Source organism: Lipophrys pholis (genome assembly GCF_963383615.2).
Source record: "Lipophrys pholis genome assembly, chromosome: 10".
Lineage (NCBI taxonomy): Eukaryota > Metazoa > Chordata > Actinopteri > Blenniiformes > Blenniidae > Lipophrys > Lipophrys pholis.
In genome coordinates, this window is record NC_137640.1 from 6,212,676 (window position 1) to 6,284,366 (window position 71,691).

At 41.8% G+C, this 71,691-nt stretch overlaps 4 protein-coding genes across 14 annotated transcripts in view; 2 read left to right on the forward strand and 2 right to left on the reverse strand.

The window, feature by feature from the left end:
• Positions 1–5,577, reverse strand: part of serpinc1 (serpin peptidase inhibitor, clade C (antithrombin), member 1) — an 8,783-nt gene extending 3,206 nt beyond the window's left edge. Inside the window, exons 1-5 of one of the 2 annotated variants that reach the window (XM_080472884.1) lie at positions 5,286–5,535; positions 3,441–3,807; positions 2,736–2,951; positions 2,383–2,520; positions 653–871 (exon numbers count right to left, since the gene is read on the reverse strand). In XM_080472884.1, coding sequence (XP_080329010.1) covers positions 653–871; positions 2,383–2,520; positions 2,736–2,951; positions 3,441–3,807; positions 5,286–5,476 — 1,131 coding nt within the window. In that variant the 5' untranslated portion in view covers positions 5,477–5,535. Of the gene's footprint in view, positions 1–652; positions 872–2,382; positions 2,521–2,735; positions 2,952–3,440; positions 3,844–5,285 lie in introns of both variants that reach the window. The other variant, XM_080472883.1, reaches the window with a different exon arrangement.
• A 577-nt stretch (positions 5,578–6,154) lies between these two features.
• Positions 6,155–18,589, reverse strand: stil (STIL centriolar assembly protein). The gene is made up of 17 exons (XM_080473064.1): positions 18,408–18,589; positions 17,503–17,610; positions 15,912–16,027; positions 15,645–15,835; positions 14,317–14,558; positions 14,145–14,228; positions 13,207–13,293; positions 12,342–12,483; positions 12,142–12,242; positions 11,929–12,037; positions 11,048–11,343; positions 10,360–10,576; positions 9,624–9,723; positions 9,016–9,205; positions 8,516–8,606; positions 7,901–8,226; positions 6,155–7,272 (listed from the first exon to the last, which is right to left on the reverse strand). The coding sequence occupies exons 1-17, from the start codon at positions 18,485–18,487 to the stop codon at positions 6,705–6,707; spliced, it is 3,048 nt and encodes a 1,015-aa protein (XP_080329190.1). The 5' UTR covers positions 18,488–18,589; the 3' UTR covers positions 6,155–6,704.
• Positions 18,590–22,123: 3,534 nt separating this feature from the next.
• Positions 22,124–47,934, forward strand: LOC308115886 (polypyrimidine tract-binding protein 1-like). Of its 10 annotated transcripts, none has more exons than XM_080473719.1 (15): positions 22,124–22,169; positions 27,363–27,393; positions 33,172–33,232; positions 34,910–35,082; positions 35,216–35,362; positions 35,448–35,576; positions 36,868–36,978; positions 37,507–37,681; positions 37,885–37,962; positions 38,910–39,052; positions 40,714–40,747; positions 42,886–42,978; positions 44,199–44,415; positions 44,500–44,577; positions 45,677–47,934. In XM_080473719.1, the coding sequence occupies exons 1-15, from the start codon at positions 22,162–22,164 to the stop codon at positions 45,807–45,809; spliced, it is 1,611 nt and encodes a 536-aa protein (XP_080329845.1). In that variant the 5' UTR covers positions 22,124–22,161; the 3' UTR covers positions 45,810–47,934. The 10 variants fall into 10 exon arrangements, with proteins under 10 accessions (XP_080329845.1, XP_080329852.1, XP_080329846.1 ...); XM_080473720.1 differs by having other exon boundaries at positions 22,146–22,615; positions 33,172–33,265; XM_080473717.1 differs by having other exon boundaries at positions 22,150–22,169; positions 33,172–33,265.
• Positions 47,935–67,773: 19,839 nt separating this feature from the next.
• LOC308115232 (ephrin-A2-like) overlaps positions 67,774–71,691 on the forward strand; it is an 86,859-nt gene continuing 82,941 nt past the window's right edge. The window contains exon 1 of the mRNA XM_080472653.1: positions 67,774–68,689. Within this exon, the coding sequence (XP_080328779.1) occupies positions 68,502–68,689 (188 nt within the window). The 5' untranslated portion in view covers positions 67,774–68,501. The remainder of the gene's footprint in view (positions 68,690–71,691) is intronic.

Here is a 71,691-nt window from a genome sequence, read left to right on the forward strand (position 1 = left end):
TTTGTTTTTGTTCTTGTTGTGTCTTTGTACTTTTGTTGTGTTGTCCTGTTTGGTTTGTTTTGTTGTTTTCTGTTTGTTTATTTTGTTGTGTTGTCCTGTTTGGTTTGTTTTGTTGTTTTCTGTTTGTTTATTTTGTTGTGTGTTTTTGTCCTGTTTCAGTTTTGTTGTATCGTCATACTGATTATTTGTTTTTGTTGCGTCGTCATACTGTTTGTTGTGGATTTGCTTTTGTTTTTGTTGTGTCATTGTACTTTTTGGTGTGTTGTTGTACTGTTAGTTATTGTTTTTCTGTTTGTTTATTTAGTTGTGGGTTTTGTTTTGTGTTTTTCTGTGTTTGTTTTGTTGTTGTTGCAGTATTGTTTGCTGTGTTTTTGTTGCAGTTTTGTTGTGTAGTTGAAGTGAATGCAGTGTTGTTGTTTTTGACGTTTTGTAATACTGTTGTTGTTCCCTATTCGTTGTGTCCCGTTTAAGTGTGTTTTTGTGTTGTCTTGCTGCTGTCGTTGTTGTAGGTTTGTTTCCCGACCGTTGTGGTTTTTGCCGTCTTTTTCAGCTTCCAAAATACTTGTCGAGTTGTTGTGTTTTCGTTGTGATCTTTGAGGTATTGTCGAACGACCGCCTGTTGTGTTTTCCAGGTGTGTTTTGTTTCGTTCACCTTGCTGAGGGGCGTGTCTTTGCTGGGCAGGATCATCACCATGGTGATGTCGTCGCCGCTGTACGGCATCTCCAGGACCTGCACCTGGTCGTCGGGGAAGTGTCGGTACCGGAAGTGTCTCTCCTGGTACATCATGGAGACCGGACAGCGGCGCTCGGCGCTCACGTGGAAGTCTGCCACAGCGCCGTTATCTTTGTCGAATTTATTCTTCCATTGCCCCTGAAGCACACAAACGTGTCTCAAAATACAATAAATGCCTTGAGAAATAAAATTATCAATCACATATCAGTCGGGGGGAAAAAACTGAAATCGTCTAGAAAATGTAATTTTATTTAAAGAAAAATATAATTTCCTTTTCTTGCATGATAAACAAACGATTATTTAAAAAGTTGTTCAAAACATCCACATTTCAGGTAAAAGTAAAAAAAAAAACAAATGTTATAATAAGCATCTAAAAACTTTTATAACTTTTATAAACTCATGACACAATATGACGTGATTAAAAATGTCAAAAAACAAAAATAATGCATCTTTTGTTTGAACCAATTTTTAAAGATTTTCTCTCAAAAATATTCAAAAGCATATTTAATAATTCACACACACACACACAAACAAACATGGAATACAAACCTAATTTTCTTTTGTAAAAGACAAAATGTTAACAGCTACACTTATTTAAAGAAATATACAAAATATTTACAAATTCATAATCATCCTCCTTGTCCCCAAACAGTTCTTTTACCTGAGACGCCACCACGAAAGAAATTGCAGTTATTTGAGAAAATTATTGAGTGAAAATCCTTTGAATAATTCAAAACATATTAATGTGTAAAATTTTAAATAATAGTGTGCTGTCTGAAATATTAATCTGTAGAAATATGCATTCTTTAAAAACAATTTTTTAATATAATTTGCCCACAAAATTATGAAAAATCTGTAAAAATAAAACACATTGTTGAAACAAAAGAATTTAATCTATAAACAATAATCATCCCTCTCAGATAATATATTTTCTATTGGGGGAAAAAAACCTAAATACATCTGAGCAGTGGTGGCTGAGAGGTTAGAGAAGCTGAGTGTTGCCGGTTCGATTCCCACAGCACCCCCAGTACTGGCAGCTCACCGCTCCCGGTCTCAACGGGTCAAATACAGAGAACCAGCTCAGTCGGTAGAGCGGTGGTCTCTCAACCGCAAGGTTGCACATTTCAATCCCAGCCTTTCATGGCAGTGGCGGCCTAGAGGCTAGAGAGCTCGCAGGTTCAATCCCTACAGTGGACGCCCACGATTGGTGGGAGTCAAGACCCTTGAAGACCCAGGAATTTCAGGTTTAGTTGGTTCAGTGATGTTGAAACAAAGCTAAAGGCCAGTTACTCAAACATGGTGTTACAGGTGGTTTTGTTCTGCTCTTATTTGTGGCCATACCACCTTGTGGATGCTCGATCTCGTCAGATCTCGGAAGCTAAGCGAAGTAGGGCCTGGTCAGTCCCTGGATGGGGGACCGTGAGGGAACCCCAGGAAGCCTGGGTGAGTGCAGGGGGAGTGGTTGGTGGTGGTCGGAGGGGCCGATGGTGCAGATTGGCTGCATACGTAACGTTCCACCATCCAGTATGGAGTGAATGAATAATGCAATGTAAAGCATCTTTGAGTGTCCAGAAAAGCGCTCTATATAACCCACGCATTATTATTTAAAAGCCCCTTCAGAGTTGCGGGTCTGAGCCGTGTGTCTCTACCTTAAAGTAGATGGTGTTGACCAGGACCAGCACGGTGGTGGGGTCCAGCACTCCGGGCGGCAGCGTCTCCCGGATCCTGTTTTCCGTCTTGTTGGCGATCCAGTCATTGATGATGACCCGGGACTCCTCGGCGTGTTCCTGCGGCACAGAGACGGATCTCTTTGTCTTTTTTTTTTGGGGGGGGGGAGTAAATCTTCCCAGTTTGACTGACGCAGGAGAGCTTCAACCAATCCAATCACCATAGCAACCAGTATCAGCACCTGATTGGCTGACGGCAGAGTCACTTTCCCAACATGGCGTCCATCAGACGTTCGTCACCTAAACCTTTAAATGACCTTGTTTGTTTTTCTCACCCTGAAGTTGAGCGGTTGCAGTCTGGTGCCGTAAACCGTCTCGCTGATGTTCTGGTACGTCTCGTTGAAGACGAGGGACTTCTCCCCGAACAGACGGTTGGCGGAGACGAGCTCGGTGTTCTCGTCCTTCTTCCGGTACAAGCGGCAGTTCAGTTTGGCGAAGAAGAAGTGGACCTGATCCGAGGTTTTCTCTTTGATGGTGTCGAACTCGAACACCTGGAGACAGAAACGCGTTTAAAGCCAATTCGTACTTCATAAGAACAAGAAGAAAGTTTGGCACTGCCGGGTCCTGCCGAACAGAATGGCGTCATTTTCTTCGGTCGGTGCCGCACTGCCGAAACTTCTGCACTGCCACGCATGCGTGTTCCAACTCGCTAATGACCATCAGTCATATTTTAATCATATTTAGCTTGTAACATCGCGACTGTGTGAGCCCCGCAGCTCGGCTTTACGTGATGCACCTGAACGCATCACTCAGCTCCCGCAGTTAAAACCGGACCAACATGGCGACTCAGACACAAACTTTCTCCTTTATTACCGAAACAGTTCAGCGAAATGTATTTCTGAAAACATCGGAAGCAAGAAATAAGCCGTGCAGTTGAAAAGTTAAAACGCCGCTTCACAGACGTGAGGGGGCGTGGCCTGCGAGTTCAACAGCTTCTTCTCGGAGTATGACTGTTCAGTTCAGTTCAGTCTTCTTCTCACCTTCATGATCTGCTCCAGCGTCTGGTCGCACGCGCCGAGTTTGGTCATGGCGAAGGCCGTGGACACGCTGAGGGGCGACAGGAAGATGTTGGAATCGGGCGTCCTGCTGAGCGCCAGCTGTTTGTAGAGCGACAGAGCGAAGCGCCCGTTGGCCTTCGACAGCTCCCACACCCGAGGGTTCGTGGACTCGGGGATGGAATCGACGTCTGCGATCGGACCCTCGGTGGGGTCGGGGTCGGGACTTCGGTAAATGCAGCGCGGCTCCAGAGAGAGGTCCCTTGGTTTTGCGTTGCAGATGTCCGGGTGGAGAGCAAGACAGACCGCTGGCAGGACGGCCAGGGACAACAGCCAATCAGCAACCCTCATTCTGGACAGACGACCCATCACAGGTGAGACACAACGACTAAGAAACAAACAGCAACAAATAGACAAAAACAACCACAAAGACACAAATCAAGTTTGAGACGATGGAAACAATTAGAAATGTACCACAAGAAAACCAAATCAACTACAAGGAGACAGAGAATCACTTTGAAAAGGTGAAATAAAAAACACAACAACCAACCAGAAGGACACAAAGAACAACAAAGTGATGGAATCATTTCAAAGACAAACTAAACAGCTTCACTCGGAAGAATAACCACATTTATGACCACAAAGATGGAAAATCCATTTCAAAAATATTTATATATATATAAAGAAGGGATTTTAATAGAAATTAAATGGCAATAAAAATGGTTTTATAAACTTCAAAATGTACAAAACAGCCAAAGTGGCTGTAATTATGGAAAGAATTCGAAAAGATGTAACTGTTCACAAAATTAAAAAAAACAAATAACACAAATTAACTTGAAAAAGATGCAGGACAGCTTGAAAATGACAGAAATAAAAATAAATATCCACAAAATGAGGAGAGAATTCCCCCAAAAAGGCCACAAAGATGCAAATTTGATATTAAAGGACAAATTGATCACAAAGACAAAGAAAAATGACTTCAGAAGGTATAAAACGCCACCAGAGACACACAAGATTACTTGTTAGGAAAAAAGAAAATTACAACAAAGAAAACAAGAAGGCAGCGTGGAACCGCTCCTGAGATTTTAAAAGTATGCATAAAAAGATGAGAAAGATTTACAACAACGCAATGAGTTTTAAAGTAAACTAAGTAACTTGAAAAGGACCAGTGATGCAAATCAAAGTAACAAATTTTATTTAAAAAGACACCGGAGGACAACAAAGAAATATCAGATGATTATGGATAGAAACAAAAACAACTGCAAAAGTCACCGGGATACAATAAACTTTAAAAAAAAAAAAGGCATAGAACTGCTTTAAAAAGTAATAGAACCACAAAAAAAATACAAAAAAAACAAAATGAGCAAAACGAACAAAAACATGAAGAAGAAAACTAAAACTACCAAACACAGAAAGTAATAAAGATAAAGAAGTTTTACAGTTACACTAAACGATGACAAACGTAGAAAGTAAATAATCAAAGAGACACATGCGAGGTTGTCGGAGGGTAAAATGAGCAGAAGCACACAAAGAAATTGATTTTACAAGGTCAAAAAGTCAGAACTTTACCACAAAAACAACCATGACAGACAAAAACAAAGACAAAGAAAAGCACAAACGGTCACAAAAAATAATTTGATGAGAGATTAAAAACCTTCAAAGAGACAAATGACTTCAAAAGGATGGAAACGATTAAAAAAAGAAGAAAATGACAACAAAACAAAACTGATGAAGCTTCGAAATACCTTGAAGAGCAAAACGACCTCAGAGGAACAGAGACGAGAGAAGTTTAAAGAGACAAAGTGACTTAATGATCATAAAAGTGGTTACCTGAGCAGGTGGAACGACGAGCCTTCAGACGGCGACACCACTCTGGTTTGACTCGAGGTCACTGTCCCGCAGAGCAACAGCAACAACTGTCCGACCTTTGAGACTTCGACCCGCTCGTCAACAATGTGACTCACGTCCCGATACCCAGAAACATCTGGACCGGGACCAGCCGCCGCAAACAGGACCCGCATCTGGACTCGGACCCGTCGCCATTAGTAGGACCAACATCTGGATTTAGATTTTGTTGACTATCCGACTGGCAGGTCGCAGATAGTCAACAATCTACCCCCTCCCCTTCTTTTACCCCAACGCCAGTCACTGCTTATCCCTGCAAATATTGACATCTAATATTACTGATTTAAATTGATCCTGTCATGTTGGCATTTTAACTTCTATGCTGTTTATTCTGTTTTCTGTGTGGCGCTATGTTGCAAGAATTTCCCCCAGAGATTAATAAAGTATTTTTATCCTATATCTCTAAAATATAAATTAAGTAGGAATTTCAACTTGACATTTTCATTAAATGTAATTTTTTTTTAATTATTTTAACAGATTTAGGAATACACTGTACACAAACTTCAGGGTAAATTAAGAGCAAAAATGTATTTGTTTTTCATGAAGGCATTTATGCAAATTTAACTGAAACATTAAACGCCAAACTCGCTTTTTTTTTGGGCCCATGGAACGTTAATTACTTTCGCGTCAAGTTTTTAAGTCTAATTTGTGAGCATTGTCTGCCATCTGGTGGTCACAAAAGTACATTACAACATGCTCAGTGAACCGTCTCAGAAAAAAAACCAAATTCTGGTGAATAAAAGATAAAATGCGTATTTTCTTTCCCACCAAAAACTTCCACAAACTTTTTTATAACTTTTAGGTAAAATTTTATTCAGGAAATCATAAATATAAAAACAAAAAAAGTGCAAAAGATATTTTACAAAAAGGAAAAAGTAAGTGTTTCATAAACACACTCAAACCTCTGAGAGAAGCTTAAAAAAAAAAAAGGCAGCTTAAAAACATTAATATTTCAAAGCAGTTTCAGGACTTCCTGTAAGAGCAAGTAGGACCATTAAAAACCAGGAGCTGGTTTTCCTTTCTGAGCTCCTCCACCACAGCAGATTCGCTCAGATTTAAATTCATAGTAAACTTCTGTTAGAACGAAGACGTCAGGTTTTTGGCGAAGCCGGTTTGATCAGGTTAGTGCTTGTTAAAAAAAAAAAAGCAGATTTTAAATGTGAGTTCCTAAGTTTTTCGGGAGACTTTAGATCATTTAAGACGTCAGAAACTGTAAAACCAGTCAAGCGGCTTCACGCTGCTGCAGCAGAGTCCGTGTAACCTATAGCTGGTGTGAGGCGTCTCCCTGCAGGCGTGTCCGCTCCAGGAAGTAGTTTTCTTTGTATGGGTCTGGTTTTCCGAGGCTCAAAACAGTTTGGGGAGCTGCCGGAGGCGACTCAGGTCCAGGATGTTTCCCACTGACCCCTCGGTCTCCCGGCTGCTCGCTCTCATTAAATCAGGCCGCATGCCGGATCGGTTCTCCTTGTCGCCGCCGGCTAAAAGCTGCATTTTGGGCCGCAGGTCGCGGATCAGCTGACTCTGTGGGAGGAGCTTGACGTTGAGCGTGTCAGTCAGCGGCTGGCGAGCAGTCGCCTCCTGACCGCCGACCTCCCTCTGCTCCTTTTCATCCTCGCTGACATCTTCCTCCTCCTCCTCCTCCTCGATCAGACCGTACCTCCTCATATACCTCCTGGTGGCCAGAGACATGTTGCTAGGCGACAGCACAGAGTCACCGGATGGGGTGGGGCCGTGCAGGTGGGCGGGGCCTCCCACCGACAGCCTGCTGAGCTGCGAGTCGCTCAGGTAGCGCAGAGCGATGGCGTTGGCCTCCAGGCTCAGATCCACGCTGCCGCCCGACAGGACCATGCTCGCCATGGGTTTCGACACGCTCAGTCTGGACACGGCCGCCGCCGGGTCGATGCTCGCCAGCGTGCTGGTGACAAGAACACAAGGGGAGGGTCACTTCTGTTTAACATCCACATGCTCCCACTGGCTCAGATTTGAGACCATAAGATGTGTTACAACTACTCAGATTGACGTGACTCTCTCTCCCTCGCTCTCTCTCCAGTACAAACACTGAGTGGGAGTCGAGAGCCGGTCGACCTCTGGATGTGCCAAAAGTTTCCTCCGATCAACAAAGATCAAACTAAAGTGCTGGGTTTTTTTTAGAGATAGAGGATTAACAGCTGATCATGAACTGAACCAGTATTAATAAAACAGATTAATATGATCTGGAGAATCTAGCCAGGGTTAAAGGACTGATGTCTCAGCAGGATGTCTAGAAGTTGATTCATGGATTTGTCGACTGTAACGCCGTCTTCACTGGACTTCCCTATTAAAAAAATCTATCAGTTGATTCAAAACGCTGCTGCTGGAGTTGGTTTGAGCCCAGGTGGGCGATGCCGACCTCAGGTTAGTCGCTTGTTGACTTGTTTTTCCCACGAGCGGCTTCAGAGAAATGGATTTAAATTCATGAGTGACGCGGCGAGTCCATACGAGATCAGATAACCCAGTTGTAGTCTGGCGGGACAATTTCGAGTTTGGGCGAGTCAATTTGGTACCTGGCGCTCTCCACAGCTTTGACTCGGCTCCGGTCGGACTCGGTCAGCTCGTCCTGGTTCACCTGGACTCCGAGCTGCTGCAGCCGACTCAGCGTGGCGCTGACCACCGGGTCTCCTGCTGCACTCCGCCGCCGCCGCCGCTGCTGCTGCTGCTGCTGCTGCTTCCTCCTGGACGCAGACGAGGCGGAGGCGGAGGAGGAGGAGGAGGAGGTGGTGGAGGTGGAGAGGGAGGCTTCAGAGGCTGCAGACACGCTCATCCTCCTGGACTCCTCCTGCGGCGCCTCCTGCTGGCTGCCTGACTCCTGCAGACGACTGGTGAGCTGCGTCTGAGGACACGAGGAAAAGAGGATCTGCACACAGCTTCTCACTCACGCTGCCAAGTCATTTAACACTTTTACACATTTAAAGCTGCCAGACAAAAGATTGAATTTATAGTCACACATCCTCATGAGAGTAGAGTACATTACAAGAATAGAGTTACCGACAATGAACGTTGACAAACCTGGTTCTGACTTGTTTTTTTGCGTTATCAATGAGTGCAAGTCAGAATGGATGCTTACGTCACTGCAGTATTTACACCTGTCGTGTTGAATTCTTTACAGTAAGTGTCGTTACCATGAGGTTCTGGTAGAAGCTCTGCTGTTGGTCCGCAGGCCGGTACATGCTGACGCTTTCCCCCAGGACGGGACTCTGCAGACCGCTGAGGCTGAAACACAAAGACGACAGCTTGACTCAGAAACATTAAAGATAGAAAAGCTCCATTTTCTTTCAATCTTGCACAAAACTAACGAGTCAATAGGAAGAGGGTTATTACCAAAGACTTAACAGATGTGCATTAAGAAGTTTCATTGTCTGTTAATAGCATTTCTTTTGTGTGTTCACTCAACAAAATAAGCCACCCAAAAACCAAAATAAACATGTAAATTAGTAACAGCAAAATGACAGACAATAAACAGGCAAAAAATAAAACACCAAGAAATAAATAAAAAATTGCAAACTAGTGTACAGATATATTTGCATTTCAATCTTGCTTAAAAAATATATTTTCTTAGACAGAATAAAAGAAGAAACACCTGCTTGTCATCATAAAAACTATTCTAAACAGTGGAGCTCACCTGTGAGGGTCAGAGGTCGACTGAGGAGTCACCTGATCGGCGGCGATGTCACCAGCCCCGCCCACCGACTGCATGACGGCCAGGTCCTGGGGTGAGGAGGGGGGAGGCTTAAGGGAGGAGGGAGGAGCAGGACCGTGGACGTCCTGATGGGGGACGTTTGGTACCGGATTTCCCCAGAAGAGACTCGCACCTGAACACAATATAAAGAAGTAAACATGTAAACAATAAAGAGCGACATGAGCAGAGAGAGAGAGAGCTAGGAAAACAACACAGCGAGAAAAGTAAACAAGTCGAGAGATAAACAGAGAGAGAATTCAACAATAGAGTGAGCGATGTACACAGTGGAAAGAAAGGTGACACACACACACGCACGCACGCACGTGTAAACAACACAGCAGAAGATGTAAACAATAGATCAAGAGATGTAAACAATAGAGTGAACAATGTAAATAGAGACAGTGACTCAACCACTAATTGAGACCAAAACATCCAGATATTCACTTTATTGTACACAAATGCCACTCAATATGAAAACAACACTGTAATGTACATAAACAACACAAACACAAAAACGTAATATAACATGGCCGTGTCCCCTGTCCTCTCACCCGTCTCCACGGCGACGCTCGTCGTGCTCTTTGACGTCTGCGTATCAACCTGCTGGTTCGATGACTGAAGCTTCTTCTGAGTCTCCAACAGCATCTGAACCTGCAGAGGAAACAGATTACAGTGCTGATCAGAGTATTTACAGGGTTAAAAAAAACAACACTCCCATGTCATTCTGGGAGTGTGACATTGAAAATGCTGTCAGAACCTGCTTCACAACAACTTGAAATTGAAAGCTATGGCGGCGAGCCTTGGCATCAAAAATCCTATTAAAAATAAAGGGCAAACGCCATTTCATTGGATGATGTCTGGAAATCAGCAAAACTCTCCCACAACGTCTGGATGAGCAACCTGGCAAATTCTAGTGAGTTTCAAAAGATAAAATATTCACCGAGATGACCAGAGAATAAATTTCAGCTCATCACCGTGTGCATGTTTATGTATATTTGCCCACATGGGCAGCAAGCGAACTCTGATGACACTCTCAGATTTAATGCTTTGTTTCTTTTATACAACCTAAAGTGTTCTGGGGTGTTAAAGTGTGGGCCGGGGGGTATTGGGCTTATTTACAAAGATTAAATGTTTTAATAAGCTGGAAATGTGTAATGTACCTCAATATGCTGCAACCATCCGTTCTTACAAAATATGCAACATTGAACATATCGTCATGACAGCACGGTGGTTCTATAACTGGAAACCGCAGCACCTCCATCAGCAGAAACAGCTGTCGTTTCCTACCTGAGCCTGTAGGAGGCGCAGCTGGCGGTCCTGGTGAAGGAGGAGCAGGTAGGCGTCTGAGGGTATGGCTCCTCCGGGTGCATGATCGCAGCATTTTTTCTCACCACAGGGGGGACGGGGGAGCCAGGGGGGAGTTACAGGATCTGCTGCGTCTCCCGGGTGAGGACAAGGGGAGTCGATATACCGGGGGAGAGGAGTAGAGGGCGGAGGGTGAAATCTGCAGGGGCAGGATGGAGCGTGACAGTGGGCTGGGGGAGAGGGGGGAATTAAAAAAGGAGAAACTAGTTGTTGGGAGGAGACAGGAGGAGGAGGGGGATTGCTACCAGCAGAATTCTGATTAGAAGAGGCAGGAGGAGTCTGGTGGAGAAAGGAAGGTAGAGGAGGAAGACTGTTAGCAGGAAGAATAGACGTGTGAAGGGATGACGGAGGAGGAAGATGATGTGAGAAAGCAGGAGCAGCAATGTGTAGGTTAGATGGAGGTAGAGGAGAACTATAAAGAGCTGAGGCGGGAGGAAGGATCTGGTGTTGTGAGGAGAGAGGAGGTGCAGTGTGGAGATCTGAAGGTGGAGGAGTCTGGTAAAGTAAGGAAGGCTTAGGAGGAGAAAGACTTTGTGAGGGAGGAGGGGGAGCAGTGCAGAGGTTGGATGGAGGAGTATGATGATCTGAGGTGGCATGAGGAGCAGGGTGCTGGAGGAGGAGGAGCTGCGGCGAGGGAGCGATGGAGCTGCAGGTGTTGGAGCAGCAGCAGTTACAGGGCTGCTGCAGGTTGGAGTTCGGGGTGCTGTGGAGGTGCAGTGGATTTCTGAGGGCTGGTGAACTGGTGGTGGTTGTTCCAGATGGAGGAGCAGTCTTCTTTGTGTCACCTGTTGGAGCAGGAGGAAGAGAAGGCTCGTGGGCGGAGTCAAGCTGGCCATTGTGATTGGTGGAGAAGCTGCCGTCAATCAACAGAGAGAGTTCGGGAACGGAGGGCTGAACTCTGCGAGCCTGAAACGAGAAAAACACCAACGTGACTAAAGGAGGAGGAGGAGCGGGGGAGGTGCAGAGAAAAAAAAGTAGTGAAAAGTGGAGGAGCAGAAGTCGCAGGCACAGAGGAGAAAAAAGAAGTAGAAGAGATGAATTGGATGGAGGGGGGAGGAGGAGGAGAAGGAGGAATTAGAGGTAGAAGAGGAGGAGCAGAGGAGAAAGAGTGGCAGAGTAAAACAACCAAGTAAAGAGGTGATGGAGGATGAAGAGGAGAAAAAGGTTCTGAGGATGTTCTCGCATTAGACGAGTTCAACTTAAACTATTTTTATGGTTTTTAAGCAGTTTTGCTTGTTCTTCATCAAACTTTTTTCATGGATTCCTCATCCCATTCATATTTTCAACCTCTGATAAAATCCTTGTTGTACAGTGACGAGTTTCCTGATGCTGGAAACCATGTTTGGTCTGAAGTTCTATATCTTCTACCTGAACATCAAATCTCTGACCCGCCGACAGGAAACCCTCACGTTCATCCCTGAAAGTCAACGCCGAGTAGCGTGGTAAGGTTTTTAATTTGAACCAACAGACCGCGTGACGATCAGGACGGACCTGCTGAGCCGGAGGGTGAGGACTCGGGGACGGACGAGGAGACAGGTCTTCATCCTCGACTCCAGAGTCCTGATCGCTGATGGAGAGGCCGGCAGCAGGCGCGGGAGCACTGAGGACAGACAACCCCCGGATTAACAGTCTGCTGCTTTGTCAACATGTTAGAACTCCACTGAATCCCCTTGATTTGATACACTGGAGTATTTTTATCTGTACCTGCTGAAGGAGAGCCGAGCTTCTCTGAAGACCTCCGACTGTCTGCCGCGACTTTCTGAGCCCAGCTCGCACTGCAGAGTCCGACCGTCCACCGGCGCCACCTGCTGAGCACACACAGCTCATCAAGACACTCGGGGGGGGGGGGGGGGGGACACAAAGGCGTGTGAAATAACAGCAGGAGGAGGAGGAGGAGGACTCACCTGGTACAGAGTGATGAACTGGGATGCACTCAGCAGCTGGTAGTCCAACTGCGGTCCGGGTCCTCGACACTGGAAGAACTGAGGAACTCTGTGAGTGGAGGCGAAGAGGACGAGCAGAAAGGAGCCGCTTTCTGAAAACACCCTGAAACGGAACCAAGAGACAAGAACCGAGTTTCAGTCATTTGACACGATCTCTCGCCTCAGAAGAACCGTCAACCTCAAAAACATCAACAAAACATCCTCTGACGTCGAGACGACATCACAAGTGATGTCTGGACAATTAGAGTTGTGAATAACAGGTTTCAAAAAACATCACTGGACCTCCACTAGTTTTACCACCAACATTAAAGCAACTCATTAAAAAAACAACGCATTGTTGCCATGACTGAAGTGTCTGTGAGCTTTTAACTTCTGACTTTAGTTGAAGAGTTAAAAAACTAAACACTTAAGCTCCAGTTTAACTGTGCAGCCGTTTAGCTTCAGTGTTTGCCAAAGCACAAGTTTAGTGAATGAAGAAGGCTTCATTAATCCTGAATAACTCCACAGCAACATGAAAGAAGATAACGTCGGCACTAGCAGGCGTCTATACGAGTTTCAGTTCGGAAAGGTTTGCTTCCTTTCCTGTGTGAGCAGAATCAGTCGAGACCCGAAACCACAGTAACTGTGACGAGTGTCAGCAGCAGTCAGTACATGTTGGCGTAGCTTTCTAAGGACTCTGCATGATGGTAATTTATCTCAAGATACTCAAGAGTCGGTAAACTCACCGCTTCCCCAAACGGTAACAAGTTGGTAGTTTGTGCTTGATGCCATGTGTTGGAGGGAAATGTGAGTAAAGAACAAATCCATTCAGTGTCTGAGCTCTTACCTGTCCTGCAGCGAGGTGCTGAACAGGAACCTCAGGCAACAGGCCCACACCTGAGGGCTGGAGACGCGAGTCACTCCACTCAGCCAGCTGTCGCACAAACACACAAACATTGGGACAGAAACCAAGTGAGACCTGTGAAAGTATTCGAGCTTCATCTATTCTAATCCAGGTCTGGGTTTTTCTGCCGAGCAGAGAAAGAGATTATATCTCCAGATGTTGTTCAGCAGGTAAACACGGTGATCAAAACCAGTGGACGGCCTGAAAACATGCTTGTAATTAAATCAAATATCTGAACAATTCTATCTTCACGTCGTGATCCGTTTTTAAATTCAAAGGAATCAAGAGTTCTACTTCAAAACAAATAATTCCCCGAGGATCGCCAAAGAGCTTTGTCTTTGTTTTTTTCAACTGGTTAAAGAGGCTTTTACTTTAATATCTTGTTTTATTTGTATGATTTTAATGTAATTTTATGTATTTCTTTTTCTCTGTGAAGCACTTTGAATTGCCGTCTGTATGAACAGTACTTTACAAATAAACTTGCGTTAACGACGGGTTTCCAACTGGCCGGAGAGTCGTCTCTGACGCAGTGGGATACTCTGAATGTTATTCCGACTGGATCACAATAGGTTCTTTGCATTTTGTGGTTCAAACTGGTTAAGATTAGTTTAAAGTAGTTATTAATTGGGTTCTTACTGGTTTAATTAGATTTTTTGGTTGCTTTAAATTGACTTTTGACTTGTTTTTATGGTTTCAAGTTTAAAGTCGTGTCTGGCTGCTTCAAACTGGATTCTAACCGACTTAAACTGGTTTCCAGATATTTCAAACATGTTTATCGTAGTTTTCTTATTCATTTTATTCTCCAATACTTACTAATCCTATAAAAACATGTCGTGTTGGAGGGAGAACTGCAGTATGTATGTCCACAGAGTGATACTCACAGTCCAACCAGCGGCATCTTGGAGGCTTTGGGGTCCGACTCCAGCAGCAGGAGCAGCTTCCTGCTCTGATCCATGGTCAGGAAGCTGCAACAGTGACACAGCAGTGAGTAACACGCCACACATCGTAGCAGCAGCAGCAGCAGCAGCAGCAGCAGCACCACAACCTCCTCACCCTCTCTGCCGGCCGGCGGCCTGATGCCGGCTGACGCTGGTCAGACTCCTCAGCAGGGCGGTGGGGATGATGGGAACGGCTCGGACCGACTGCACGTCCACACCGACGGACGGACACACGGCCGACCAGCAGAGGCTGAACTCGGCGGCATCGAGCCGCTGAGAGCAGGACACCTGACCTTTGACCTTTATCAGCTGACACAGGTCCAAAGTCTGTCTGCTGCACAGAAACTGCTGCAACGCCTGAAGCACAGAGGAAGGAGGCATCATTCCACGAGGGGCGGGAAACGTTCACATTTGAACCGGCATCGGTGCTCAACGATATCAATGTTCTGTACTTTTGTGGGCGTTTATGTGGTAATAAATGTTGATGTAATTTGTTTAATAATTAAATCTCAAAATGTTTCAATTTAGCATGTTTATTTATCAGTATGTAAACTTAAACAAATATAACAAAACAACATCCAACTATTTGTATTGTAACGTCACCGTTGTCTCACAAATTTCTTAAAAGTTTTTTTTTCTGAATGAACAATTTAAAACCCAGCTCTACCTACTCTTATTCCTTTGCCCTCTGGAAGCAGTGTGTGATCGGGGTCAATGAAGAGCAAATATGTTTAAAACAAACAAGCAAAAGAGAATGGAGTAAAAATAAATAAGGGTATAAGATTTTACAAATTGAAGTATTTGCTGACTTTCTTTAATGTTTTGTTTTTCTTGTTCAGTTTACAAAGCCGACTTGTTTTGCTTATTTGTTATTATATAAATGAAAAAATCGAATAAAACTTTGAATTACAAAAAAAAAAAACATGGAACAAACTTCAACCATGCAGGGAGACACATGCAGTTGACCTACGTCAGCTGTTGGTGACACGAGTGAGAGGTTGCCATGACAACAAACATGGTTGTACACGAGGAGGCAAGGTAATCCCATTACTCAACGAGAATTATTTAAGCGAATGATGATCAGACGCTCCTCAAGTTACTGGAGTTCATCTGAACACCAACAGTTCAGCATGCAGCCATTTCCTCGCATCTCTCTTTTATTAACAACTGGACGCATAAATATGAAGGAGTAAAAACAACAATAAGATGAAGGTTTCGGTAAGTTTTTAGTACTTGTAACACTTTAGTGGCTCTGTGATTAAAATAATGACTGATCATTTCAAGTTGTTGTCAAATTCAGACGCATCTTTAAAAAAATGTTCATTATGATCGAGAAGTTAATTGTTGAGCAAGTTTTTTTCTACAATCACACCACGAGACCACAAGGATCCCGTTTTTGTTCTGGTTCAGCTGAGCCGTCGTCCTCTGGCCTGCGAGACTCACCTTGAAGCAGTGTTGGAATTCAGCCTCCGACTGGACGACGGCGTCTTCAGGCTTCGTCTCACTCTGAAGAGAGAACCAGCAGGGGACCAGGACATCTCCGGGCAGCAGTGCAGAGGGAACACGGCCAGAGGATCCGGCCTGGTCCCGACCCGGGTCGAATCGGTCCAGGGTCACAGTGATGCCCCCCTCATCTGGAGCACAGACACAGTTCAGGTAAAACGCTCTGGACCAACAGAAGAGCAGGATGAGGCGGAGGCGAGCTCTGACCTGAGTCGACTGACACGGATCCCAGGAAGAAGCAGAGGACGCGGGGCTGCTTGTTGTGACGGGCGTGACGCTGCGCCAGGCGCAGGGCTTTCTCGGACAGCACCAACTGGGGCCCCCTGCACAAACAAACATCTTCTGTAAACAACAACAATGAAGGCATCCTGCAGACACTCAGGCACACAGTTAAAAATGACAACGCATAGACAAACAACCCTCTAACGTCAACAATATCACAGATTCAGATTCAAAACTTCCGAGTTAGCTTGCTTGGCACAACAGTGGCTACCTGATTGAGGTTGGTTGCCATGGTAACACATGTTACACCCATAACCCGCCCAGAGCAGGTTAAGTTCAGGATAAGAGCTTATTAAAAGAAAACTCACAATTTGGTTCCAGACGAGTAAATAGTGAGAAGAGTGTCGAAGATTTAGGCTGAATTAATTAATTGAATGATAGAAACCATAATAATAATAGTAATAATACAGAGACGACATCCATGATCAGGACAGAAGCTGGGATGAAATAACAGTTACTGCCCATCATCATCACCATCATTATCATCACTAGAACTGTACAATAACATTAAATTCTCCTTGTGCAATACCTATTTTCTACCTGGGGGCAATTGAGTACCATTGTACTGTAAATACTGTTCATGTGTGTATTTTTATATTATTCTTTTGTTTCTCTTTTGTTGCATTTCTTTTTTTCTCTCTGTGGCTTTTTACCTGGTCCCAGGCATGTTTTGTTACTATAAATGGTTTTGTAAAGCACCTGCACACATACGCCTGCAAAAAACAGTACCAAGTGATCATTCAAGCTGCTTTTAGCCGTCAATCTTTGTATCGGCCCACTCAGTAGCTTGTGTAAGAAATGTCGCCCACTGATCCAGATGATGGTGTAGTAAATAATTGTACACTTGAATAAGCACTGTTAAATTCAAGAGTGAGAAACATATACAACTCTATCCAAAATCTGTCATTATGATTCTTGTTGATCTACAGTGTACTTGTTGACTGCAGAGGTTAGTGCACTACTCTGTATTTTAGAAAAGTGGTATTTTCAATATTTACAGGGGGGCAAGGATGTTTTGAAAACATTTTACTCTGGAAGCTATTTCCCCCAAAAAATAAAAATAACATTAATGACTTCCACTGTTGCTGTTGTGTAAACAAACGACCAAAACACAACGCAGGTTTATCGTTTACACTTGAAAATGTTGTGTAAACTGAATAGCAGAACGGAGGGATTAAGAGAGAGAGAGAACTTTTCTAAACACGGGTATAAACAGCTACTAAAGGTCAACATCAGTCAAACTATTCTCACAGTTGTCCTTTAGGTGGTCTTCAAGAAAAACTCAGCATCTCATCCAACCTCATTAAAAATGTTTTATTACACCTTCTAGAACCAAATTTAGAAATAATTCCAGATTATATTTTATGACAAATGTTCCTGCTGTGAAACCACGCGACTGAATACTAATACTCTAATCTTCAGCAGCATCTACACCTGAAGACATTCACACATGGAAACAAACACGTAAACTGTAAAACAGATTATATGACGGTGTCCAGAATCGTCGTGCGCTTACCTGTGCGAGCAGAGATGGAGGCGCAGCATCTCTCCTGTTGGGGTGCCGTCCCACAGTGCTGATCTGGATTTGGGGAAACTCAGCGGCGTGAGAGAGCTCACAGAGGTTCTGCAACCAAACAACAACAATTTAATAAATAAACAAAGGTCCTGCAAATATATATCTTTTTTTTTTCTAAATGAATACAAAAGAAAAGGTGACACATGGGGGTTTCTTCTTGAAAGCACATTGTATTTATTCTTCTGTTAACTTAGATTTAGGGCTCTGAATGTGAATATTATAACTCACTCACAAAGTCTGAATTTCATTGGCAGTACAGTGTTACTGACTGTTTTCTTGTGTATATGAATATACAAATGTCTGAATACATTTGTGGTGCGCTTCAGTAAAATATATACTTCAAATACACATTGCTCTAAATAAATAACAAGAATCAACCAAAATATTTAAAACAGGTCTGACTATGAAATTATTTAATAGAGTTTAAAAGAAAGATATGCTAATTTGACACAAATTGATGTGTATCCAAAAACATGACAAAAAGAACCACAACGATAAAATGAATTAAAAAAACATTCACAACAGTAAACACACATATGACAACCACGAGTAATACACTCTACGATGAAAACACCCAAACAAAAATAAAATAATCAAAATAGCAATTGTGAAAATATTGACAAGAAAAGAGAAAATAGAATTATCTCTATGATCCCGACAATACAAACAAAAAGGCTAAAAACGATGAGATTTTTGCACATTTTCACGCACTCACGCAAAACGAGTAGAAGCAAAGCATGACCACAATAGAATACAAAAAGCAACAACAAAAACACAACAGACGGCGACAGCTTCCAACCCTCCTCCGTCCACACCCAGCTGAAGTTAATCAACAGGAAACTGACCTTCCTCTCATGTTTTCGGGGGTGAAAATCTCCTCTAGAACCCCACTCGGCAGAGCACGGAGATTCACCGGGAAGCTCATCCCTGCCGAACCCGACAGAACGAATACCCGAAACGGGTACGAGACGCAGGAAACACCGCGGGTGCTTTAATCACATCTGCTAACGGTAACTAGCCGCGTTAGCCTCGCGCCCGGGCCGCATTAGCTCCCGACGTGACTCAAACTCCGGTCTTTCCCGCTTGGAGGTGATGAAGACTTGACAAAAGACGCGTTTTGGTTAATTAACTCTGGTCTTCCGGCGTTTTGGAACTTTTAACACAATCAGTAAGGAAAACACAGCTTCAATGGATGTTGTTTGATTGTGGCGCTGTTTGGACCCGAGTGGCGGGGCGACTCTATCAGCCAATAGGAAGCGCCGCCATGGAACGACTGGCCAATGGCGTGCCAGTTCGCTACCCGTGCCTGGAGCTCCAACCCTTTTTCCTCGTGATGTCAGCGGATACAAAAAGCGCACTAGCGGCTCGTTAGTGCCTCTAGTGCTTGTTTTTAAAAGTACCACAGAGCAGGCTTCACTTGAAATCAAATACAATACGAGAAGCAATAATCAGGACAATGTTAAAAATATATAAAAGAGACAGAAAAGTCACAACAAAATGTCACACACAACAGCAAAATGAGAACAGACCACTAATATCTACATTATGACAAAATAATTGTTAAAAAGGTAGAATATCTACAGGCAACTAATGAGATACTGTGACAGGATAATGTACCTAAAACACGAATAAATATAAAGAGACAAGACTTTGCAAGAAAAAAACACATGATATAATTGCACACATATATTTGAAAAGCAATTCTAAATAGACACAAACAGACATGGTGAAACATAAGCAAAATATAAAGATTTAACAAAATTTAATTAGATGTGATAAGGAAAACAAATGATCCTGCATGCTATCAGAAATGAGGACACAGTCCAAACTGAGATGCACTCTCGACAATGTCTCTCAATAGGAGACCAGCAACAAAAGAGGAGATGTTTGCTTCATGTGGCTGTCAGTGTGCAATTCTTCTTTGTAAATAGTCATTTGCTGTCTAGGAAAACACAAAAAGATGCCAAAGAAATACTTTTGAAAGAATTAAATGAACAAAATGCCAGAAAATATATCCAAAGTCAATACAAAGACTTTAAGTAACTATACAAAATAATACAAAAAACATAGAAGGCACAAAATTCTACCAATGAAATATAAATCTACAAAAAACAACAACAAAAAAAAAAAGCAAAATGCAAAACAATAGAACAAATAGGGTTGAATAAAACAAAGAAAACGAATCAGGGTTTAAAATATGTATTGTTTCCTGATGTACACATAACTTATAAAAAAAAGTTTTTATTTTGTCATTGAACCACTGTGATATTAAAACCTGATAGTGTGTTCACAAACCGAAACATACCAATGTGTGAGATGTTATAAGAGAAAACAGGTGCTTTGCATTTAAAACACATCTGTGTGTGCATGTGTTGAATTATTTGTGCGCATGCTGAATTATTTGTGTGTGTGTGTGTGTGTGTGTGTGTGTGTGTGTGTGTGTGTGTGTGTGTGTGTGTGTGTGTGTGTGTGTGTGTGTGTGTGTGTGTGTGTGTGTGTGTGTGTGTGTGTGTGTGTGTGTGTGTGTGTGTGTGTGTCATCTTCCAGCACAAAGAGTCATTTCCTGCAAAGCGGCACACAGAGGAATTATTCATCAGCATGATACTCGACACGAGAGCACCAGCTGAAGTCTGAGTAACGGACCGAGACGCTGCTCGAAGTTTCACTATGTGTCAGAGTGTCACACTGAAGCATACCCAGGTCACACACAAACACTCTTACCTCACGTTTTGTGCAATTATCATTGTGTAATTAAAAAAAAAAAAAAAGAATGTATCCCCCAGAAAGACTGAGGACTCCCTCTCCCGGAACATTACAGGGAAGCCAAGCACTGAGTTTGCACCCTCTCCGTGGGGGTCCAGGATCCAGGTTGGGTAACAGTGTTTTAAAAGTTGCAAACTGGTTTGCTTGTATTTTGATGTTGGGGCTTTTATTGACCTCCGTAGTTCCGGCTTCACTCTGTTGGACAGAAAAGTTGGCTCGTAGGAAATCGCAGATATCAAACATGGATTATTTTTTAACAAGCTGTGGATTCTGAGGTATATAAATATAGACACCAGGTCTGGGGGGTTTCTGGGTTTCAGGAACATTTGGTGCACAATAACTGATCAGCCATGAAACAAACTGTCAGTTTCTCTGGTTCTGGCCCCAACTGTTCATCTAATAGCATGTAGTTTATTCTGTTCTCAGTTCATACTTGTTGCTCGAGCTGTGAGAGGAAGTGCAGAAGATTTTTGTTAGAGAAATATTAATAAGTTCAGTAGCTTCTCCGGCACAAAGGTGCTATGAGATCTGTACAACTCAAGACAGTGGGTGTTCTGATGTATCCTTTTAATGAACGTGTTGTAAAGATTAGAAGTTTCTTTTTCTGAAAATATCTGCCTTGCGTGGAAAGTACACAATAAAAACACACTTCTTAACCCATCTCTTAATGGATAGCGCTGATATATAGAAAATCTGCATGATGAGCGAGATATGTCTTTGTAGTCTTATTTAAAATGTCTTCTTCAGAATGGGTTATTGTTAGGGATAGCAAGACAAAAAACTTACAGGTAATAACCCCATTCTGTCTTTCTAAATGTATAATTATACATGAATATAGATTTCGAAATGCTGCAAGCTGCACAGAAGATGTATTAACACTTATGCCCTGTTAAAAAAATATTGAGGAGGCACACTCATTGAGAAAGCTTGACCACTTACTAAAAAAAAAAAAAAAAAGGCCTTCTTGTGGAAACAAGTTCAGCTAAAATCATTTTTGACGTGCAGGGAGAGATCAACTGTTCCAGTCACAATGGTTAAAGCAAAAAATAAGATGCAAAAATGTGCAATTGGGTGCATTAATTTTCTTTATTATTATTAATATTGTCATATAGTGTGCTATAGTGTGTGTTCAAAATTGTGATTTTTTTTTCTTCCGTCCTATAAAAACTGTTGCTTCAATGCGGAAGAGGTACTTAAGAGAACTGCACATTGTACTATGTATAATTGTTGTGTGTGACAAATAAAGGATTTCACTTAACTTAATAAAACATATGATAATTAAAGATTTGTTCAAAAATAAGTGAGATTGTGTATGTGTGTTTATGTGTGCTATTGCACATTCATATACTTTTAGATCGACACACTTTATCTCTTATCAAGGTGAAATAACTTGAAGTTACCCGGTTCATTTACTTTTGTCAAATTGACTACAGTAAGCTTGTTTGACCAACTCTGAGTTTTCAGGTTTGAGTTCAAAAGCCAATAACACCATTCATCACAAAGTGGGTCGTTTGTTCTGTTGTTTTGAGGTTAAATCCGTCATTTGTGTTGCCGGGACAACGCCCACTCCCTCATTCAAAGGCGGACAATCGCATCCTCCTCCACACACGATCTTTGCTCGTTGGAATCTCCGGGCCTGGGAGTCTCAAGCCTTTGTTATTGCGCGATTAATCCAATCAGCCAATCAGAGTTCGCTTCCACCTTAGGCGCCGCCCACATATTTAAGGCTCCCACCAATCAGAGAGCGCTGTCGGCCGGGGTTTATAACGGGGGAGGCCGGGGGAGTCCCGCTGGCCGCTGACTGGAACCTGTTGCTCCGCAGTTCCGTGTTGTGCAATGGACGGGTGAGTTTTCCCTTCGCCTGACGCTCCCACCGCACTCACATGCATCTCCGGGCTCTTTAACCCGCACACGCGAGCGGTAACCGCCCCGCGACGCCGGCCGTTGTCGTCCCGGAGCACCGTCGGGTGTTTTTCTTCTTCTTCTTCCTCGTCGGTTTTCGGTAAAGTTTGTGTTTGTGCTCCCAGCTGGAGGCTAAGTTAGCCGAGTTAGCTGCAGAGGTTCAGCCTGAGACCGGGCCATCCTCTGCGGGCTGGCGGCGCCCCGCAGCCGGCCGGGAGAACCGCCGCCTGTGGAGAACACGCGTGTATGTATCCACAGAGGACGATTCCCACCCTTTCTGAAGGGTCCGTGTCGCGGGCCAGAGAGCTGTAGGAGGAATCTGTGAGCCGCGGACGTAACTTTCTCACGCCCACTGAGAGGCGCCTGCTGCCCGGGCAGACTTCCACCAGTAAGACCCGGACCTTATTTTTTTTTTTTTACCCATAAAGTCGTTTTGTGTCTCTACATGTGCGCCGTATTTAATAGCTGCAACAGTTTGTTTTTTTAAAATCAGAATTTGTCATTTATATCATTTGGATCAATAACTTGATCTGTGTTGTGTCTGTTTGATTTGAACGGATTTCTACTCATTTAAGAGAACATGCAGGGTTTTGTGTCGATATATTATGATGGTTGTCTTTTTGTTTAAATGGGTACACCTGAAGCGCATGGACATTAACGTTGTGGGATAATAACGTGTGCGTGTTTGTTTTGGTTTCGATGACCGGCTCTGTTGACGTCAGCGGATTCGCCGTTATGAGGGCCAGTCATATTTAAGGTGCAGCTTTATAAAGTTTTGTATGTGGAGTTATGGTGTGCTGGATCGCAAATTCATTGAAACATTTACTGCGATTTCTGCCACGTGTTTAGGTTGGGAGTTTGGTTCAGGAGAGTGAATAGAACTGTTAAAACGTGGTAATAGCTGTAATTGAGACCGTATACTGCGACTTAATTTTGTTGCGTGTTGATACTATTGGAGTAATGCTTGTGTATATGATTTCTTAATTCTGTAGTATTTTATCAATGGAAATTAAATCGAAGGGAGTTGGAAATCCACTATGTATGCATTACCATGAACCTGTCAACAGGCTTAAAATGACCTTTTTCTTTTCATACATATTTTGACTTTTAGAGCAATGGCCACTCATAATATTCAGTTTCAGTTTGAGCGAGTTCATAAATTCTGTGACATAAACTTTAAAGAATTATCATTTCCTCACCTCAAAGTGTCTTATGTGTGATTTCCGTAACACCACTAGTGTGTAGCAGCACTTAGTCAATTTTACATAAAATCTGTCCTCAATCCAGCAGCTTAAAAATCTTTTTTTTTTTTTTTTGTGTGCCATTATACCATGAGGTGATATTAGGAATAGAATAGTTACCTTAGTGAGGTAATAGTGCAGCTATGTTCGCTATAGCTCACTATACCGTCTTGTGGCAAGAAGTGGAATGTCATCCTGTATACTTACTAGTGCTGTCAATTGATTTTAAAAAAGAAACAAAAAAACCAACTAATTAATTGTACAATTTTCTGTAATTTCGATTAATGACATTATTTTTCTACTGAAGACTGAAGCTTGTAATGGATATTTATTCAGGGAAAACCACGGAATTAATGTTGACTCAACACACAGACTATTTAAATTCAAAGACTACTTTTATAATGTCCTTTTAGCTTTCGGTGAAACTGTTTAAGAAAACCCAGACTGATGTTCGGTGTTTATTAATTAATTTATGTTTATTGTTTTGCTAATCTTGGAGATGGAGTGCAGGTCCACCACTTTGAGAATTTCTAGACCCAAAAAGTTGTAAACGTTTCACATGAACAAAGTGGCAGTAAGATACTGTAATATCCTCTCTGTCAGTCAGTCAGTATACAGGAGTGCCAGGGAAAGAGAGAAAGAGGAGAAATTAATATTTTACCTGCAAGTATTTCTCCAGTTTTAGCAGTTTGGTGGCTGCTGGTCAGCCAACATGGCAACCTGCTGTTTTGCTGCAGAATTACTTCTGTGATCGTTAAATTTGGCTTTACAAAGTAAAACTAATGACTTTCACTTTCTCAATCAGCTGTCGGGTAACTTTTTAAAGTGAAACTTTATGCCTTGATATTATTCCACTTGGTATTGTGCTGCTCCTGCAGTCACGGTGCTGCATCCAGAGAAGCTGCACATGCTGTTCCGGTAAGGGAGTAAAAAAAACAACAACCTGGAAGTAAACAAAATGTTAAATTTTTAACGAATTAAATGTTTCAAATAAATTAATTCAATCAACGTGTTATTTTTGACAGCACTAATGATTACTAAACTTGAATTTGAGATATTTACGGCCTGGATGTGACTAAAATATTGGATACTGCATCGTTTAACTTTTAAAAAGTCCCAAGAGGTGCACATTTTGTATATATATGTTACATCATGGTGGATTAGAAACTTGTACACATCCGGTAACTTGCTGGAGGTGCTTATGGAGTCAGAAGCTACTGTTGATGGTTTGCGCCATTCAGCATTAGCAGCAGCTAATCCTCTGTGAACAAGTTATTAATGCTGGCTGACATGAAATGAACACTGCGGATGCAGATGCAGCTACTATGACTACAAACTAGTGGAAGTTTTTATGTGGTGACTCAGACCGTGACCTTGGGAGTGTCTTGACTTGGTCAATAAACCCGGGACCTTGAAAACCAGTAAAACCTTAGAGAGTGACTGCTAGAGAGATCAGTCCATTCACATGGTAAACAAGTCCATGTTGAGTCACGCTTAATCCCTCATTCAGTCTTTGCCAAGCATGAGGGTCACACAGACAGTTTGACATATTCTGTGACACTTTTTTTTGCCTCTATGAAGTGTAACTGGATATAATCAGACACTTAATCCAAAGTGTTTTTACTCTAAAAAACATTTTCTTCATCACTTATCTTGTTCTCATAAAATAAAAATGCACATCGTGCATTATTTTAGGTTGATTTTGGGTTTTTTAGAATTAAAGGTTTGACTAAAACGCTCATCAAATCCCTAAACCTGTAGAAGTGAGTCTGTGGAAACACGTGATTTGGAGCGCTTCAACATTTTTCAGATAACAGCCGTACGACTCGCGTAGAGGAAAAACTGGCCGGTCAAGCTACGGCTGACTGTAAACCAGCAGGAAGAATACTGACCCTCCGGGCATGAATGAGTTCTGACGAAGCATAAATATCCACTCCTGCGTAAAGCTCGGAAGTCCTACCGACTGCGAATGCAACACACAGGTCAATGACAGACAGGATGAATGGATGATGAAGAACTGAGATAAGATCAGCAGAGGTTTTGAATAGGTGCAGGACAAACTGGTTACTGACATTTCCTCTATCCTCCTTCATGTCACCATCCAGACCCCAGCCAGCTTCTGTGACTCTCTCGCAACATCCCAGCTTCAGTGACTTCAGTTTAACCTGTGACCTCAACACATCAAAAGCTTTTTTTTTTTTTTGAAGTTTTCAGAACTCAAGATAAGCTGGAAAGCAGTGATTTTTGCATCTTAAACTAGTTGACTGGGACTCTTTCTGAAGCTTTAAGTGCAGAGCGGCTCCTGAAGCGGTGGTATCTGTAAGACGATGCAACAGGTTTGAGCTTAAACTCTTCTGTAGTCTGAGCGAAGCATTGGGTGTTCTGATCATGTTGCTTCTTGTAAAAAACCAATCCCTGCAGTTAGACAAACATTTGTTGCCTCATTATTTTTTCTGATGACTTCATAAACACTTGACTATCAATAAAAGATCACAACTGTGCTGGCTAATGATTGAATGATGCTATTAAATTAAATCTTCCATTCATGTTGCCTCATTAAACACACCAGTTGTTGACTTTTAGGACTCTGCAATGATACTTTCGGTTTGGATTTTAGCTTTAGGCTCGGCGTACACACCACTATCCTCCTGGAGCGAAGAACCAGCTGAGATTCTCTCCGTTGGACACCCATATTTATAAAGAACAGAATTTTTCTGTGAATAGAAATGTATTAATGGTGTATGCAGATGATTAATGGTGCAGTATCTTAATTTCGTATAGACTCAACACTATAATAGAAAAAAATCTTGACGTGGTAATTCATTGCCTTGTGATCAACTTTTCCAATGAAGACGTTCATAGACTTTTCACACGAGTCATCTGAAGCTTCTTTCCACACATTTGTACAGATTTTCCATTTTGTTTTCTTGGCTCCTTTTGTTGATCGCACATGAGCGATACTGCACAACACTGCCCTCACGGGTCATCGGTGGTATTACTGCATTTGCGACATGTCCGTAAACTCCCTGAAAATATATCACATTACACACGTGATGAACACAGAAGATGGACTGAAGCCTCCATCTATAACCATCTACATATTTAGCATCAAACATATTTGGGCCTTAAGTCCTCAAATGTATTTATCTTTGTTTGGCTAGTCAAGCAACTCCCACATCAAATGTAGACTGATGCCATATGGGCTACTAGATGTCATTGTATGGCAGTAACACAGGGAAATCTCCATTAATATTCAGTAAAAAGCAACAGTTTTGCGAGTCTGAGGAACTTGTGGCCATGACTGGAACAGCGGTACAGTTTGGACGTGTGTTATAAATGCATCACAACACATTTTTCAAAAAATTATATTCATGATATACATTACATGTAATCTGAAAGATGCCAAATAAAAGTAACTGATAATTTGAAAATACTTGCATTGCAGATATTGGACCTTTCAAACAAATATTTTTAGGAAGCTTTAATAATTTTTGAGTGAGTTAACTGGCATGTAATTAGCTTTCCTGTCGCCACGTTTGTCTTGACCCAAACCAGCTGCTGTGTTTTATTGGTTTCCTGCAGTCACAGCATGTGTGGGTGTCGTCGTGTCTGTTGGTGTTTCTGCACCGTTAACATGGTTGCAGTTGCTTTTAACATTTGAGCCATCCTCAGTTTGCTGTAAGTTTTAGACCAGTTTTCTCATCCTGTGGATTTTTTTTATTTTTTTTTTTTTACACTGTTCCTTTAAAACGGAATCCTGGAGGATGTCCTCACTACTTGATTCAAGCATATTCTCCCATTTTCTTTGTGTCTCCTCATCACCTCTTCATCTTTCCTCCTTTATTTCCCAGTTTTTCACCATGCTCCTACTAACACCCTTTCTTTTCTTCACAGTGTCCACCACGATATAACAGTTGGTACTAAGGTAGGCCCTCCTCCTCCTCCTCTTCTTCCTCCTGCTGCTCTGTGTGCAGTGCTGCTGTGTCATCTTTTCGGTGTCTAATTTGCCCTCTGGGACCTGTTAGTTGTGTTTCTCTCGTCGATTTTTAAAGATTTCTCAGTCACTCGAGCTCTTGCTGCATTTTACCTTTTTGATTCACATTCCAAAAAAAGTCAAAGGATAAGCCGTTTATCCGAGTACGACACGTTGAACTGGTTTTTAAAGGAGAAAGCTACTGCTTTCCCTCGAGCCTACAACAATTGATTCCTGGTGAAAGTATCTGATGCTTTACCCACTGGGATTAACAAAGTGGCATCTGCTCAAGATGTAGAATTGAAACTAAACATTGCCGTTTCCCCCTAATGGCTGGAAGCAGTATGCGCCACAAGGAAAAGTGGCCGGTTCAATAACTATAGGTTCTGCTTAATTTATTCTAGAAACAATAATAAAATGAAGATGTGGTGGTGTTGTTGATGGTAGGTCCCCTGTAATTAGCTCAGAAGTGTGTCTGGGTAGGCCTTTTCTCCTCGTCACCGTATTAGTGAAGCTTTTATCTAAAGTACTTGGTACACTGAATTACCGAAGCACTTTATGCTCGATATTTGAATTGAATGTGCCAGTGCAAAGCGGTTGAGTATCAGAGTTACTGTTTGATGCATCAAATCAACCTACCTCTGTTCTGACTTGCCTTGAATGGCTTTGTTAATTTTCTACTGTAGGCAGTGTGTAGGGTCTATTCAGTCCCTTCACCTCAGGGAGTTTTGCATCTGGGTTGTATGTGCTGCAAAGTAGTTAACAGCCATAACGCTAGGGGCATAGAACAATGAAAGTCCTTGGTAGTGTCTATTTGCCTGTTGGCGCATTTGCAGTCCGTATGAGCTATTTGGCACAATGATGGTCAGTGACGCTGTAAATTTGAGCTTTTCAGTACAAGTTGGCAGGCTGCAACGGCGAGCTACAGGCTAGCTTCCTTCACGGTGTCGTCCATATTATTGTAATTGTCTTAAGCGTTGTGGACGGCGCTGCAACCATGATCTTTGGCCCTGACCCATGTCTGGTCACTCTTGAATTTAACCGGGCCTTTCCAGTAAAGTGCACATTCACTAAAAAATAATCTGGATCACATGTGGAGATTCTAAGATGCCCCATGACGTAGTAGAGCGAACCAATCACAGCCGTCGTCGTCTACGTACTACCGCTTTCATTCCGCACTGCGCCCAACTCGTAGATGGATGTTGTTGGACATGCGCATATACAGAGATTCTGTGGAGGTGGTTCAGTGATGCGTAGCCTTTGTGTATACTTCGAGCCATGCCACTGATCATTCAAGCCCAATTCATACTCTGTACACAAACGACAAAAAAAATTCAATGTACTGTACGTTTCTATCTCATTGATGTTGTATTGGAGACATATTAACTTATTGTATCTGATGGAAAATGTTGGGACATTAATATAGTCCATTGTTTGGGACAACATCAGACAGTAGCAGCTACTTTCAACACTAAATTTGAAATTCCTTAATCCGCATTTACCCATTCTATTTCTGTAATGCAGTGGGCAGCCACATTATGGCTTGATGGGGGTCAAAGGTCGTACTTGGAGACCCACACCGGTTACCTGCCAAGTCCTGATCCCAAGTTTTTCTACAACCTCTAGGCCGCCACTGCCCTCTTAACAGTGGAAACTCCTCACATCACCAAACATCCTGGTTGTGATGCCACATTGTGGACAAGTTGTGTTGCGTTTGGTTGGTGGGTTTGTGTTACCGGTGGCAAACGCTGACCTCCACCTCCCACACCGCGGCTGCTTTCAAGTCAAACAGGAGCTTCTGAAGTCAGAGTGGCTGTGATCTGAGAGCAGGAGGCAAACATGGAGGTGTCTTGTTACCTTCCAGTGCCTCGAGGGAGTCATGTGAAACCTCGTTGACCTCTCATGGCGGTCCCTGTTTCAAAGGGACGCTCCGAACCTAGAGACGGTTTCAGATGGTCAGCTAAGCTACTCGCTGCTTAAGCAGAAGGAAAGACTTCAGAGCATTTTAATTTTGGGGATAAAATGAAGAGTTTGAACAGAGACATGTGTTAAGGAATATGTTCTAACGGTATAAAACCTAAAGCAATTCACTCAAACTCTTTCTTTTAACCAGATTTTCTGCATTGGTCATTTGCAATTATTTTCCTGACCAATGAATGTTTTAATGTGCATGTAGGAGGATTTGAATGAGAGAAACCAACATATGACTTTGTCAATGTTGTATAATTTCGGAATGTGCAGTCTGTTTCTTCAAAACCTGCTATTATTCTGAAAGGTCTCATTTGGTTTAACCAATCTTCCACAAAAAAAGAAATACCTGGACCCTTCTTCACAGTTTGGGTCTGTTTTAAATATCATCTTTGACACACACAAGCCTTTAATTATCACTGAGGATTAAAAGAACAGATTCAGATTTACCACACTAAAGCAGTCTGGATAATTGAAAATCTTTTAATATTTTAATTGGCTCATGACTGCAGATCTTCAAAATGACAAACAAAAAATAAAGTAAATCAGAGCTGCAGATAATCATGTTGTAATAAATCCATCATGAGCTGCTAGACTACCTTTGGCAACAATGTTATAATGAAATTAGTGAAGGTTACCAAAGACTCAGACTGTTACTTCAGATGGACTAGTGAGTGATTTAGCTATGAGACTGACCCGCACTGGGCTGACAGCATGTTGCATCAATACTATAGTGATACAGGTATGTTTGTTAAGATGGGTCATATTGAGGAAAAACAACACAAGGAACGTTTCTAACTAGCTATTTGCTTTTTATCTCTTATAGTAAAGTAATGGCACTCATGATTCTTGGAAACCAACACAACGTGGTTTAACCAGTGAAGTTCTGCAGATGACTTTGAGTCCTTGATGGATCCTTTTGGTTTGAAGCATTACTTTCATTCACCTCATGAGGGGTTTGCAGCCTGGATGAGTTCTGCTTCGGTCTCCGTGTTTAGAGCCAGTCGGTCATCTTGTTTGAACCAGATGTCGGTGTGCTCGCTGGCTCTTTGTCCTCAGGCCGTTTGTCAGCAGCTGGCATGCAGCACCCAGCGATGGAGGCAGAGATAAGAGCAGCGTGATGAGGGCTAGCGGTGAGCGGCACTCGGGTTTCTGCTGGTTTTATTATTCATGTGAAGATGGTAAGAAGACCTGAGCTGCTTTGTCCCCGTTGACGAGAACACAGACGTGTGCTCGAGTTCCTCTGAGAGGAAAGTCTGCAGGAGACCGTCGGCAATGACCGACCTCTTCATCGCCCTCTATCTGCATATGAGCGACCAGCAGCTATTCACGAGCGATGGCTTCATTATCATGTATGTAGTCTTATTTTATGTGTGATAGTATGCTAGCTGGCATACAACCTACCAATGTTGAACTCGTTTTTAGAAAATTTGTAAATGAATCGAATGCAGTCAATGTTTCTGTAGCTGAATTTTCAAGGTGTTTTTATCGTGACGCGTCTGAAGGAAACGCTGCAACCTTACTGGTTTCCTTTTCCATCAACCGGTCAGCTGTAACGCAAACATGCAGCTGAAGTGTGGATTGTTTTGATGCCTGTGCTAAGTGACTCTCGGCCTGTTTGTCCACATCTGTTTCTCATAGAGCTCCAGGAATTCACCCTCGGCCCCCTGCAGGGGGGGGAGGGGGCGAGGGGCTGCTGGAGTGAAACTGAGGACGGAGCTGTGACTCGCTTGTGTGATTTTCCCACTGTAATGGTGCTCTTCACTTGTCAACACATCTATTTTTAATTTTTTTTCATTTTGACTGTGTAAAGTTTGAGGGAAAACACGTTGTGTAACTTCATGCAGTTACAGGTGGCGTGTTCGCACCTGCAACCAGCGCCACGTAACTCCACAATGTTCACTTTGTGGTTTTCAGAACATTCTAAAGTGAGAGGAGCTGATGGCAGTGTAACTCTTTTCCACTGCTTAAAAATCAAACAAAAATCAATCGTGGATCAAAAGAATGTTTGGGCATCAAGGTGTTATTTCAGTCATTGAAACACAATATTAGTCTTTGGAGAAGCAGAAACGGTAACGTGATCATCCAAAAAAAGTGGGTATTGTTTGATATTCGATGTCCAATATTAAGCTCCAGGTATTGCGCAGATTTCTGCTTAATCGCAAAAGAGACCACAAATTAAAAAGCTGGTCAAACATCAGGTCTACACAATGTGAACGCTGACTTGACGGCTACAGCTGGATGTCCTTTAGCTGTTGAATGACCTTTTAAACTGCTGCAGCTTCTTTACTTTGGATGGAGGCGAGGATGATGCACTATGGAGGAGGATGCCAGAAACTGTTTATAAGACCATAATAACGGGTAAACATTTGAGAAATTTGAACAAATGGCCTCTTAAAGTGTGCTTCGCTATTCAGGTGTTTCTTTGTCCAAAAAGTCTAATGAAAAACTGAACTTAACAGATTTTAGTCCAAATATTAAAGTCTAAGAGAAACTTAACTCATACTTTTGACTTTTTTCAATAAAAATTGCGTCATTGCTCAACTTGTATTTTTGCACAATTTACACTTGCATATTTTGCGATGAGTTTGACTGTAGTCACACAGGTGCTCAGATCACATCGGAGCACAACATGTCTCCCATGTTTCACAATTGCTTTTTTAATTTTTTTTTAACCTCTGAAATGTTTATTTTGCATTAAAGATTTCATTACATTGTCCATGAAATGAGACACTTAACATAATTGAAAAATGTCTCTTGTTTCTTATTTAAAAAGAAATTTTTCTTGTCAAACTATAAACCTTGCCTTTTTCAAAGTGAAGTTGATCTGCACAAAAAAAAACCCTGATACACAATCAAAGTCCTTACAGCCTCTCTGCAGTCTGCTTTTAAAAAGAGTTCTTGCAATGGCTTCACGCCAGGTTTTCATTCGCCCTTTCCTCGTGTGGATCTTTTACCTGCAGCAAGGCCAGCTCGGTAACAAATCCCACCTGTGAGTCGCTCCTGGAGAGAGGAGTCAAACCTGAAGTCGGAGGAAAAAGAGACCAACAGAAGGCCTTTCGACTGTAACAACTCAACACAAAAACATGTTGGAGCAACTGCTGACAGCCAAATTCTTATTTTTGCTTGGATATCAAAGTGCGAATACACGACTGTAGACCGGATTACTTGACAGTCTCTGACTATGTTTATACGACGAGTGTAACCGGAAAAGTTTCAGTGCATTTGAGCGGTACGTTTTAAACGACACTGGTGCTCGGATCCACTGCATCGGTGACTTTAATGCCGTCTCCCAAGGTGAAACCTTTTCTTTCGGGCACTCTGTTCTCCCCTCAGACAGCTGGAGGCTACAGCGCGCGGTTCCTGCACATGTGCACAACTGCTGTGGTTCTTCTGCTCATGCACGAGTAACGAGCATTGCGGCCTCTGTAGTGGCCTGACTCGCAGTCCATATTCTAGTTTTATGGTCCTTATTTAATTGAGATTCAGCCCTAATAGCATCCAGTTCCATTAACGTTTAATGTATTGTGATTTTATTACAAAAACAAGCAACAGCGCCCTCCCATGACACGGTCAAGGTATTATCACATGGATCGATGTCATGTACACGGGGCCTCAGGTTTAGAATTGATTTGGTGCCTCTTCAGTGAGCAGATCTCAAATCGGCTGCTTTTGTTTCTGACTTTTTTTTCATGTGTAGATGAAATCCTTTAGTTTTTTGCTCCTCACTGACCGTCGGCATTTTGTGTTCTTCTGTTTCAGAGAGGATCAGACGAGCTTTTCTCCAGCGTCTCAAACGTCCCGTATATCATGAGCACTGCAGGTCAGACCTCTGCACATGCTGACATCCTGGGGGGTCAGTCAGTTTAAGTATCCTGGGAACAAACTGTGACCTGTGTGTGTGCTGTACTTGTTGAGTAAAGTCAAAACATTAATTATGTACTTCAGGTTATTTTGCATGCAGGAAAATGGAAACCAGTAACGACATTCACACAGCTGGCCTGCAGTGTGCTTTAAATACTGACACAGGACTCTGAGGTGTGAATAAATGCTGCAAAGTAAGAATGCTTTGAGAAGTGTTAAGAGTTTCTCAAACCAAAACTACTTAAGTGCTGGAGATGCAGTTTCAAAGGAACTCTAGAGGGTGATGGTTCCAATCGTAGATTTGCTGTGGACGTAAAAGGTGTATTACTGAGCTGCTTCTGGCTTTAATTTTACATCGGAAGGCAACAAGCTTTGAGATTTAAGCGTTCACAGCTGCTCTTGAGGTATGAGGAAGTGCAAAAACATAAGATGGACTGAAAGCAGCGTCAAAGTGAGGAGCAACCAGAGAAATGAATAACAAACACACAATATATACGAAGAACTTGAATGCCAAACAAACATCAATTCAAAATGGCCACATGAAGCTGGGAAAATTACACTGCAATACTATAGAGCAAAATAACTTTCCTAAAGATGCACCGTGTCCACACAAAGACAAAAATACAGAAGACGGGATGGACAAAGAGGCATCAGGGGTTTACAATGTTACTATGAGCGGCGGCTTTAGTTTTCAGCAGAAAGTGATGGAGCTCAAAGTGAAGTGTTCACAGCTGCTCCACAGATATCAGGAGCAGAAAACAGGGTTTTTCAAGAGGAACATGGTTCTTATGATGATAAATTTAATTGTATGGCACTTTCAAAAACTTTTGCATTAAAACCACAATATAATTTACGACAAAATAGAGAGCATACCAACAATAGAGATGAGAATATAAACTAAAAACATGAGAACATCAGTTTGTAAAAGCCGAGCAATTATGAGTTAAGACGAGACTTGAAACGGGATATATATGGTACTACTGGTTGCAACTATAAAGGTAATAGATCAGTGCAGAATACAGTGGAGAGTCAAATGTCTGGTTTCAGCTGTAGCTACCACGTAAACAGAAATTGCAGTAGTGCTTCAAATAAAGCAAGAAGTAAATAACAGGATCGAGAGGCTAAAGGAGTTTGCGTCAATGTCCGCTGAAGCTTAGATTAATAAGTCTCCTGTAAACAGGTGAGATGAATCAGAGTGTGGCGAGGAGGCTGCTGAGGGTGTTTTGGAGGTTTTATTCACCCACAAAGATTTTTACACTTCTTTATTAGACAAAGTGTTGTCGAGGAACGGCGTCATCTACCCACATCTGGTTCCAGTTCAAGCTCCTTGACTATTTCCTTTTACCTTTCCCAGTAGACTAGAAGAAAAACACAGCACCTGTTTGAAATGATGGCAAAAACGCACTTTCTCTCATGCACATGGTTCAACAAACACACAGAACAGAAGTTCCTCCAGTAGCTCTTTTTCTGTTCCTGATATCTGTAGAACAGCAGTGAAGTTGAACAAATTTTAGAACGTGTGAACTAAAATACAAGGTATTCATTATCATAAATTTAGGTTATGCAATTAGTTTTAAAGTAATGTAATACTTCAGATATTGCCAAGTTCTGAAGCCCATTTGTCTCGGTTTTTCAGCCAATGGCAATGACAGTAAAAAGTTCAAAGGTGACATCAGAGGTCCCAGCGTGCCGTCCAGAGTCCTCCACATCCGCAAGCTTCCCAACGACATCTCTGAGGCCGAGGTCATCAGCCTTGGCCTGCCCTTCGGCGACGTCACCAACCTGCTGATGCTCAAAGCCAAGAACCAGGTATCGGCTCGACCTCCGAGCAGCGGTGTAATGACTCTGTCGTTCAGACGCTGATCATTCACTTAAATCCAGATATCCTGTCTGTCATCCCCTCTCCATCCCATCTCTCCCTCTGGTCCTTGTCTGGCCTCAGGCCTTCTTGGAGATGAACTCGGAGGAAGTGGCTCAGAACATGGTGGGTTATTACTCCACAGTGATGCCCATCATCAGACATCAGCCAGTGTTTGTACAGTTCTCCAACCACAAAGAGCTCAAGACCGACAACTCCCCCAACCAGGAGGTACCTCAGACAAGCATGCACTCTCACTGTGTCAGTATCTTATGTGTAGTGAACGATGTTCACTCCCCTTTCCCATCGCCCTCAGAGGGCCCAGGCAGCTCTTCGGGCACTCACCTCGTCTCACGTGGACACGACTGTGGTGGCGCCGAGCTCGGTTCTTCGGGTGGTGGTGGACAACCTGGCGTACCCCGTCACTTTGGATGCCCTCTGCCAGGTAACACAAATACAGAAATGACACACTCGACACACATTCGTTACCACATGGAAAAAGAAATGTGATTAATTGTTGCATCTCAGTCATGCTAAGCCTTGTAATTATTGTTGGAAAGTGGTGTTGGGGCTGTGCATCTTCAGTAAAAGCAAATCAAACTTTATATATATATATATATATATATATATATATATATATATATATATAGCACTTTTAGTACAAAAAAATGCAGGACAAAGTGCTTTTAAAGGGTAAAAGCAGTGACACCCACCCACCCCCTTCCATTGCACGTGCATATTAAAGATGAAGAGATAAAAATTCTACAATGGGTAAAAAAGATATTTGTTAAAAGCCTCAAAAGGGAATCTTGAGCCTGCTTTCAAAAACAACGTCCTCGGGCAGGCTGTTCTATAATCGAGGTGTGTTGTGCTGGAAAGCAGCCTCATCTGAGGTTTTTGTGTAAATGGTGGGAATGATTTAAAAAGCCGGTAGCGGAGGACCTGAGAGTTCACAGTGGTTCATAAGATAAAAGTAAATCTGAAGGCGCAAGACCATTAAGACTTTTAAAAGCCATTAAAAGAACCTTAAAGTTGATCCAAAGAGACATAGGAAGCCAATGCAATGTCTTTGACACTGTTATTTGATCCTGCTTTATCTTTTATCTCTCCTCCCCAGTCATTATTTTATTGTTGCATCATGTTATCAGTTCTGCAGTGTCATGTTATTGGCCCTGATGTGTGTTTATCATGATGCGGAGTCTTCAAAGTATAACTCTGATGCTTATTGCTGCAGGGGGTTTGTTTATGTTCTTGCTGAGTCGTGATATTCCTAATTTATATTTGCGTTTGTTTGTGCTTCGTCGTGCATTCACTCTTTTTGAGTGATCTTATGTCTCGACTGCAGTCCTCATCAGATGAAACAACGTCTGTCAAGTCATGACAATAGTAATCCTGTATTTTATCTTTGGATTTCGATGTGGTTATACAAATTCCACATAAAATTTTGCATGTTACTGCCGAGTCACTATTGATGGGCCTGTTGCTTAGTCATGTTTCTAATCTTCCTGCAGCTTCTCTACGCGATGACATTTTTAGGATAACTCAGAAAAATGTTGCATATTTGTGTTTGCATGTTGCTTTTAGTTCATGACCAGCACGGCAACACAAAGTTGCACTGCGTCGTAATTCTGCTGATTATATTGGTTTGTTTATGTCCTATTAATAACCGATCGCGTCAGACCAAGTCTGGGTTATTGACTGAATCGGCATGCCGCGTGATGTCATTTCCTGCTCAGATCTTCTCTAAGTTCGGCACCGTGCTGAGGATCATCGTCTTCACGAAGAACAGCCAGTTCCAGGCTCTGCTGCAGTATCCAGATGGCGCTTCGGCTCAGGCAGCCAAACTGGTGAGTCGACGCGCCACCCATCAGCCGTACCACAATATGTCATACCGTGTAGGTAATGTTCTTAACACTGATCTGTACAATATTGCAATGATCTTTTCAGTTAATTATTCTCATTCACCTTATGACTTTAAAAAGTAAAGTACAAAAACAGTAATAGACACTTTAAGTACTTGTGTCTTGCGTGTTGCTATTTGAGCCAATAAGGACGAAATGTCCTCGTGTGTATTTTGAATGACAATAAAAGATCTATTCTAAATACAAATGAAACCAGTCAAAAATGTAAACACCGCCAATTTACAAGACATTCAGAAATGGTTTAGGATACATCAAAAATAATGTCAAAATTTGATTAAAAGCAAAAAACTAGACTGGGTTTACTTGTTGCACAAAGTCTCCCACTCACTACTACCAGGTTCCATGATGGAGCACTTTGTTCTCTGTATTGTCCAGCGGTCGTAATGGAATGGCTCCAGGAGGCTTCCGTCTCCACCCCAGGCCAACAATAACTCTGCTGCTGCTGTGTTTCAGTCTCTGGACGGACAGAACATCTACAACAGTTGCTGCACTCTGAGGATCAGCTTCTCCAAACTCGCCAGCCTCAACGTCAAATACAACAACGAGAAGAGCCGAGACTTCACCAGGCCAGACCTGCCCTCCGGAGACAGCCAGCCGGCCATGGAGCACCCGGCCATGGCTGCCTTCAGTAAGAAACCCCGACTCGGCACCAACGAGCCGAGAAGAGAATGTGACGAATAGATCACGTGTGTGTGTGTAGGTTTTAACAGCTGGACTGATTTAAAAGAATTAAACAAACTGAAGTGAAACTTATAGGTGTCTGAATGTGTTATGATTTTACAAAACAAACCAAATTTAATTATGTTTTTTGTGTGTTTTCTCACTTTGCAGCGCCGGGTATTATATCCGCTTCCCCGTACGCAGGAGCCACTCATGCTTTCCCACCAACCTTCACAATCCAGCATGCATGTGAGTCTCACCTGGTAAACCTCAGTCCGAGTCACAGTCTCAAATATTACAATATTTAACTGGACTTGACATGGTACGGTTGCTTGTTGCAATCGTATAAGATTTACCTCAAACTATTCGTTTGGTTATAACAATGAGATCTTTTTATATTGAAATACTTTAAGGCTCATTAAAGCCAACAGGTGTATAACCTGAGGTGTTTTTTGTCCCCTCAAACTCTTCAGTGCATTGTGTTCAACATTTAGTTTTTACTAGGTGATGTGCATTTTATTTTACTAAATAAATCATCTCTAATTTAAAGTTCTGAAAGATTCATCAGTTTCCAACAAACAGAGCTGGCTGCTGGCTGGGATCCCACCAACCAGGAGTCTGCAGTTTGTCTCTTCCCATAAAACAAAATTCCACGTGTAGTTTTGCTAAACGGGCATTCATGAAGACACTTTAGAAATAATTTGGCCTTTTTTGTCTTTTGTAGCCATTTAAAGCAGTTTTTTTTTAGTTTTTTTTTATTTACACTTTCAACTGATTCAGCTATTTTGGTTGTTTTAACAGTTTTAGCTCCATTCTTGACGGTTTCAAACATTTTGGCCTTTTTTTTTTTTTTTTTTTTTTTAATTCTCGCCAATCCTTCTAACATTTTTCTTTAAGCATTTTGAAGCTTCCTTTTTAAATAGCAATTTAAGCATGTTTACCCTTTTGCCCAGGAGAGTCTTTTTGAAAAGACGGGTATGCAAATAAAACCTATTAAAAGATAATGGGATAAATTGTTCCAAATATAATTTTCAGAGAACCAATACACAGGAACTAAAGATCCACATGTGGCTTTAGAGCTGCAGGTCTAGACGGAGCACAGAAGGAATAAGCCGATTGTAAATGCGTTGGCATTGAGTTTACCTGGTGTGTCCTTCAGTTTCTGGACTCTTGCTTACTGCTCTCACCCCTCTCAGTATCGTCCCCCTACCCAGGCCTGGCGGTCCCTGCTCTGCCCGGAACCCTGGCCTCCCTCTCCCTCCCCGGGGCCACCAGGCTGGGATTCCCTCCCATTCCTACTGGACACTGCGTCCTGCTGGTCACCAACCTCAACCCCGAGGTGAGCGAGCACCCACAGCTTCTCCTTCTCATCTCTTGTAATCTGTGATTGTCTCCTCACGATCAAACCTGCACGGTTTAGCTGGCATGTTATTACTTTTTTTTTACACTCTTATAAAGCATTTAATTAGCAGCTGAAATCTAATATTTACTCTCACTTTACGTCTCTTCCACCCGATGTTATTAGTCTGCGCTGATCCCTGGCGACTCTTTACTGCTACACAGTGGAACACATGGCACACGAGACAAATTCATCTTGTAATCACCTTTTTTTCTCCTCCTGTATTCAGACAAACCTTCACAGCTAGAAAAAAAAGCAGGTGTAGTTTAATAAATGGACTTTGTTGGGTACAGTAATGGTTTAATTTTTCTTTTTTAGATCACACAGTTTGACCTCCCGTTTCTCAATTTACTTTGTTCTCATGAATGTTTTTCATCTTTTGCATTTACCCTCTGACTCAATGTTGTTTTAATGCCTTCAATTTTACGTGAAAGCTCTTGCTCATAATACACATGTATACACTGCACACGCACTTGTATATACAGAACAGGCACACACACCGATCCATCCACAGTAGGGCGGGGCGATATGGTTCAAAATTCATATCTCTAAATGTTGTTTTTTCTTCTCAAAATGGTGACATACGATATAAAGTCTGTATTTACTCAGTTTTACCACAAAGACTACTTGACCCTTACTGGGTCAAAGTCACAAACTGCAAAACGGCCACTTTTATCAACCAGCAGCTGCAGAAAATAAACATGAAATATTGTAACAAAGTGGCATGCATCAATAAAAGCTGTTTGTAGGTTTAACCCAGTGGGGTCAAACTCATTTTAGTTCACATCAGTAAAATAACGGCACAAAAATGCAGATATTCACAAATCCAAACGTTTTGGTGCAAATGTTTTTTTTTTTTTTTTTTTTTTTTTTTATATAACTAAAGTACAATTTCAACACCATGCTATATTTAAACGACGTATCCTGCTGCAAAATACAGTGAAATGCCGTTTCGCATTACTGCGTGGGGATTTACTCCCATTATTAAATGCTCAACGTTGGATTGATGAAATCGTCAGTTCCTCCTCTTTCACGTCGTCGCTGTGTTTGTCAGCAAACTAGACGTTGGCGTGGCGAGCGTGCAGGTAGGGGGCGGGGCCGTCAGTGCAGCTTGCTGCAGGCAACGGGGGAAATGAATGACTTCTAAAACTGAAATTTTAAATCAAGTTGTATTTTTTTTTCACTATACCGCCCTACCCCTCCAGGTGTCTGCACACACACACCTGGACACATTCTAACACACCTTTCCACACACATCTGCATGGGCCCCCACCTGGGCACACACGCATGCTTTCACACCTGAACTCTGCATGTGCGCCTGAGTACTCCTGAACAGCAACAGACACACACACACACACACACACACACACACACACACACACCTGTGCAGTCATGTGTGAAAATGTGCTCGTTTTGACATTTACCTGCCCCTCTCCTCTCCACAAGGTAATTAACCCTCTGATTGACCCCTCACCTGTCTTTTTTTTTTTTCTTCCCTTGTTTAATTTGTTGCCATGGAAACGCCTCGGACCCTCCACCTGTCCTGCCCTCCCACCTTTACCTGTCCTGTCCCTCCGCTGCCTTCTCTGCTGTCTTTAAAGAGAGTTACGCCCCACTGCCTCTTTATTCTCTTCGGTATGTTGTCTCTAGCTTCTTATTTTAAATTATCAGTGCCAACTGGTTGTTTCTGATTTACCTACATAAGTTTTTTTTGTTTTTTTTGCTTTTCCTCTTTTTTAAGTTTCATTTTAATAATTAAAATGTGTTAAGTGTTTTTGTCCGAATTTTGCGTGCTGATTTGAGTTGATTCACAATATCTGCAGTTTGTCCCTCTGTGGTTTCAAGACGAGGTTAAACGGTGAGAAGAAATTTGAGCACTTTTATCCCCATAAAAGCAAACTTGTAAAAGTTTCAAACAATTTTCCCTTAAACTTTAAAATATTTTTTTTTTTTCAGAATTTGCATCTGCTTTTAGGTTTACTTTCTTTTTTCAGCCCTTGTTAATGGCACCAGTGTCTAGTCATATGATAAATACCGTAGAGATGTCACTAATCCAATTTTAAAATGAGACATCGTTTTTAGTTTGACTTAAGTCAAATGTTTGATTTTCAGTCCAAATGCCCCTCAAGACAAGAAAACAAAACTTTTTCCAAGATACATTTTACCTTGAAATAAGTAGGGAAGAAATCAGCAAATAGAACAAGTAAAAATTGGCTTGGTAAGAGTTCTTGTGTCCTGTTAGTTTTAAGATCTCAATTATTTAAGGTATTTTCAAGCTTGGTGTCTTAGATCATCTTGATTTTTTTTTTTGTTTTTGTTTTTTTCTGGCTTATTCTATCATGTAAATGGCACCTCAGCTTGAAAAATGTATGAAATGGAAAGTCTTTTTCTTCTAAAATAAAACTCAAAACAATATAATTCCAAGATTGTTTGAGTTAACAAGATAAGATGCATTGTCTTTAAAAAAAAAAAAAAAAAAAAGTCCTATTTGGTGGAAATATTACTTGGTAGATGAATTTCTTAAATCAAAATGAGACCTTTTGATCAAAAACCAGACTAATAAACTTGAATTTGAGTTTTTGCAGTGCAGAAGAAAAAGCAATGAATTAAACTTGAGATAAAACCTTTGTTCCAAGTTACGCATTTTAACTCATTAGCCGTTTTTTTTTTATTTTTTTTTTATTCAGTTTGTTCTGCTGCCCCACAGTGGCCAAATACATGTCTTCAAACTATAGAAAGTGTATTTTTGTAGTTTTGGTAAAACAACCTAAAGTTGGGTAAACTTGACACTTTTAACACAAAGTTTAGTGTTTAGTGAACTTCATTTGAGAATTGCTGTGCTGAAGTGTAAACACAAGGTGTTCTGCTGCAGATGCGCAAGTGATAACTTCCCCAAGAATTATCCCTGCAAACTCTAGAAATACAAACTGCTTCTGACTTGTTTAAAAAAAAAAAAATAATAATTTAATAAAACCTGCTATTGAGACATGACATTTGCCAAATTTGTCTTTAGAGGCCAATGAGTTGCACAATTTTCTAGATTGGTATTAAGATGGCTTAAGAGGCGCGTGAAAGACGTATTATTGTAAAAAGTGTGGCGCGCCTACACTCCAAAAATCTACTTTTATTTTGTGGATAATTTGGGGAAACCACTGCGTTCAGACGCCAACAAACGATCCGTGTCTCCTGAAATATGAATGCGATGAGCCGCCGCTCGTGCTTTGAGCCACGACGAACTGCATTGATTGTGATTTCCATCTAGTCTGTTTTTGAGTTTGCATGCCGGGTTCCTTTCAGTTTGCATGTCCTCAGTGCTGAATCAGCTGCTCTTGGTTTTCTTAGTCAACTCCCATAATTCATAGCTCCTACATGGTGTAATCTGCCATTTTTTATTTTTGTTTAATTTCCTCTGACCCTTACCCTTAATTTCCTCACTTGTATTTCCTGTGCGTAACCACCAAGGAGCTCCTGCCTTCCAAATTAAATGCACCAATTGGTTAGTGCCCTCCCTCCACCTGCAGGTTTTTACCTCCAGCACTACGGTGGAGAGGAGCCCGTCAAAGTGTTTCTCGGTTAAATCTCCTCCTCATTCATTTGACCAATAAGACCAAGGGTCAGTGGCTTGGCAGGCTGCTGTCAGTCCAGTGTCATACACAGCCGTAGGGTTTAGTGGGTGTAGATTAATGTTTGGATGAGTTTGTTTTTGTGTGATTTGTTGCAAAGTGTTTTGTTTTTTGTTTTTTTTTCCCCCCCCTCACTGTGATGGTGTGAAGGCGTTTACGGTGACGTGATGAGAGTGAAGATCCTGTTCAACAAGAAGGAAAACGCTCTGGTTCAGATGTCGGACCGCACACAGGCACAGCTAGGTAACGCTGTGCTCGCCTCTCAGAAACTCTCTAAATATCTCAAACGTCACAAGTCCGGGAAGTGACGCGGTTTTATGTGCGTCCAAATAGTGACCCGCCTGGTCGTTGTCCTTGAATTTGTCCTGTCGGCTGCTTATCACTGCAAAGCACAGCGAGCAACAATTCAGAGTTAACGCTGCTCTTTTTATATAGTTTGACCACCTAACATTAGTTTGTGTGTGTGTGTGTATATATATATATATATATATATATATGTATGTATAAAACCAGTTAAATGAGTGAAACGTTAATTATGAGCATTCAGTTTATCCCTTTAACTACCGACACCATCAGTAAAGATTTTGTGATAAATTAAAAACGATTAAGTTGATGTCTTTTAGAACGTTTTGTCTTGTTTTTCTTTATATGAAATGAGTTTGTGCAGTTTAATTTGTTGCTTTGGTTAATGACTCCATTGATTTTTGTGCTTCTGACTTTCACCGCCACTACATAATTGTGGAGGACCGTCAGTAGATTTTATTTAATTTTCCTTTTAATTCAACACAACTTTTTTTGAATTACCTTTGATTAATCATACCCTTATTGCACCGGCAAATGATTAATTGCTGCTCAATCTGGTTTTTGCTACTGTACATTATTGGGACTGTCAATATTGCAATAAGCCATGTATTGTGAAGTCGCCAAGAGCAACACTAAATCTCCTTCTTTTACTCGAATGATGGACTTCCTCTCATGTTTCACAATACATGATATTCATGAACAACTTCTGGGATCTGCAGACGGTTGATAGTATTTTCAGAAGTGAACTGCTTTGAAATATTTGCTATGAAAGGTGACATTTGCCTTCATATTGTAGCCTGATTGTTTGGGCCACAAACATTGTTTTACAATTTAAATTTGTCTTAAAAGTATTTCAATTAGAAACCCTTTAAATAAAAGAAATGTGTCTTTTATTGGCATATAATTTTTAAATTCAGAATAAAGGAAGGTGGACCTGCTGTGGAAACTAATTAAAACCATTTTTGTTTGGAATGTTTCAATATTTAATATGAACTCATGGCAGCAAAATAATCCTCAGTTATAAAAACATGGTTCAGTTAAGAGAATTCTCCTTGTGTAGGTTTCCGTTTTGAAGTCTTTTGACTGAACCGACGATTGAGTTTTTATGGAAATATGAAGCATGTATTCCGACATTAAGGCTCTTCTTGTCTCCTTTGCAGCCATGAGCCACCTGAACGGTTACCGGCTGTACGGGAAGAACGTGCGCATCACACTGTCCAAACACACCAGCGTCCAGCTTCCCCGGGAAGGCCACGAGGACCAGGGCCTGACCAAAAACTACAGCAACTCCCCGCTGCACCGCTTCAAAAAGCCCGGCTCCAAAAACTACTCCAACATCTTCCCACCTTCTGCCACTTTGCACCTCTCCAACATCCCGTGAGCAACCAGCCGTCTGAACCCAGGAATGCTTTCCAGACTCGAGTAACCTGAAACGTTTCTCAAATCTCTTTGTGGTTTCAGCCCTTCTGTGGGTGAAGATGATCTGAAGATGCTGTTTTCCAGCTCAGGGGCCGGAGTTATGGCCTTCAAGTTTTTCCAGTAAGTCCATCACTTCCTGTCTTGACATTAAAAACCTTTTTGTTTTTGTTTGTCCCCCCTCCCCTTTTGTTTTTGGATCAATTTAAAATCTAGCCTCCAACCCCCATAAAGTGACCCGAAATCCCAAAGTCTCAATCGGAAACTCTAAATTGACTTTAAACCGTCCTAGATATTTTGTCCCCCGACATTTTAAAGTTCCAAAACCTTTATCCGAGCTAAATATACAGACGTTCATTACGTGCATACTTAGGTACTTTTAGGAGCTTATAGAGACAAACCAATCTTGGTAATGCCAGGAATGACCTGTGGGGGCAGTGTGGTGCAGCATGAGACCAGAGAGAAGGAACAAAAAGAACCACAGTAATAATGAGCCCTTCAAGGAAAGACTGTTCGTGTGGATGCAAACCAATCTGTGACATGTTCTCGCTCCAGGTGACTTGTGTGAAAAGTTTATAAATTGTCTTCAAGACATAAGGCAACAAATTTGAAATGCCAGCAGAGACGTTGATACCCTTTTTAGTAGGTTTAGACCAGTTTCATCGATGTTTGGATTAGAATGGGACACTGCCCTCTACTGGCTGTATAAGAACCACGACAACGTTTCAAATCCGCCTCCCTATTTACATGTAAAAAGGAAACCTCTTTGGGCCTTAAAACGCAGGAGCAGGAAAAAGAAAAAAAAAAAAAAAACTGCTCCTGAGCGCCTGATGTTGCCTCCAAAGCCTCAGTCGTCCTCAACTTCACCTTGACGGTCCTGTCCTTGACCAAAGAATCCTCCCAATGACTCTTCTTGAGCCCAAAATTTGCACCCTGGTCCTGCAGCTTTCATACTTTTCCACAGTTCTGTCCTGGCCCTGAGCTCTTCATTCTTATTTAATAAACCACGCCGCCTCACAGTTCTTCCCATAAACTGCTCATACTTGCCTCAAAGGACCTAAACAGCAGGGGACCCTCATTGGAAAATATGATGCGCTTCAAGATGAGGAGCAAAACACTTTCTTTTAAAGTCTTTGTCCAAATCCCCGTATCGTAACCCTTCCTCTGCCCGCCCTCGTCTTGGGACCACAGCACAGACCTTGTTGTTTTGTCTCTTGTGCAGGAAGGACCATAAGATGGCCCTGGTACAGATGAGCTCTGTGGAGGAGGCCATCGAGTGCCTGATGGAGTTCCATAACCACGACCTGGGGGAGAACCACCACCTGCGGGTCTCCTTCTCAAAATCCTCAATCTGAGCCTCGATCTCCACCATCCTGATCGCCCTCGCTCGGCCCGAAGGCGGACGGGATGGCGTCCACTACACTCCCATCATTCCAACATTTGTCTGCAGAAACAACCGTGAAGTTAAATTATTGCTTTTATTTTTGTTTTTAATTTAAAAAGGATTTGGGCCACTCAAAGAAAAAGTGAAGGTCAGTGTTTAATTTGAAATACACTATATTGCCAAAAGTATTTGCTCGCCTGTCTTCACATGTGTATGAACTCGAATGTCATGCCATTTTTAAACCAGAGGATTTAATACGGTTGTCCACCCTTTACAGCTATAGCAGCTTCAACTCTTTTAGGAAGGCTTTTCACAAGGTTTACGGGTATTTTGGACCATTCTTCCAGAAGGGCACTGGTGTGTTCAGACACTGATGTGGGACGAGACGGTCTGCGTCTCTGTCTCCGTTCTGATTCATCTCATCAGGTTGAGGTCAGGACTCTGTGCAGGACAGTCAAACTGGCTCCTCCATGTCTTTATGGACCTGCTTTGTGCACTGGTGAGCAGCCATGTTGGAACAGGAAGGGACCATCTCTATATTATTAAAGTCCAAAATGTCTTGGTCTGCTGAGGCTTTCAGACTTTCTTTCACTTGAACCTAAAGGTCGAGCCCGACTCCCCAAAAGCAAGCTCACACCATAACCCCACCACCTCCACCTCTACCAACCTTTACACTTGGTACGATGCAGTCAGACAAGTACCGTTCTCCTGGTGGAGGTGTAATTGTTCAGTCCAGAGAACACGTCTCCACTGTCCTAGAGTCCAGCGGCGGTGAGCTTTACACCACTGCAGCCGACGCTTTGCATTGCTCTTGGTGATGGGAGGCTTGGCTGCAGCTGCTCGGCCATGGAAACCCTCCATGAAGCTCCACACATCTGAAGCTCACATGACGTTTGGAGGTCGAGGAGCGAATGACTCGGCAGAAAGTTGACGACCTCTGTGCTCTATGCTCGTCGGCATCTGCTGAGTTTCCATGGCCTACCACTCAGTGGCCGAGGTTCTGTTGTTCCCAGTGACTTCCACTTTGTTCTAGTACTACTAACGGTTGGTTGCGAGGAACATTCACAGCTGGGCCTATTGCACGTCTTATCACCACGCTGGAATTCACTGAGCTCCTGAGGGCGACGCATTCTTTCACTAATGTTTGTAGAAATAGTCTGCGTGCCTCAGTGCTTGATTTTATACTAGAGCACCTGAATTCAATGATTTGGAGAGCTGAGCAAATACCTTTGGCAATATAGTGTAGATCAGTGAATAGACTTGCTATTCTGAGTTAAAGCCAGGATAGAGACGGTGTCCTCCACCTTCCCTCTTAGCCGCTCTTGCCTTTTGACTTCAATCCCAGGATTAAAGTCGGCCTTCAATATTTTATCAGCCGCGTCCGACTCGCACTCGGACTCCTCTTCCCATTCTCAGATTGTGAAATCGTCATCTTTTCCTGTGGCCTCCACCCGTTCTGCTTTACACCCGGCGGCGCTGATCCTTAAGTGCAGCAGGTTTCTGCTCGGACCACCAGACGACCGACCTGTGCCTTAATCCTGGAGTCACGATGACCTCAAAGACGCCTCAGTGAATTGGTGGAGCAGGTTTACAGATCGAAAGGTTTACTGTGTTTCAGATATATTCTATTGGTGTTTGTTTTGTTTTTTGTTGTTTTTTGAGTCCTTTTCTTCTCGTGTTTCGAACTGCTGGTTACTGTGGCGTCAAACATGTGAACTCAATGTTTTGCTGGGTCTTTTGTCCTGAATGCTTTTTTTTTTTTTCTTCTTCTTCTTTGATTCCTTTTCCACGTCTTTATTTCCACGTATGCAATCAAGATTTAATCAGATATTGTAGCAACATTTTAATCATTCCTAGTAGTTCTGTTTGTTTGTTTGAACGTCGGTGAGCTCGGCTGCCTTTTTACAATCCAAACATTTTTCCTTTTTTGCTGTTTTCTTTTTTCCCCGTCGGGCTCTCTAGTCCTGCTCGTCTCTGTTGCCTCTTTGATGAGTTTAATTTATGAGTTTGTGATCCACTACAGCTAAAACCAAAAATGGCCTTCTAGATGTAAACAAACCCACCACCAGCCTCAGGTTTCTGGTTTTAAATCATTAAAAAAAAAAACAAAAAAAAAAAAAAACTGTGACCTGGTTTTGATTTTTCCTTTGGGAATCCTCTTTTTTTTTTTTTTTTTTTCCGTCCCCACCACAACAGCAGAAGTCACTTGGAGTCGCACGTCTGGCGTTAATTCCTCCGTTATCTCCTCGGGAACCAGGAGACGCTGTTTGGGTTTTATTGATTTGAATGATTTACACATTCCAGACTCGACCTCAAACATTCGGACTGAACCTTTCCTCTCGGCGATCCGCTGCCAGTCTCACGGCTGCCGTGCTTTTGAGTTCTTTCTAGTCATTGGATTCCTTTTCTGGAAATCACCTTGAGAATGCAGTTAGACTTACAAATTGTTTATGGACTGATGACACGAGCATTAGGTGGCTTTTTTATTTAATTTTTTTTTTTGCCCTATGCAATTTTAGTCCATCTGATGCTTTAGTACCGATGAAACGTGGATGTGAGCTTTTGTACATTAGCTTTGGTATATTTAAATACTGATTTTTAAACAGAATTTGTATTCATCGGGTTCAGAAACGTAAGACAAAGTTATTTTCTAAAGCTTTTTCCTGTAACGCTGATCTCTAAACTCTCTTGAAACGATCTGAAATGGATCAAAAAGGAAAAAATAGAATTTCCCCCTAAAAGTTATTGCAGGCAAAGTGAGAAAGTTCCAATGTGGACAAACTGGAAAGGTGAAGGGAGGAAAAAAGCTCATGTGAAACATGATGGTAGATAAATATCGTCAGGATACAGTCGACGAACCGTATCCTTGTTAAAGTGAAAAATAACCCGACTTAACCAACCTTGCGTGTTGAGCCAACCACCCAACGAACGTCAGGATTTCCTCACAGGTGGAACTGAATTATTTTGATAATATTGACCTTTTTAGATGCAATATTTTCTCAGTTACTCAGCCTAACAAAAATGTACAGACGAGCGAGTTTTCACGCAGGAGGAAACTTAAAATCCTCCAAAGGAAACTGGCAAAGACAAACCTGCATGGTTCCCTTCAAATCTCATAATTGATACAAGTCAGAGGTTGGAAGAGGTTGGCTTTAACTCCTAATGGAGTCATTCAGGGAGGTTTTCCTCTTCCTCCTCCTCAGAGTTTGATCTGGTTTATATAGAAGCCAAAATGGGCAAACCTTCAGACTTTCTGCTGCTCTGGTTGGAGGGTTGACGATGGAAAAGAGACAAACAAACGGATCATGACTCCAAAGCCGTTTCCCTGAATGCATCACACACACCTGGAGACCGGGTGGAGGCTGAGGGGCAGCGTTCGGCCGGACGGCGTTTTCTCCGGGTGACTGGTGTGTGTGTGTGTGTGTGTGTTTTCCATTTGATGGAAGTGTGTGAGCGGTTCTGAGCCTCACGTCGAATGTGTTGCAAAGAAAAAAATTCAAAACCGAATAAATGACTTTTTAACTAAAACTGATCTGTCGTTCTTCACCCATGTGAGATCAAGTTACATATTACTTTTATTGTGACTATAGTTTACTGGTTACGCTAAGTAGTTACTTTGCTAGTTGGTAAAGTAACTTTGTTGGGTAGAGATTAATTATACTTCGTACTTATTGTGTATATTGAATTGTTACAAGATGCCTGTATTGAAGTTACTTTGAGAAAATTGCCAAAATGAGTGATAATTAGTAAATTACTTGGTTTCAGAAAGTACTGGTTATTTGATTAGTTACTGCTGACGAAGCTATAAATTACCTGCGAATATAATTTGAGTCACTATCAATTAGTTGTCTCATCAGAAGTAAATGTTGGTTCAGGAGTTGTTTCAGATAAATATGAACTTGGAAGACTAACGAGTAATGATTGGTTACTGATTACATCCTTAAAAAGTACTGGTCTGACTTCACTATTTACTCAACATTAAATCAACTGTAGTGGCTTCCTGATTAAATCTGATTTGTTTCTTTTAAGTTACCTTGCTGATGATTTGAATAGTATGGGTTTGTAGTGTTCTGTGTCACACACACACACACACACTTTACATTTCTTTCCTTAGTTTTTAAACGTTTAAACTATCACCACCTGTGATAGTGGAATTACACATCTCCACCAACAGAGGGCGCCCCTCCAGTAGGAATGACTGCTGCTGACAGCCGAGACAACGATGATGATGGTCTCTTGTGTCTTCTCTGTTATTGAGATGTTAAATTTCCATGTGAAAAAGAATTCGAGTGAATAACGTAAAATGGATAAATAACATTTTGGCAATAAAAATATGAAATCAAGTGATGTGATTCCTCAAGAATGTGATTGTACTGATATTTAGATCTTAAGTAGCTTAATTTTCTTTTTAAATCTTGCACTTGTAGTTGTCTTTTTTAAAAACAAGGCTGTTTTTACAGCTCATTGAGAGTTGATGCAAGGCCACTACTCCAGGAAAACTTGCAAAACTTCAATATTATTTTGTGCCGTTTCTTTCTAATGACATTGGAGATAAAATTGGGAAGCTGCAATGTTTTACTGAGGTGATTTCCAGTCAAGACGACAATCTGGGGATTGTAAGCAGCCGTTCTATAAGTGACAGAAGAGTGTCCATTGACATGAATCATTGCTTCAATGAATATGGCTCGTCTTTTGTGGAGTATCCTGGAGTAACCGGCCTTGTATAGCGCACATCTGGCGACCTTAGGCCCCGTTTACACAAAAACGTTTCACGTGACAACAGTTTATCCGTTAAAAAAAAGAAGTGTGTTTACACTGCAGCAGCGTACACAGAGACAACGATGTAGTTAGTATGCCGGGCCGTAGGAGGGCGCTGTTGCTTGATTTTGTAATAAAACCCCACAGACATGTGCAGAGAACAATACGGTATAAACGTGAAGAAAATGGAGAGAACACGACATGCGTATGGACTGATGACGCATCGGATGCTAACAGGGGTGAGTCTCAACTGTAAAACTACTGATATGGGTAATAAAACTAGAATACAGACCGTGACTAATACTACTATGGGCCCGCCATGTTTGTTTACGAGTGGATGAGCAGAAGGAAAGGGAGAGGGGGAGAGATATGCACATGCGCAGTAAGAGCGCTCCATAGCCTCCAGCAGTCTCTGCAGGACGGGGAATAACAACCATGAAAGAATCTTTTCACTTTGGGAGCCGGAATAGAAACTTCACAGATACAGTGAATCAGCACCCCGGTGTCGTGTAAACGGAACCCCCCCAAAAGTGAAGAAAGTTTTGTGGATAGTCCTTTTCCCAGGAACACATGCAGCACAGGAGACGAGTTATTCTGCACCTGATATGTGGTGAACAGCTGTGAACTGTTCCGACACGTCACATCTCTTGCAGTAAACTTGGATCTGCCGCTCCACCGCCCCCTACTGTGGATAAACTGCACAGGGGCAAAGGTCCTCCAGCAATTCACCAATCCCTCCTGTTTCTCACATCTCTAGAAAAGCTGTGGACACTGACATGCATGGGAACTATCAACTTTGTGCCATAAGAGGCAAGAAAAGTGTGTATTCAAAATATATTATAAAGGAGAGAACAATAGTTACATATTAAGGACGAGAATGAGTTTTTAAAAGAAGTTTTAATGAATATCTGAAACAAACTGGCTCAACCTCAAAAAAACATTTTCTGCAATAAAGTTTTAGGTCGTCACGACCGCAAGAAGAAACCCTATTTTTTATGTTGACATCCAAATTTCGATTCAGTCTGAAAAAATTTAAAGTGTTTGAAATGTTACATGACTGTTGTGTGTCTGTGGAAGGAAGGAGGGAAGGAGGGAGCAGGAGTTAATAAACCAAGAGAAGGAGAAGGAAGAGCTAATAAAAGAGAAGAAGGAAAGAAGTGAAGCGTTGCCTCTCACACTCAGTCCCGTGGAAACGATCTGAGGCTTTACAGACTGGAGGGAGTTCATATCCGTGTCTTCCTCTTCTCACCGCGTTGGACCGGCGACACGCAGCCCAACAAAGAGGGATTGTTGGGGGGGGGGGGACGGCACGCCAGCTTGGTCTCACATGGCTGTCAATCACAAATTCTTCCAGTCTGAGCAGAGTTTGCATAATCCGCCCAAAACTTCAGCCCAACACAGAATCACACATTCATTCATACAAAAAACGAAAATACAGTGGAAACAGCAGCGAGGGAGGGAAAAAATGTAAAAAAGGTTACACAAAAAACTATTATATAGATGAACAACTGCAGAGATACAAAAAAAATAAAAGAATGAGCAGATCACAAAGGCTCCCAAAACAAACAGAGACCAAATTTTACCATGAAGAGATGCAAAACAACTACAAAACAAAGAACAGAAGAAATAGATGTAAAACAACGAAAACATCAAAACAACCTGAAAGAAAGGAAATGACCACAAACAGACAATAACAAAAATTTTACAAAAAGAGTCACAAAGAGGTTAAAAAAAGAAGAAAAAGAAGACCTTTAAGGCCACGTTTAAAGGACAACATTTCAAGTAAATCCATTTTTTCATTTTTGTTTCAGAAAAGTTTCACGTTTCCATGGCAGCGTTTTGAAGAGAGGTAAGGTTGCAGATGAACACACATTCAGTCTTTCCTCGTAGGACTCAAACATTTCTGTTGCCTTCTTCGTTCTTTTAGCGGGTCGAACATTAGCTGTAATGAGCAACACTGCCACCACAGGTCATCAGTGGTATTACTCAGTTTGCATATTTGGGCCTTTAGACAATGATGTTCAGGACAATGAAGCTGTATGTTGACACGCACAGATAAAAGACTGCAATGGAGACTACAAAAAAGGAGTATGATGGAAGACTGAGAACAAAAGCAGAAAGTGTTGAGTGAAAAAAACCCTACCTCAGCAACAAACTGCCGGGTCTGAAAAGGCGAGAGCAGGAACAGACACACCACCGCCAAAAGACAAAACAGAATATACTTGGTGAATCATGTCAGAAGAATAATTTCAAACCTGTCGGCGAACACAAATGAAAGCACAGTGTAGTTTTCTGGCGGTGAGGACAGACTGGCAGTCATCATCCACATGTGACAGAAGGAGATTTGATGAAGATCAGGATGGTGAAGAATCAATGTTTTATGATCCGCCTCTTCCGGTGCAAGTGTCCCGCTAATATGTCAAAAGATGGAGGCAGTTTTGCTTCAGCGTCACAAATCAACGTGGCCTCCTGTCAACTACGTATCAGGGTCAATGACATGGCATAAATTAATGAGAAAAAAGGAGTTCCACACAAACACATTTGTGCTCGAGACGTGGTTTTAGTCCCGACTAAACCTTTCGGGATTTGCACAACAAAAAGCACACGTTGATGGCCGATGCACTCGGCAGAACATCAGTGAGCACCACGGGTCCAAGTTCAACCTCAGCATGAGGCGCAGGTACACGTCAACAGCGTATAGAAACATCTGCCAGTGTCAGAAGAGAAATGGGGACAAAGTGCAGCAAACACAAGACATGACCGAGAGCTGCGAGTCGTGATGGAAAGAATCAAACTGCCAGGTGATCCCAGATTAATCCACCTGTACCAGAACTCCAAAGAGCAACTCGCAGATGTGGACGGCGATTTGCCACAGTTGCCTTGAAAAAAATTATCTGATTAATGATTACTAGGTATGCCTTTAAAAAGTAACTTAGTTACTTTACTGATTACTTGTTTTTAAAAATAACTAAGTTAGATTACAAGTTACTTTCAGCAGCTGCCGACAACACCCCCCATCGTCTCAACATGAAAATGAAAAAACTCTGCTGGTCCCTGCCTCCTGCACCATGTTTGTACATATGTTAACCTTTGACCTTCATTCTTTGTTGTGTTTATATCTGACTCATGCTTTTATTTTCAGATTTTTACTATTACTGGTATTTATGTACCCCGTGATGGAGTTGTTGTCTGTTATTGCATTATTTATCTATTTATTTATTTGCACTGCCTGCTCTATGCTACCTTTTAATTGCTAAGTGTTTCATTGATTGATTGATTGATTGATTGATTGATTGATTGATTGATTGATTGATTGATTGATTGATTGATTGATTGAAAAAAGGTGGGGCTACCTGCCAATTTTTATTTTACTCAGGTAAATTACAAAAATAGTGTAACATCTCTGCAGTTGTGTTCTTGTTGCAATGACAATGTTTATTGATTATGTTTGTTAGTTCCGATTCTTTTGTGTCTTTTGGCCTGTGATTGGCTGAGAGTGGAGAAGAGGGCGGGTCAGGTGAGCGTGCGGTAATTTAGTGGGCTATACACTGTATATCGCAGCAACATATTGAAAAAAAGAATTATGAACTAGTTCATTTTTGGAACTATGAATTTAGAACTATGAACTGAACGAGTTCATATTAAAATTTGTGAACCGAACTTTGGACTCGTTCATGCAGAAACTGAACTTTCCCAACCCTGCCTGTCAATCACTCTTGTGTGGCGAGGCTTCCACACTAGACTTCCACACTAACGGGGAGAAATATAGATTGCACTGTCAATAATGCTGAAGCATTACACTGGAACGTCTCTCAAGTTACAACCCCAAACATCTGAGTAGAGTGATAATCTGAGTTTAATCCTCACACTTACTGGGTTTGTTTGGTAGTGATGTCAGTGGGTGTAAGGTTACCATCCCCCTCTGTTCCTGACTCTAGAAGAGGAAGTTAGTGCCCCTCTACCATTATTCTGGTCTGGCCCTCATGTACCGACCGGGGACAGAGGGTTTGGTTCTAAACCTGGAATCTGCTGTTTCAGCTAGATTCTCAGAAGTTAGGTTTGAGAGGCTACTTCCTGTCACCCAGCGTCATCAGCCCGTTTGCATTAATCCCATTTTGCCCATCATGCCTGAAGCCGGGCAAGGTCATTGGTGGTCACCATGTGTGTGTCTGGTCTGACGTTCTAGACTTTCATCACCCGTAACACCCTGGACCCCAAGACACGAAAGCTTCAGGTGGGAATTTTGACATCCGGTATAAACATAAAAGGAAAAAAAAGAAAAAAGAGTTGAATAATAACAGTGAAATGTGTTCATGTGGTGTGACTTAACAGCAGTGCTGTGAAAACAGAATGAACTGAGACGGAACAATGGCCGAGTGAGGAAATAACGTAAATAAACTGAACTAGTCTTTTATGTGAAACGTAAACTTAGTCAGACAGGGAGGATTAATCAGTCTGAGGAGAAGGAAACACACACACACACACACACACACACACACACACACACACACACACACACACACACACACACACACACACACACACACACACACACACACACACACACACGAAACCAAACCCAGGAAAGAAGAGCAGGTGAAGAACAGGAGGGCGGGGTTGATAAATAATCCTGTTTTATAATGAGGATGAAGATTAAAAACTGAAAAAAAAAGTATCAAAGATGGAGTGAAAGGCGAAAATCTTTAATCAGTCTGAAGAGAAGAATGGAGTCAGACAGCGTCGCTCCAACTCCTCTGAACTGTCCATCATCCTTAGAGTGTGGGGGGGGGGGGGGGGGGGGGGGCAAGGAAGAGAGGAAGAGAAGGAGGAGGAAGAATCAGGAGGAAAATAAGAGGAGGGAAGAAGAGGAGAAGAAATTAGAAACCATTATTTGGAGAGAAGAAAATCTGTTTCATTCGTTTTTAGTTCTGTTAAGTGTTAAGCACTTTTACATCATGTGAAAGGTTTCATATTAAATTTAAAAATATTAATGTGCTAATTTGAGTCTAAACATTTCACCTGAATCAGCTTTTCTCAGCTGAACCATCTGAGGTCTGGTTTAGTTTGTTCTCTGGCGGTCCAAGTATTTACTGTGGGCCGTGACCCCCAGCAGCTCCCTGGTCACAATGGGTAACTGCAAAGTGATCAATAAAGTATCCAGCCAAACCTCAAACGCGAGTCCGATACAACCTGACCAATAGCTCACATGATCTCATACAAATTTAATTCAGACTGATTTCCAAATGTGTGAAAAAAATATATATAAATGTGTGTTTGTATTATTCTAATCTACGGAAGCCCTAAACAGACATGATTTAATGAAAACAAAGTTTGTTTTTTCAACATTATAGACTAAATGATCTCGTTATCTTGAGAAAACCACTGAAATTAACTCGTTATCGCGACAAAACAGAGGAGGGAGGAAAGTTTTTAATCATGTTCTTTTAGGGCTTCCGTAGTTATCAACTCTTATTGTACCGACAGAAAAATGGCTCTAGTTTGTATTTTTGTTTAGAAAAACTCATCTCTTTCATGTGGGTCTGACTTTCTTTAATTTTTTATTTTATTCAAATGTACGACACGTTCACATTTCTTTGTATGTCTGCGGGCATGTCGACCTCTGGCCTTTCATCGGCTCAGTCTGCAGCAGGCTCCTTCCTGTAATCAGAGCCTGCAGCGCGGCGTTCACGTGCTCATCTTCACCTGGTGGTTACCGCGCTCCGGAGTGGAGGAGGGTTTGTTTCTGATGTGGCTGCAGGCTGTGATTAAAGAATCTGTGGAGGAGAAGGGAACGGAGGAGGAAATGGCGGCGGCAGCTCCTCCCGGTGACACCGCCTGCAGCCATGACACCATTACTCCTCCTCCTCTCAGCTCAGGAAATGAAGCGAAGGCAAACAGCCAGGCTTCATCTAAAACTTTAAATACCCGATATGGAGTTTTTATTTATTTATTTTTCATCTGAAAACCAACTTCAACCCGTCTGAACCAGCCTCGACCACACCAGAACCTGACGGGTCTGTAATAGTCTGAAGCAGCCAATCTAGTCTCCACTCAACCAGTTTGAACTAATCAGCCACTTCAGATATTCCCTCATCTAGCAAGACGAGACAATATCCAACAGGACTAAACCAGCCTGAACCAGTCTAAGCAGTCTCTTCCATAATAGACTAGTTTGAACCGGTCTGAAACAAATTAAACTAATCAATCCAGTCTGGACCAAGATGTCCTGAATGAGATCTGGACTTTATTTCCAAACGTGTACAAAAACAAGAAACAAACAAAGCGAAAAAAAACCAAACATCCAAATGAGTAAATGAGTAAGCTGAATAAAGCTGAATAAAGCTGAATAAAGCTGAATAAAGCTGAACTGTAATGCTGATGAAGTGATATGGGATCTCCTCTGATCTGCCCAAGCCACATCCATCCTTCCTCTATGATCGTTCTGATTTTCTGACCCATCTCCATCTGTTCTCCTCCCAGGAGATTTCAACATTCACATCGAGAACACCAACTGCAAATTTGACACAAAGTTTCTAGAACTCACAGTGTCTCAGTTTCACGCAGCACGTCAACTTCCCCCACCCACAGCCTCTACGGGTCTCATGCCACATAAACTCTCCAGCCTCAACCTCCATATCTCCGACCACCTGGCAATCACCATGAGCATTAAAATTACCGCCCCTCTCCCAAAAGATAGGCCGCAAAAAAATCCATCCCAAATCCCAAATCCATCACTTCCTCTGCCCTCTCAGAGCCCACTCCCCCACCTCCACTCTTGACCAGTCAGCCCCTGTCAGATTTTTCTGTACTATCTCCCGCAGAGCTCTCAAAATACACATCAGGAATGAGCAGCTCCACCTGCACTCTTGATCGCATCCCATCTGGCCTCATTAAGGCCTGTCTCTCCCTTCCCTCGCTCCACTCATCACTACAATCATTGATTCACCCCTCAGCGCTGGATCAGAACCACAACCCCTCAAATTTGCTGCCGTGACCCCCATCCGTAAAGAAAACCTGGATTCAACCCCGACGTCATGAACAACTTCCGTCGAATTTTCCACCTCCAGGTGAAATCCAGGAAATCCTGGTGCAACATAGCACTGAAACGGGCCTACTAAAAGTCACCAACGACATCCTCCTCTCCGCAAACTCTGGCGTCCTCAACATCCTCATCATGCTCAACCTCACTGCCGCCTTCAACACCGTCAACCACTCCATCCTCCTCTCCTGCCTGGAGTCATCCCTCAGTATCACCGGCATCGCTCTCTCCTGGCTCAGGTCATATCGCTCAGAAAAACATCAGTTCATCAGAAGACATCAATTCATCAGCACCAATAACTGCACCTCCTCTTCTGCTGCAAGGCGTCCCCCAGGGTTCGGTGCTCGGCCCCCTCCTGTTCATTCTCTACATCCTCCCTCTTGGCAATATCATACGTGAGCATGGTCTCCATTTCCACTGCTATGCCGACGACATACAGCGCTACGTCTCAACGGGAAGTGCACTCAAACTAATTTTGGTCGTTTTTTGTCTGTGACCTCTTTCTTTCGGCCACGACATGACATTCTGTTAGAACAGGCCAGATCAAAACATTTTTAACCAATTTCAATCAATCTAAGCCAGTTTAACCAATCCATGTTTGACCAATCTAAACCACCCTGTCTAAGCCAACGTGTGTGAACTAGTTCAAGTAAAATTAAACAGACCTAACCAAAATGATGTCCTCTGATCAAGTACAACCATGTTTTACTTGACGACCAGTGTGAACTGATGGCCACTTTATCAGTTTTAGAGTAGCGGCAGTAGCTAACTCTTTATATCCAGGTAGAGGTTAGATTTGAGGTTTAATTCGTGTCAAACCAGCTAACAGATGATCTCTGAGTTCTTTATGTTTCGCCGCTCTTGTGATGAAGGGATTGAATCATCCTCCTCCTCCTCCGAGCTGCTCTGATTTCACGTTTTTGTATAGTTTGGGAGATTTCTGAGACCAGCAGGAGACATATTGGCTGAGCCCACCAAGGTGTGCTAATGCCTGGTGGGCAACTACTTTAAATGCTAATTCAGCCGCTTTCCATCCTGCACCCAAAACATCAGCCAGGCTGCTAACTACCACCTCCTCTTCCTCCTCCCGTGGACAAACACCGGGTCCGGCCTGTCAGCGTGCTCTTCCCGCCGCCGAGAGCGTCGAGTGCGGCTCGGTGAGCAGTCACGCGTATGTTGACATGTGTGCGGAGGGCCGTGTTTGGGTGCTGTGAAGACGGCTCAGCGTGGCGCTAATGGCCGTCCGGCTGACAGCTCCATCACCGCTCTGAGCGACCAGTCCACCTGACAGCCTCTGCGCTTCTGCCTAAAAGGCGGATTATGCAGCGTGTGGTTCACTGGCCTCCATCACTGGCAGCACCTCCTCTGCCTCCTCCGCCCCGCTGCTGCTGCTCTGATTGGAGGCCGTCCCGCCGTGAGCCGCCAGGTAATTCTGCCCACGTGCGACCAGACGTGAATAATCCGCCGCTTTCAGCCGGCGGAGCTGCCGTGTGTCCTCTGGGGGATAATTAACCCCTTAATTCTCTGAAAGATGTTGCACGCACGCACACATACACACTCACACACTCATAAATAAACACACTTTCATAACAAATGTATGTTAACTTGGTCTGTGTGTGTGTGTGTGTGTGTGTGTGTGTGTGTGTGTGTGTGTGTGTGTGTGTGTGTGTGTGTGTGTGTGTGTGTGTGAGACAGGCTTCCATTCATGTCTTAAGGACATTCTCTAAAGTCACACATACATAGCTACTTGTTAAAGTGACCGAATATTGACACTTAAATTCGTATTCAAATAAATATTTGAATTGTTATTTGTTTTGTGGGGACTTCCAGCTAAAAAAAAAAAGTTTGAAAAAGTACCACCGCCAAAGAAATAATACAAAAAATGCTAGCCAAGAAAGTTAAAATTAAAAATCCCACTAAATGATAGAAACAATTTCCAAAAATAAAAACAAAGCAATGATAATATAAAACTCATTTGCAAGGAATGATTTAACATTTCAAAGATATTTTTATCTTTATTAACCGTGTGTAGAAAATGGTTTAATTACTGAATGAGAAGATAAATAACGGCAAACTCCCAGATTGAATCAGAGTAGAATAAAAACAACAACAATAACAGACTCTGTGAGCCTCGTGCTTATCGAGAGATTTCAGCCTCTGCTTCAAGAGACTTTAACTAAGACTGAGAGTGCGTAAACAGGTCTTCACAACATCAGAAACACACACACACACACACACACACACACACAGCGGGTGAATTAAAGGCTGATGGAGGAATCAGCAGACAGGCCATTAAATGGTCCGTCTGAGCGTCTGATTCGGAGGTCGGACCCCCGCAGAGACACATCGTCTCCTTCAGCAAGGACAAACGGAACTGAACTTCACGCTCAGCAGGGGTCCGACCAAGTCCAAGGTTCTCCACAAACCAACAAACAGAACAGCAACCCAGCTATTCTATAACCTCAAAGAGACTCTAATGCTGGAGGGAGATGCCAAACGACTTACAAACACAGACAAAAATACCCCAGAGAGAATCAAGACAACGAAAAACAAACAGACGAACTACCACAGAGTCACAAAACAACCAAAAACCAAAAGACAAACTACCACAGAGTCACAAAACAACCAAAAACAAAAAGACAAACTACCACAGCACGACTACAAACTGTGGATACAAAACATTAGAAACAAAAAACAACCACAAATAAATGCAAAACGATCACTAATATACAAAAGAAATTACCCCAAAAAATTGAATGAGAACAATTACCAAGAGAATCAAAACAATCCCAAAGAAGAAGACAACAACCACAAAGGTACAGATTTCCCCAGAGACACAAAACAAACAGACAACTACAAGGAGACTAAACTACGAAGGGTCACAAACGACCTCAAAAAGTTACAACTCCAAATAGACAGAGAACAACCACAATGAGTCAAACCAACCACGATGAGACACAAAACATCTCCAGAGAGACAATACGACAAACAGGAGACAAATCAATCACAAATAAAACAGGAACGACCCCATAGATAAACAAAACCTTAAAAACAGAGACGGAAAAACACTGCAGACATACAAAAACATCAGAAAGAAACACATATTGACTCGAAATTCTTGACGGGGGAAAAATATCACAAACATCTGAAAAATGACACAAAACAATAACAGGTGACTCGTAAATCAAACACAAAACTACTGAAGAAGAACAAACAACCATAAAGACATTGAATGAACCACAAAGAGACACAAAACAAACACCAAAAGTTAAAGAGACATCAGCTGCCATACACTGAGCACCAACATGCTGCAAATAGCATCTATAAACCCAACCGAGCATCAGTGACAGTAGATAGAATGTCGGAATGTGGAATTATTGCAAAGTAGAAAAAAAAAGCAGTCCATATCGCGGGCTTGTCGAGAGTGACTCATCACTGACCAATCAGCAGGCGGTTGCATTGTTGCTCCTCCGTATGGGACCGTTTCCGTTTGTGCTGGGTACCCCAACGGAAGGGTGATGAAAAATCGTAACCGTTGGTTATGGTTCTTTCGGTACATTACGGGACTTCTGTCAGTGGAGACGCAAGAAAACCCGCCCCGCCTTTGTGAGAAAAAAAATCATACTTTTGAAAAAAAAAAGAAGTTGAACACGTTATTTCATGTCCTGCGAAGAAATAAAAACGCTTCAGGACAAAAAAATCTTGATCAAGGCTTTTATAATTAGAGGGTTACACTTAAAAAGGCTTGCAAAGATGTAGTAAACAGTCGGGTGTGACAACCTTGACCTTGGTTGTGACCTCGGGGAGCGCCCTCTATGCTTCACCCTGCAGAACATTACATGCTGCCGAGTGTTGAGGTTGATGGGGATATTTCCCTTCTTTCCAGCTCCCCCGCTCTTCTCCTCCCCCATGTTTTTCTTTCTTTTTTCTTTTTCTTTTGTGGTCTTGGTAAGAAGTTCTCTCTTAAGCAGTCTTTCAAAGGACTTCATGACAAGGGGGTTCAGGGCCAGTGGTGTAGAATTATTAAAAACTTTGGAGCGTTTGGTTTGAGCCACAGGGAACACAATGAGCTGCTTCCAGCCCCTTGGCACCCTCTGCTCGTTGAGTGACCGACACAAACCTACTTGCTGCCGATCACTGCACAAATATGTGTCCTCTAATGTTTCAGTATAAAAGATAAGTCAACCTAAGAATCAATAATGAATAACAAAATATGAAAAACACAAGTTAAGCTAAATACAAATAGCCCAGCTTACAATTGTATAATTTACATAATCATAAAACGTCCATTACTACTTGTAAACACACCTGTACAGGGATAAACATGATCCTTAAACTGACTCCTGGCTGGTTAATAAACTTGGCAATACCTTGACACAATTCATCTTGTCACACAAAGCTAATGCTACTTAAACTTGCATTTGCAGACTCGTTAAAGTGGAGGTTCAGTTTACAAAAAGACTTTCCAGCTTGGTGACAGATGTCGCCATATTTTGTTACGGGGGCTCTACTGAGACTCAGATGGCGAGCGGTGAAGCGCGACACACAGACGGGTAAAAATGCAAAATCAGGGTTTATTCGCAAATTTACAAAATATGCAACTTTCAGGAAAAAAAAGGAACAGAGAGCTAGTACCACTAAGGTATATAAAGAAAGACTCAATACTAGTCAACTAGTGGACAGGGGGAAAACTACACACTGAAAACTAACCAAAAAACATTCACAAGTTAACTCTCCAACCTGCATTTAGTAGCATCGCAGTTTGAAACCCCAGCGTCTGGTTGTGGCTCTGGATTGGCTTTTATGGGGACTGAGTGAGTTTACGACACAAAACCCTACAAAACTTTATTAAAGAGTTAGCAATCAGTAATGAGGATATTTGCATGAAAGGTGGACCCAAATTCAAAGCACAAACAGTATTTATTTATTTATTTATCCATTTAATATTTATTTATTTATTTATTTATTTATACATACATATTTATTTATTAATTAATTAATTTATTTATTTATTTATTAATTAATTTATTTATTTATTTATTTATTTATTTATTTATTTATTTATTTATTTATTTATTCAAAACTCGCAAAACAAAAAACACCACAATGAGACTAAATGCCACACAGACGCAAAGCACACAACAAGAAAAAACACAACAAAAAGAGGCACAAACGACAAATACATTAAACCACATACCAAAGACATAAAAAAATGACACAAAACGGCACGAAACACCCAAAACAACAACAACAACAACAAAATCATTAAGCGACACAGACAAGTACAAAAATAGATAAAAAAAACTCCCCTAAAAATAGACACAAAAGCACAAACTCACAAAACAACCACAATGAGACATGAAGCGATCACAAAGTGAAACAAAATGACCGCAAATTGACAAAAAATTTCCTGCGGGGAGACAAAACTAGCACAGACCCAGAACATAACCTTGGTGACACAAAATAATCACAAAGACATGAATCAAGTACAATGAGATGCATAATAACCACAATGAGAGAGAAAGAAAACAAAAACAGAGAGACAATAAAACAAACAGGAAGAGACACAATAAACACAAATCGCCCACTACAAAGAGCCACCAAGAGGTACAAAAGAAACACAAAGAGAGACAACAGCAACAAAGACACCCAAAACAATTAATGAGAGACACAACAACCAGAAAAACAATCAAAACAACCACAAAGAGACAATAATGACCAGAGAATCACAAATACATTACAAAGGGACACAAAACAAGTTCAAAAGATACAAAACAAACATAGAGATAACGAAACTTACACACACACACACACACACAGACACCCACACATTCACCTACACACACACACACACCCACACACACACACGCACACACACACACACACACACACACACACACACACACACACACACACACACACACACACACACACACACACACACACACACACACACACACACACACACACCTATAACCTTACGGTATATGTAGTTGCCCCTCACAGTGACCTTATTGAAACACACAAAGGCAATCATGAGGAGCATGCACACACACACACACACACACACACACACACACACACACACACACACACACACACACACACACACACACACACACCGACTCCCTGCCTGGGCTCTAATTATCTTCATTAAGTGAAGCTGTAATTAATTGAAACTCATTCAGTGTGAAATCAAACTGCTTCATTAACAGACTCATGTTGACAACACTGACTGTGCTGCTGTTAATGCTGCCAGCCGGCTCAGCTTCTTACTGGGTGACTTGGTGGCTTTAGTCGTGGGAACGTGCGCGGAGTTATAGTTCTACTGTTGTGGAGAAGTTGTGTCAGAATTTCAAAAGGAATTTAATTCCAGTTAAACTAATTCATACAGACAATTTTGACACATTAGCTGTTTCAATCATTTTGGCTGTTTTTAAGCAGTTTTTGCAGTTTCCTCCATTTTATGTTTTTCCCCCTAGCTATTTCATGTTCTTTTTTTTTTTTTTTAGAGTCATTTTATAATCCCCCCCAATTTGTTTTTAAATCTCTTTTTAGCCCAGACATATGTCTAGACATATTTAGCTAAGACATAATTCCTTTTGACATTTTCTCTGGTGTGTAAATATAATATAAAATAAGTGAAATGCTTATTCAACGTGTAATTTTGCAAAAGCTTCAGGGAGCCCCTACAGAGGGGCCGATGAGCCAGATGTGGCTCCAGAGCCACAGGTTGCAGAGTCCTGGCATGTAGATGAACAATGATGGACGCAAAACGGCACTTAAGTCACTTTGAGGAAACGCCACGTCCTCGGAAGTTACAGGACGCGACCACCTTCAGCCACCGCCGCCTCGCTGCGACACACAGCTGCACCATTATCGCTCACTTCACCACAGCCTTCTGATATAAGCCACATCAACGAGAGTCCAATTTCAGACTTCAACATTCAGGCATGCCCGGTTGAGGATGTAGTAATTGATGTGTTATGTACTGGTCGACGAGTTTATATTTCCTTACATAATATATAAGGGAATATATTGTGTTTCTGATGATATGATTATGTATAGATATGATTATATTATATTATATTATATTATATTATATTATATTATATTATATTATATTATATTATATTATATTATATTATATTATATGTTCCTGTTTCCCATGTCTCATATACTGAACTTCACTCAAGGTTGATGCGGTTAAACAGTTGCCCAGCAGGACCTTTTGGCCCCGGGGGTCTCCGGTACATAAATGCTGCTGTCATTCACTGTGATTTCAAGTTTTAATTCGACCAATCAGATCTCTCTCCGAGTTTCTTCTCCTTGGCTTGTTGATGCCACCGGAACTTTAATACGGACTGACTGGTGTGATGTGGTTTTCCTGTTGTGCAGTAACCAATCCCCTCATCCTTCCTCTCTCTCTCTCTCTCTCTCTCTCTCTCTCTCTCTCTCTCTCTCTCTCTCTCCCCCTCCGTGCACATGGTCAGTGGTTGTTGAACGCCCGACAGTTTCTGCATTTATTCATGTGGACCCTCTGAAAGTTTAATAGTGCGGCTCCATTAATCTTTGGGCCCATTTTAAAAGCAAGAATTAAAGATTCATCTGTATTCCTCTTCTTTTTCTTCCTTATCCCCCCCCTTCACCACCACCACCACCACCACCACCTCCCTTCCTCCCTTTCTCTCCTGGCTTTCCCTCCAAAGCTGACACTCTGAAATATTTATGAGTGCTGAATCACTGGATGAGAGGAGGAGGCTCCTGAATGCATCACGGGGCAGAGGAGCAGCTTCACTGCCGCCCTCACAAAACTGGAGCCGCTTACGTATGTGAGCTGTTGCTGGATATCCAGCTGAGCGTCAGAGAAAAACCACAATGGAAACGCAAAGCTGCACGCCACAAATAAAAACAAAAAGACAGCCAGGAAGTCTTAATGTCGGATGATTAAATCTGGTTGGAATCGACTAATAAATCCTTTTCAATAAGCGGCAAAAAGCACTCGTCGGTCAGACCGTTTCAAAGTTCCCTCGATAGATTTGTCAGGTTCAACGTCAACTTATCGCCAAGACAACAACAAACAAAAAACAAACAGAAGTGAATTAAAAACACAGCCTCGGCTGGAAGAAGTAGCCAGCAACTAACAACAACCAGAGGAGGAAAGAAATTAAGTCAAAAAGTCAAGCCGTTCAAAATCAGGAGCCCCACACGCACTGGAGAGTAAAACAGGTTTACATTGTGGGAAACAACAACAACAACAACAATGAGACGACAACTGGGAATTTAAGACAAGATGGAAAAGCTATAAAACTATAAACATTTATTATTTTCTCTAAAAGGTTATGTTTTATATGTGATTAAAACTCATCAGTTATTTGTGTATTTAGTTTTTCTTCATCGAGTCTCTATTTCAGGCGTTCAATCCCCAGTTCTCCTCAGGAGACCAGCAAGAGGATAAATGTTTGTAAGCTCTTATATATATTTATATATTTATATATAGGTTAGGCTATAAATTATATTGCAATAAATTTCAAATAAAGACTTTAAATTGTGACTATACTCCACTGGGGGTGGAGGCATCATCGTGTGACCAGCAGGAATGAACACTGAAACCAGAGCTGAGCGATCAGTGATGCAGCAGTGAAATATAACTGTCTTAATGCTACTGGAGCAGCATTAGCAGCAGGACATACATATATCAGATCACCTGTTGCATTTGTCAATTATTATTATTATTTTTTCATATTGAACCTTTATTCATGTGCTTAACCCTTAAGAACTCAGACCCACTTCTCCTTAAAGGAAAAGTCTGTGAACCACACCACATGGACAACATAGAACACATTTCTGATGTTTTTCTTTATAATTGTTTGTAATAAGTCAACATCACAGTTATTTCTGCGTATCTAATAGTGTTCATATTTTCTTTTTGCCACGAAATGAGTAAACTAGTGAGTTCAGTTCAAATGAAATGAACGAGTTCAGTGTGTTACGCTCATGTCACCGTGGGGTTTTTTTACGGGTTCATCTCTTTATACACGTCATCTCATTAACAAGAGAGATCAAGTAAAACACAAACTTCCATAAGATCATATAAAGTTACTGACATAGTCAAATCAAAGTGCAGGAGTATGATGTTTGACATTGTGAACAAAATGTTGACTTACAAATGACAAAGAAGTAGAAAGAAAATGAGTCGAGCAAAAACTGGAGCATAACACTTTTTTTTTTTTTTTTTTTTAAGTAAAGCATGAATGAATTGTTTGCAAACATATTGCAGAAAAACTTTAAACACAGAACCAAAGGTGTAACAGCAGGTGCAACTTGTGAATAAAGACCGACGAGATTAAAAAAAAATTCTCTCTATGAATGTAAATATCAAAAATTTGATCTTTAGGATGAATTTTCAACTAATGTCTGCTACACACTGTGCAATCGGAACAAGCAGCGTCACCTTTGTCGCCAGACTTTTCTGAGACTGTCTGAACTTTGTCGCAGGTTGTCTTTTGAACTGGACCCACACTGAGACTAATCTTTGGTCTGGGGCTGAAAATCGCAGTGTGTAGCAGGAATAAGGGTGAGTGAGAGTTGAGATGAGGGACGACTACAGTGTGGCCAAGAACTCAACTTTAACTCCTACGAAGATTCATCCCCACAACGTGAATATGTGTTGGCTGTACATGGTGTAGTGGTTTGTCCTGCTGACTCACAGTGAAAAGTTACAGATTCAAATCCAGGTTGGGTGTTTCTCTCATGGAGAATTTGCATGTTCTCCCTCAGTGCTGGGTTTTCTCCAGGTGTCCCTCCCAACACAGTCTGGAAAGAGGATTAGCTCCAGCAGGCCTTGAGTTGGATAAACTCTTAAATAACACAGATACGTTTAAATAAAATCAGAAGGTAGTAAAAGTTTTCCATGAACTGATTCAATTTTTTTTTAAATTGTTTTTTATTATTCTTGTGGTTGTTATGGATGAGAGTGTTTCCATATTTAGTGTGTGTGTGTGTGTGTGTGTGTGTGTGTGTGTGTGTGTGTGTGTGTGTGAGTGTGTGTGTGTGCGTGTGTGTGTGTGTGTGAGTGTGTGTGAGTGAGGAGGAGCTGAAGGACACCGTGAACATCAAGCTCCGCCCTCCAAGACGCACCGGGAGCAGCGGGCTGGAGCTGAGCCGGTAACCGAGTCAAACGCTCCTCCTGCTGCCGACAACAAACTTTCTCTCCGTTTCTTTCTGCTGCTGCTGCTCTTTGTTCCTCTGGATCCGTCCTCTGGATCCGTCCTCTGGATCCGTCCTCTGGATCCGTCCACTGGAGCCGTCCCGATTCGGACTCCGGCTGCAGACGGTGGGAAAGTTTGAGTGAAGGACGGAGACCGAACTTCCAGGGAGCAGCGGGGAGGAGGCGGCGGAGCTCCGGGGAACCCTGCGCAGTTTGTGGAACTCTGAAAGTGCGGACCGGTTCGGAAAAAGACACTCTGGAGCCCGGTGAATCGTCCCCGGGTTCAAGCGCAGGCTGCGCGTAAACGTGGGAGCGAGCGCAGCCGGCGGCGGGACGCACATGGACGGACTGGGAGGCTGTGTGCACACAGTCCCCGCTGCGGTCCTGACCCCGGTTCTCACTCGGTGAAGATGAACGATTGGACGCGAAGAATAATTTCTGGATTTCCGAGGAGAAGCAGTCACCGTGAGATGGAAGGATCCCCGCTGGGCGCAAACCGGTTGAACCGTGTGAGGATGCCGCTGGTGCCCGGCGCGCTCTGAGCGGAGTGACTCCTCTCTGGTTCATGTGCTTGGCTCCTGGTCCTGGTTCTGGTCCTGGTCCCGGTTCTGGTCTTCCTCCCGTCGCGTCCTCACAGCTGAACCCAGGAGCCGCGGATGCTCGCCGGGTCGCAGCGCAGCGCGCCGCCGCCGCTCATGGAGCGCTCCGGGCGGCCGCCTCCGCCGCTGCCTCCGCTGCTGCTGCTCCCGCTGCTCGGCCTCCTGCTCCGGATCTGCTCCGCCGTCACTGACGACCGCCTCATCTCCGACCGGTACGCGGTCTATTGGAACAGCTCCAACCCCAGGTAGGACCCGAGCTCGGGGACCCGGTAGAACCGGGCCATGATGAGGGAACGTTGCGCAATGAGCCTTTAACTCCAAACTTTCTGATTTCTAACAGATATCCAAGATAAACCCAGCAAATCTCACAGATAAACTCTGGGCTCACGATGATTTTTTAGATGTCATTTATACACTTTTAATGAAGCAAAAAAAAAAAAAAAAAAGCTGCCTTTTGTCTCTGCTGCAAAACTCCTGCAAGTCCTGGAAGCATTTAGAATAAAGAAAAAAAAAGAGAAAACTCCAAATATTACATCTATAGTGGACCAGCTTTGTATTCTGCTCAATTTTCTTCTGCATTGTGGGAAACAAAACACGTAAAAGTGAGAAAAGTCGGTGAAATGACGTGAACGATCCTCTGCTGCTGTATTACAAACACACCAGTGTGTGTTCTCCACACATAAACACTCACTTTTAATTTACCCTGGATTTTAGTGTCTGGCCACTTTAAGCTGATTTGTTTATGAATGAAGACACCGTTATTTATTTATTTATTTATTTTTGTTATTCAAGGTTTTATTGACTGTTTCTTGGTAGAAGTTTGTTCTTTATCATTATTTTCATTGTCCTGAAGCTCCAGGCTTGTGCTTTTCTCCTTTTATTGATTTTTTTACTCGATATAAAACTTAAATAGTGGAAAATGTGAAGATAGGAGCTTCCCTGATGTCTCAGTTTATTTCGAATCATAAAGAAAAAGACTAGAGGCTGAACCTAAAGGATTTATATGAATTTTTAAGTATTTCTGAGAAGAATTCCTGTGAAGACTTTTTTTTTTTTTAATTATTTAAACAAAGTCGTAGCAAAATCTAATATAAAACGTGAATGTGATTATCAATACTTTGGAATCAAAACCATATTTTCATCAAAACCATCCATTCTTTGCTGAGTCAATCTGCTGGTTTTGCTTTTCAGGGTCCGTATTAGTATTTTTCTTCGGATGAGGGGATTGGGTCAATGATTGGAGGTTAAACTCTGATTAATCTTCACAATTTTAATATTTGTTTGGCTGAGAGAACTTAAATGGTGATATATTTTTTTTTGGGGGGGGGGGGGGGGGGGGGGCTAGTTGCAGAACATTTCTCTTTTGCTTAATATTCAAATATTCTGATATCAAAAACATCTTTTTAATCAATAAAGTTCAATATTTGCAGAGTGGAGCAGCTGTTAATGGCTTTTCAGCCTCTTAGTTTGTATGTTTCTTTGATTAACTGAGTCTATTAATCAATAAAAAGCATATTGAAGAGAAAAAAATGTGACGTTTTTTAGTTTATACGCCAAAAGAGACAGTTTGGAGAAATCGTAGAGTTTTTGTCAGTTTGTAAATAATTTTCTGTAAAAAAAAAAAGACCGAAATTGTGTGTTTTTCAGCTTTTAATTGAACAAAATAAGCATTTTCATGCTTTTATGCGGTCTTATTGATCCCAGTGCTGCTGCTAATGATTATTCTCACTGTCCTGAGGCAAGTTACTCTTATTATAAACAGTCAATGATTGTGCTCATCGATTAAACATGGAATGTCTCATTTTGTGAAAATAGTCAGTTAACGGTGGGAAATGTGAGAATAAACAGACTTAAAGAAGAAATCAAACATTTTAGAGCGATTTTAAAGATATTTCAGTCAAAATGACAACGATTCAGAAGCATTCATCAGAGTATGTCTGAGTATAAAGTATTTTAGAAGCTTTTCCTTCTGTTAGAGGCTGAGAAATGTGAAATATGTTTAGTTTCAAGCTTCTTTAACCAGAAATCAGATTTACAGCAAGTGTAGACTACATCAGTGTAGAACAATGATTTAAAAGGTGAGTTATTAGCTGCAGTCGTTGATTTATATTCCCATCTGTTAATCAGCAAAGTTTTTAAAGACAGAATCGTCTTTTACTAATCCAAAAAGTGACTAATTTGCATATTTCTACTTAGCATTTGACTATATGACAGTAAACTTGAACAACACTGGGTTCTATACAATTCAAATGACACGTAACATCATATTTTTTACTGTTTTGATGCATATTTGGACTATTGATTAGCTAAGAATGACATATCTCTTATCATAATAAAAAATGCTAAATAAAAAAACACTTTTACCCAAAAAATCTAAATAGCTTTTAGTGCATGCAAGAGAATAAAACAGAGACCAGATCAGTTAAAAGGAATTTCAATTATGTTTATGTCGGAAGAAATTACTGTAATATGGAATTTTTCATCAGAATATGTTTCTGTGTGGCCTAATTTGTATTTTGCCTTTTTTTTAAAAAAAAAATCAGATTATGAAATATTTTCAGCTTTCAGCTCCTTACATGTGACAGTTTGATCCTTTATATTATAATGTTCCAGAAAATGTCACTCTGGGCTTTTATTTATTTTATTTATTTTTCTTACAATTTTGTATACGATTCATTTATTTGTCTCGATATGTTTGAAAAATGAAACAAGCCTTGAGGCTTGAGTCAAACATGAGATAGAAAACAGGAATCTTAACATTTTCTCAAAATTTCTGATGAAAAAATTTGGGATTTTTGTGGTTCTGGTCCTCATCGTGTTGTAATTTGATGCTTTTCTTTGTCTCCTGACACGTTGACCGAATATTTCTGATGTGGTGGAAACACTTCATTTGGTCACTGAAATATGTCCAAGAATACACAAAATCTATGAATTGTTGAGTTTATTTTGAAAAACTAGTGGGATGAGCAACTGGATCAAAAATAATGTAAATGTAAAAAAATAAAAAATATTCTGTTGACATGAAGGAATCTGAAAATAGTCTTCATCCCCAACAGAAACTTTGGAAAATATATTTTTGTTCTAAAATGATGTAACCAAATCCTTCAAGGTCAAATCAGATTTGTTTTGCTGCTGCTTTACATGCCAGGTTGTGAAAATAAAAATTCTCCACTACAGTCTTCAATTTAAAAAAAATTCCCAGCATTTCTATGCATCGTCAGTTACATTAATGGTGCTATTACTACTA

Coding starts and splice junctions, on each gene's coding strand:
- stil (XM_080473064.1), bottom strand. CDS start 18,487: ATGAGCTTCCCGGTGAATCTCCGTGCTCTGCCGAGTGGGGTTCTAGAG. Junction 15,836..15,911: donor ATCCGTGTCAGTCGACTCAG/GTCAGAGCTCGC, acceptor TCTGTGCTCCAG/ATGAGGGGGGCATCACTGTG. Junction 13,294..14,144: donor AAGATGCCGCTGGTTGGACT/GTGAGTATCACT, acceptor TTTGTGCGACAG/CTGGCTGAGTGGAGTGACTC.
- LOC308115886 (XM_080473717.1), top strand. Junction 35,083..35,215: donor TGCTCAAAGCCAAGAACCAG/GTATCGGCTCGA, acceptor GTCTGGCCTCAG/GCCTTCTTGGAGATGAACTC. Junction 35,363..35,447: donor ACAACTCCCCCAACCAGGAG/GTACCTCAGACA, acceptor CATCGCCCTCAG/AGGGCCCAGGCAGCTCTTCG.